Below are 59,234 nucleotides of genomic sequence, written 5' to 3'. Positions count from 1 at the left end.
CACTAGAATCCATTGAATAAGAGGGAGAGAGCAACAATCTCACCTTGAAGTAGAAAAACAAGTTTCTTAAAAAGTTTATTTATTTATTTATCTGAAAATGCTGTAAACGCAGAGTCTAAAATATCCTTTGATGCTCGACAAGCTGGTACTTTCCTGCATCGTCGCAGGACAACGATCACATATGAATGGTGGAAATGAAATAACAAGAGTTAGGCTCCAACTTAGTCTCTCCCCCATATGTTTACACAGGATTGATGGGAGTGATGTGCAAATACTTGTAACCCCCCCCGTCAGAGCCTACAGGTGGATGCTGGGGTGGTGGAGGGGCTGGAACCACTGGTAGCAATACTGCAGAAGCAGTGCGAGCAAAGGGGATGATGGGATATTTCTCTCTGCTTAAATAGACCACCTGATAAGGTGGGGTTGTATTATAGATGGTTGTGGAGAGTGAGGTTTGTCACATGATGTATGTCACATGATTGGAGCAGCGCAGCCCGAGTTGCCTGCCTGAACTAGCTCGCAGGCGTAGCTCCATTTATTACCTGAATGAAAGTTAATTTGTTTGAGATTCCACAAAGGACAGAAGGAAAAAACTTGCAGAAACTGTTCGAGGTAATTTGACCTGTATTTTACTTCAACAAGTAGTTTTTACTTATGCCAAATATAGTAGAGAGGCATCCACTTAGACAAACATGTTAAAAAATATAGATCCTTTTCAGAATAAATAGAATTAAATAAAATGTAGGAATGAATACAACCTGAGGCAGTTTCTGGTTGAATTTAACCCTGAGGCTAAAATTTATGCTTGGAAACAATCTGTATTTTTCATTTATAGTATTTATTTTTACTATATTAATACTTTTCCTATACTGTGATGTGTCAAAAAAGGCCACTAGATGGGACCAGAGTCTCTAGTATAAGCAATATATGTTGCGCTTCTAAAGGTGCTTTATGAAACAATTGGAGGAGCTATTCTACTACTAGCCAACTATTATTACGACCACTACTACTTCTTATTTCCCTGTCTTTGTCCCAGTAAGCCCCCACAACACCAGGACCCTCAAAATGAGGTCGCTAGATGACATTCAGTCATTCTTTTTGTTATACTGTTTGTGAATGGATCTTTCCTACTGGGGCATATTAAAATGGCCACTAGATAGCACCAGAGCTTTCACTACTGTACTGGCAAAGACTCACTGGGCTCAATATCTCAAAATCTATCTGTATTCAAATGGTTGTACATGTATCTGAAATATCATACTGCACAACTCTGAAAGTGTACGTCTTAGGAAGTTGAAGTTAAATGCTGTTTTAAAAAAGAGCACTTAACACGCATTTCTGCCAGACAATTACGGTCGTGTTTAGAGTCCGATTTAACAAATTTACTTCTCCTAAAAAATATTAGTTAATAACAAAAATCAAGATAAAAAAAACAATTGATTCATTGTTCTTCTTGTTCGGCCTGGCAAGAGTTAAGGAAAGAGGTTTACAGACAACAATCAGAATCTGTTTAAAAGGAGACTGTTGACGATGTAGAGAACCTGATGATAATGCTGCTGCACTGCATGAGGGAAACAGTCAGACTGAAAGAAATGTAGAACCACCGTAATCAAGATTATAATAACAAAGTGTCATGAAGGATGTGAGGATGTTACCTCGTTGTGAAAGATACACATAAAGACACATTCAACAAAGTATATTTATCAGTTTGTATTTCACAGGCTATCTTAATTCAGATTCCACCACAACAACATGGAGCTGTTTGACATTGGTTCAAACTTAGATAGTGTACATCCATATCTGCATCCAATTGTTCCCGGCTCACATTTCTTAAAGATTCACAATTTCTTAAGATATACACAAAAGATTTGTAAAGACACCCTGTCTTGCAATGTGAGAGAAGGTGAACATTTTTTTTACTTGATCCGCCCCCTTAATTAAAAATCGCCCCAGAAGTGAATGAGTTCTTCCATGGCCCAGACCTCACCCTTCTACGAGACAAACTGACAGGGGTGAAAACCCTCATAAGAAATCCTGGGTCCTGGTTAGAATCCAGTTAATATTATCATTCCTTCACCAGAGAAGTTCCCTTGAGCCCATTCTCATCAGTGAACCAAACTAAAAGATAATTTGATCAATGCTCTTATATTCAGTGCTATTGATCCCAGAACCACTTGGTAAGAGAATGACTAGCATGGTATCCTCTGTTTTTTTGTAAGTAACGACAAGCTTTGCAGGCATGGTCTCTGCCGAACTGTGACTTATAAATTCTATACCTCTTTTTCCAGTCAAAGTATCTCATGTATTCGGTCGTATTCTGGCCTAGGTGAAGGAGCCTCTCTGCCAGCTCCTTTGGAGAGGAAAAGTCATCGACATGAATGAAGGAGTCACCTGGGATATGATCCTCGTAGTTTTCTCTTGAAGTGCCAAGAACTACGGGTACAGTTCCAAGTTTCATAGGTTTGTATACCTTCTCTGAGATATAATCTTTGTGCTGAGAGTTTTCAAAGGAGAGGTAGAATTTACAACTAGATAGAATGCTGTCATAGTTTTGAACATCTACAGTTTTGCCAAAAGCCTTCCCATAGGTTTCTATCTGGATGTGTTCTTTCAGTTTGTTGTAGTACTGAATTCTTTCTAGCCCCTTTTGCCAGTGGCTCACAATCCAACAGACCAACTTGTCCTTGGTTGGCAGCTGGAAACTCTCCACATCAGAGGTTTGTGGCACCAAAATCCCATAAGGCACTGGGATATCTGAATCTGAGCGATAACAGGATGTCAAGTTGAACAAGTTATCAAGTCCGGGTAATTTTGCACAGTTTGAAGGTGACTCCATGTTTATCCAAACCCATTTCTGAAACCAGGGACGTGGCTCACTCGGCAAGTTTTCCAGATTTCCATGAATGTCCCTGTGGTGGATGAAAACCCCGTGGGCTTCGTGGTAAAGAGACTTGTCATCGGTCAAGCGGCATCCTTTATATTTGAACATATCGCAGGTGAGTGCGAATTTGTAGCCAAATGGCCACATCCAAATCAAGAGAAGAGTATCAGGCTCAGCGTCCACCTGCACGTCCTGGATCCGCTTGGGACCATCGGTAGGTGCTTCAACGTGCTGCTCCGGGGAACGCTTTGGGTTTGAGCCCTGGGTCTGTGCTTCCACAGGGCACACACAAGAATTATTGCCTCTCTTCAGATAATCACTAAAATCAGTGATATCAATTTCTGACTTGTAGTATGTCAAAGAAATTACCAGGAAACACACCAACAGTAAGCAGCCGAACCCAATTTGGCGCGGACGAGGCATCTGGCAGCTTGAGAGGGACATGGCTCACCTCTGGAGAGAGAAAAGATCTGGTTATAAAAGACAGAACATTTGATTTGAAAACATTTTTTTTTTTTATTTGAACATTTCTGTATGAACAGGTTGTTACTCCAGCTTGATTTTGAGCCCACTAATCAGTTAATATAATAACTATTTTTTTTTCAACTTCTAAATCTGCCTTTAACAGTTTCAGCTTTTCTTTCTGAAACTGTAAAAGTGACCTGCAGTAATTGTTGCGCCACTTGGTGGTGTTATTGGACATTTTCTTTACAAAAAAAACCTTATCATAATACCTGTGTCCTTTCTCAGTCAATCGTTCAGGAGTTTAAATGTTGTGCGTGGCTGCCTGTTACGTGCCGTGTTGTGCTTCTCTCTCTCTCTCATCTCCTCCAGGTGGGTTGCTCTTGAAGCACCTCCACTGGCACAGCTGGGGCCACTCTGGAATCAGGGTGTGGCCGATAAAACCCTGAGCAGAGGGGTCATCTGGCACCAGTGGGCCAAGCAGCAGTTTGGAGAAGCTGCGTGTGGATGTGCTGTGTGCAGGCGCTGGCGTTCGGGCTGTGGAGCTGTTTCCAAGGTTCCTTTTGAAGTCATGGACATTGTTCCTTGTTAGGTTTTTGCTGTGTTTCTTTTCCCCCTTCTGTTTTGGGAAGGGTGTTTTGTGTTCACCCTATAGTTGTTTAATAAAATACTTGTTTCATTTAAAAGCATCCTACTGGTTTCTACTTTTTGGCCCGGTTTGTTTTTTAATTGTTTGTCCCTCATGCCCTAGACGTCTTAGGGACGTAACACTACCAAATGACTTGTTTTTGGAGAAAGTGGCAAGTCATTCCAGTTGCATACGTACCCATGTACCATTCCAGACCATAATCCGGCGCATGCTATGCTGTGATGTTAAAGTCCTTTCCATGTTCTTTTTCCTAAGATGAAAAGAAAGTCTATATTCCTGAAGCTACCTCATCACTAATTGTCATATTTACTAATATACATATATAATAATACATTTTGACTGCTGACATTTTTAAGCCTCAAACGCAAATGACCAAACTATAATGGAAGAAACTAATAACTAGAGAAATGCATTATTGAACCTAACATTGAACTCAAATTAGATTTTACACCTAAAGCAAAATGGGAAAAGATTTTTCTTTCTTTCAGTTTAATAAACGGGAAGAACATACAGTTTGAACAATTTTTTTTTTAATGCTCCATATGTTCTCAATGAGAGGGTCGCACAAGCAGAAAGAAAAACAATAATCACAGCTTTATTCGGCACAATTTACAAGAGACGGTCAGAATTTCTTCTGCGCATTAAACCAAACTGCTCGGTACTTTTACAATTTAAAATGTACATGTGAGTTTTATAAAATGTATGAAAATTGTACAGAGACTCCATTAAGGTAAAGCTAGAAACGTGAAGCAACAGTCTCACCTTAAATTAGAAAAGCACAGGTAGATAATGACTGTGACGTCCCCCTCTCTTTAGTGTCTCTGTCCAAGTCTCGTGTGTCTAACAGGAATTTCAGTCATGTCATTTGAATATTGTCACCAAAATGATGTCTTCTGGTTTATTACGGTGGCCACATGTGACTCCAGATTCCCACTGTTCCACACCAGATGTGTCAAGTAGATAATATATTGACAACAAAGGACAGGATGCATAACGAGTAACTCCACTTAAACAGGGTATGTTTAGAGGTCTGCGTTTACAGTTGAACAGGTTCCTCTCTCTCGTTTGAAAGGTATTTGCCAACTATCTGTTTTACAAGAACATTGCGAATCTTCAGCTTAACAGATCTAGGCTTGAAAAGTCAAAAAGAATCTCCTTCCCTCACGTCTCTTCACCTGCCCGAACCAACAGTCATGTTGCCTGTATTATTTAGCTTGATTGATTTTAACACCTTCCAGCCACTAAGTGCCAGTAATGCACCGTAGGCTGGATGCCAATCGCCTCTGAATAATAAGAAGAAGAAGCCTCCCAGCCGGCACTGCTTGAATTTTCCCACATGAATCTCTGTGAAGTGCAGCCGTTCAGGTGTATTGGTGATGGCATGCCCGTGAGCTAAAAAAACGAAGGCACGGGCATGTCAGCCTTCAAGGGCAGAAGACTACAGCTGTTTTTCATAAGGACGGTGCTGTGTGCACGTTATGTTCTGAAAATGTTGTGTGGCCGAACGTCCAGTGTTAAGCGCCACTTTGAGAGCAAAGACGAGAGAAGTTTCAAAGATCAGGCAGACAAGGGAGAATCAATCGAACGTGCAGTGTCCAGGTATGGGAGCAAGCCAACTCTCTCAAAGTCTTTGCCACTGCCAAAAACTATGAGACTCAAGCAAGCTTTTGCAATTCTGAATATGAGTGTGGTTGGTGGGGTTAATGACAGACTTATTATTGCAATCATAATGAGATAAACATGTTTCTTTAAAGTGTTGTTCTATATATAGCCAATATGGATGGAATAAAATGACATGTTTGTTGTAAATATTAATGTGGTTCAATAATAAAACTTAATGTTAAAAATAATGTTGAAATGGCACACTAATTAACAAGAACATTTCACATTGGCACTTATTGTCAAAAAGGTTGCCGGCCCCTGCTCTAGCCCACGGAAAAGCAAACTGGTGCTTGAAAGAATTCCCATTTGAACCAGCGCCGAACCAGCACGAGCACCAGCCATGCACTTGACATAGTTCCTGTGCAAGTGGAACACGATCAGGTATTTCAGGTTTGATGTCATTGCGAGGGCTGACCACTGAGGTACATAATAATGAAACGTGACATAAGGAACAGGATTTATTGGTTTACTGCCCCACCTCAGGAGACGCTGCCACAGTGTGTGCTGTGTATTGTAAAAGCTTAAAAAGTTATTAAAACAAACTTAAAATCATGTATACAGGGCGTTGCAATAATCCAGGCGGGATAAAACAAAGGCATGTATTAATTTTTCTAAGTCTGGGAAAGATAGAACCAATTTGATTTTAGAAATGTTTCATAGAAAAGTAGCAGGATTTAATGATTTGGTTAACGTGTGTTTTGAAGTTCAGATGAGAATCAAATGTGACACCTAGATTTTTGGCTGTAGTTTTAATATATTAATATCTCCACGATGTTACCTCGTTGTTAAAAATACACATACAGACACATTCAACAAAGTTTATTTAGCAGTTTGTATTTCACAAGCTATCTTAATTCAGATTCCACCACAACAACATGGAGCTGTTTGACATTGGTTCAAACTTAGATAGTGTACATCCATATCTGCATCCAATTGTTCCCGGCTCACATTTCTTAAAGATTCACAATTTCTTAAGATATACACAAAAGATTTGTAAAGACACCCTGTCTTGCAATGTGAGAGAAGGTGAACATTTTTTTTACTTGATCCGCCCCCTTAATTAAAAATCGCCCCAGAAGTGAATGAGTTCTTCCATGGCCCAGACCTCACCCTTCTACGAGACAAACTGACAGGGGTGAAAACCCTCATAAGAAATCCTGGGTCCTGGTTAGAATCCAGTTAATATTATCATTCCTTCACCAGAGAAGTTCCCTTGAGCCCATTCTCATCAGTGAACCAAACTAAAAGATAATTTGATCAATGCTCTTATATTCAGTGCTATTGATCCCAGAACCACTTGGTAAGAGAATGACTAGCATGGTATCCTCTGTTTTTTTGTAAGTAACGACAAGCTTTGCAGGCATGGTCTCTGCCGAACTGTGAACTTTCAACTTTATACCTCTTTTTCCAGTCAAAGTATCTCATGTATTCGGTCGTATTCTGGCCTAGGTGAAGGAGCCTCTCTGCCAGCTCCTTTGGAGAGGAAAAGTCATCGACATGAATGAAAGAGTCGCCTGGGATATGATCCTCGCAGTTTTCTCTTGAAGTGCCAAGAACTACGGGTACAGTTCCAAGTTTCATGGGATAGAATACCTTGTCTGAGATATAATCTTTGTGCTGAGAGTTTTCAAAGGAGAGGTAGAATTTACAACTAGATACAATGCTGTCATAGTTTCGATCATCTACAGTTTTGCCAAAAGCCCTCCCATAGGTTTCTATCTGGATGTGTTCTTTCAGTTCGTTGTAGTACTGAACTCTTTTGAAGCCCGCATTCCAGTTGCTCACGATCCAACAGACCAACTTGTCCTTGGTTGGCAGCTGGAAACTTTCCACCTCAGATGTTTGTGGCACCAAAATCCCATAAGGCACTGGGATATCTGAATCTGAGCGATAACAGGATGTCAAGTTGAACAAGTTATCAAGTCCGGGTAATTTTGCACAGTTTGAAGGTGACTCCATGTTTATCCAAACCCATTTCTGAAACCAGGGACGTGGCTCACTCGGCAAGTTTTCCAGATTTCCATGAATGTCCCTGTGGTGGATGAAAACCCCGTGGGCTTCGTGGTAAAGAGACTTGTCATCGGTCAAGCGGCATCCTTTATATTTGAACATATCGCAGGTGAGATCGAATTTGTGGCCAAATGGCCACATCCAAATCAAGAGAAGAGTATCAGGCTCAGCGTCCACCTCCACGTCCTGGATCAGCTGGGGACCATCGGTAGGTGCTTCCACGTGCTGCTCCGGGGAACGCTTTGGGTTTGAGCCCTGGGTCTGTGCTTCCACAGGGCACACACAAGAATGATTGCCTCTCTTCAGATAATCACTAAAATCCGGGAACTCGATTTCTGACTTGTAGTATGTCAAAGAAATTACCAGGAAACACACCAACAGCAAGCAGCCGAAGGCAATTTGCCGCTGACAAGTCATCTGGCAGCTTGAGAGGGACATGGCTCACCTCTGGAGAGAGAAACGATTTGGTTATTGAAGACAGTAATTTTAAGTTTTGTTCCATTTTTTATTTGAACATTTCTGTATACACAGGTTATGACTCCAGCTTGATTTTGAGCCCACAAATCAGTTCGCTACAAACATGAAGCAACAGTCTCACCTTGATGTAGAAAAAGCACAGGTAGATAACAATGACTGGGATGTCCCTCTCTCTTTAAACTCTGGTTACAGTTCGACTCGATTGTTTTTTTATAAGGCAAGCTGTCACGTCACTCGTAGGAATGTCTTTTGATCACCATCACTTGGTTTGATGGCAGTGCCCACATTGGACTCAGCGCCCGCAAGGAAAATGTTTTCCCAACTGGATATGGCATCTAGATGATGTATTTACAATAAAGTACAAGATCTATAACAAGAGATTCAGAAAAACACTTAGATTTTAAGGGGCAAAAACAGCATACGTTGAGGCTCTGTGCACTTCACAGAGTAAAACTTAGGTCTACAGGTTGAACAGGTCTCAACCATGTCCTCAACAGTCATTTGTCACATCACCCATTCACTATCAACCGTGCCCCAAATGTATTCAAATTTCAGTTTGGGTGCAGTCAAAATAATCTCCTCTACTTCCCCCTCTTCACCTGCCTGAGTCAACAGAGTCTACGTAATTTACACAGCAGACAGACTTCCTTTACAAAATCTGCAAAAACTTTGATTGTTCGTCTGATTTCAGCTTTCAGTGCATTTTAGAATTGATTTTCAGATTTTTTTGCAGATTTTCAAGGTCCTCTCTGTAAGTTTTGGATTTTAAGACCTAGCCTTAGGTCCTAAGTGAAGGACCTTCTCAAAGGTGACTGGGCCTGTTCTGTCAGAACTCCCACTCTTTGGAACTTTGGAGTCCAAAGAGTTTTCTAAAATTTGAACCGAGTCCGTTGAAAAATTGTAACTGTCAACACATCATAACCCACAATCAGACACACACCGCTCATACTGCATTTACAGACACTGATTCAATGTTTGTTGTTCAAGCAACACTGTAATTTTGTGACCAGCAGCGCCCCCTGCAGCCACATGTGGTTATTCATTCTGCTGGGCTCCAAATTCAAGAGATTAAGAGTTTGTTTCATAAAGGAAATAAAAAAAACATCAATAACTTGTTGAACGGTGGATAATACCCATGATCCCCAGCTTCCTGAACCAGAAGTTTAGAATTCTTCATATTTAAAAAGTTTCCTCACTGGATATTGGGGGGGGGGGAACAGCTCTGTGGGAAAAATGAAACAGTCTGATCACTCTTGAAATGCAGCAAATCCTAAAACAGCCTGGAGACACAATAAAGGTACAGTAGCCTGAAAGTGAGCAGATGTGCGCCACCTTGGGGATTATTCTAATTTTGCAGCTTGTTCGAGAGGAGAAAAACTCTCATTCTTTTTGTTATACTGTTTGTGAATGGATCTTTCCTACTGGGGCATATTAAAATGGCCACTAGATAGCACCAGAGCTTTCACTACTGTACTGGCAAAGACTCACTGGGCTCAATATCTCAAAATCTATCTGTATTCAAATGGTTGTACATGTATCTGAAATATCATACTGCACAACTCTGAAAGTGCACGTCTTAGGAAGTTGAAGTTAAATGCTGTTTTAAAAAAGAGCACTTAACACGTACGGTACAATTACGGTCGTGTTTAGAGTCCGATTAAACAAATTTAGTTCTCCTACAAAAGATTAGTTAATAACAAAAAATCAAGATAAAAACACAAATGAACTGTTCCAGGATTCATTGTTCTTCTTGTTAGGCCTTGCAAGAGTTAAGGAAAGAGGTTTACAGACAACCAGAATTTATTTAGAGGAGACTGAGTTAAATAGTGAGAAACAGGTGTTATTCTTTCATCTTAACCCTTTGATACACAACATGGGTCAAAAGTGACCCGTATTCATTTCCTCTGTTATTTTATGCAGGAGTGTTTCTTTTCTATATGTTTGAAATAAATGTATTTTATCATTTAATATTCTTAAATAATCATTTTCCTTTGTCCTTTCTTTCTTTATAAACACACGTAAATTTTGTATTTCTCCATCACTTTTACACACGTGGGTCAAAAATGACCCGTACAGTATGTATTCACTACGGATCAGCTACCATTCATTCCACTTTTATTTTACAATCCATTACTAGTGAGAAAGAGAAATATATATATATAACGAAGTACACACTGAAAAAGCATGGTATGTTTTCTTTTAGAGTGGAGTTACACAAATTAGCCTTTTGTCCTGTTTCATCATCACCCATTTTCTCGATGTTTCTCCCACACAATGACTGTCACTCCTTAGCTACCTTTCAGAGAGACTAAGTAATGCATCATATTTACATGTGTGCAATTAGCAAGACACAATAACATTCAATTCAATGCCTTTATTGTCATTGTACAGTGCACAATGAAATGAAGTGTCTCCAGTGGATCACACATATACACACACATCAAAAACAGTGGATCACATACACACTTAAAAAAACAGACATGTAAAAACTATATAAATAAGTTTAAAGTCAAGAGTTAAAAACTTCAATTGCACATGTTCTGTATTGCACTGTACAAAATGTGTCACATAATGGCAGTGATATGACATGGCTGCCTCCGTAGAGAGGACCCGCTCCATATGTAAACATAATTATAATATAATCACTCTTGACATGCAGCGAATCCTAAAACAGCCTGGAGACACAATAAAGGTACAGTAGCCTGAGAGTGAGCAGATGTGCGCCACCTTGGGGATTATTCTAATTTTGCAGCTTGTTCGAGAGGAGATGCTGCATGAAGAGCAGGATGAGGACGAGGAGGAGGCATTTCTTGGTCTTGATTCTGAGTGTGAAATCTCTGATGCTGAGGACCTAACCTTTGGGTTTTGATGGCGACTCATCAAAATTTGATGCCAAGCCACGGTCACACCATTTGAAGAAAACTCAAAAATCAAGGTAGTTTTCATCTCCATCTTTATAAGATGACACTCACTGATTTTGACGTTGATCTGATGAAGCTGTAGGAGGAGTTAGTTAAAATACACAAACGGCCAAAATGGCCACAAAGTCCAAAATGGCCGACTTCCTGTTGCGTTAATCAAATTGGTGCCAGGGACTTTTTTTTTCGTCCGGTCATGATACACGTGCTTACCGAATTTCGTGAAGGTACATTTTACCACAACCATTTAAAATTACTCCAGAATACGTAATCTTTTATCAGGCCTGACGCGCCTGCGTAGTTTGGTGAGTTTTCTTTGTGAAAATTGCTATTCATTTTCCTGAATAATCAAACGAAAAGCAATAGGGCCTTCGCACTGTCGGTGCTCGGGCCCTAACTACTGGTATAATAAGGAGTGTTTGTCATCTTGTCACATCAAACAGTCTTCTTATTAGGCTCCTTATAATAACCTAATTCATCCTTATCGATCATCATGTAAAAATGGGTAAAAACAAGAAAAGATTTGTGAGCATGAAACTTTTAACCCGGACGAAATGTGTACAATTGTCAGACATATGAGTTACGCACGTTTGTGATATACAACAAAGAATTCTCTTTTCTGTGTTATTGTCAATTTAAGTTGAAATCTGTCTTGATGTTGGGAAGGCGGCGCTTGCAAAATAAAGAAAATTGATAGCTCCTGTCAAATACATTAAGACGAAGGTAACGAGCCTGTTTTGAAAATGAGTAGAGAGTACAGATATATATCTATATATATGTTAAAAATTTTAACTAAATATAAAAGGGAGCTAAATTATGGGATGGCTTTTTACAGGTGTCAAAGAACTGTTCTTCTATAACACTTCTTAAGAAGGTGCTTAAAAGAGAATTTAATGCTGTTCTTTTTGTATTGTTATCTGGTGATAAGAAAAAACAAATATGTGAACGGAAACAGCAGTTTGACGGAGGCAAAAAAACCACACTGAGAAAACCACAGTGCGGTAATTCTAGTTTGTTTCATATGTTGTGCAAATAATGACCATGCTCTGAGAGTATAGATTGTGTACTTGTCCTTTATATGTACAGATTTTCATTGAGCCACCTCAGAGACCAGCACCTCAACACATAGAACACAGGCCACACAACAAGTATTTGACAGCAGTAGTTTACAAACAATCTCGTAGAAGAATAAGATTTTAGTTTTCAGCTGGGTTTCTGCCAGGAAGTGTGTGAGATACGCTGCAAAGATCAAATCAAAACTACCACAGTGCATGTTGATTCTAGTGATGAAACAGATTTCAACCTCAGACACGTTTTTTTTGCAGTGTATGACAAAAATGGGGGAATTATCAGAACCTGAAGAGTCAAATTCATGAGCGTGCAGATGCCATGCAGTTGGAGAGACGGCTCACCCTGTATGGGTGGCAACAAAAAAGTTCATCTGGTAGAAGACGTTACACTTCAGCGTGTTAATGATAACTGTGTCCCAGGTGCATCTAAAATACTTTAAATGGTGCCATTTCAAAAGTGTAAGATTTAGAATGAGCACAGATCAACACTACGCACGTTTAGGAAATCAGAAAGATTATGACGTTCCTGTAGGTCAGTGGAAATAAAGCTGCTCGAGCAAATCAACTTCCACCCACAACAACCGAGAAGGATTATTGCACACGACTCATCTAAGGCCTCTTCACCACTATCAACAGAACATAAAAAAGCCAGGGCCCCCACAGAGCGACAGCTTTTTTAAATGACTATATATTTACACTTCCTAATATGTCGCCAGCACATATCCTCTGACAGCTGAAAAGTGCTGAAATCAAAATATAGAATGATATCTTTACCTGTGCAAAATCAACAGAAATGGTCGATTGAAGGAATCCAGCTGCGGAAAATAAAGTTATTGGTCGCTGAAATAATCAGGAATGATTTAGTGGTCGAGATCAGTAACATGCGATAAAGTAAGTAGTTTGAAAAGCAGACAGCTGATTAACAGGGGAAATATTAATACTCCAGTAACAGATGAGTGCCGTCTGTCTAGTTCCACACATGTACCCATGTAAGGCACAGCAGCCTAAGCAGCGGATGTGATCTTTGAAAAAAGAAAGATTAAATCGCTTGAAAGACACTGGTATGATAGATGTCAACACATCGTAACCCACAATCAGACACAAACCGCTCATACTGCATTTACAGACACCGGTTCAATGTTTGTTGTTCAAGCAACACTATGTAATTTTGTGACCAGCAGCGCCCCCTGAAGCCAAATGTGGTTATTCATTCTGCTGGGCTCCAAATTCAGGAGATTGAGGTTTTTTCATAAAGAAAAAAAAACAAACATTAACAACTTGTTGAATGGTGGATAATACCCATGATCCCCAGCTTCCTGAACCAGAAGAGCCACCACAATCTCTGTTTAGAATTCTTCATATTTAAAAAGTTTCCTCACTGGATATTGGAGATAAACGCAGGTTTTTTTAATGACTTCTGAAGCTGCTGTTTTAAGGTTAAAAAGTTGCATAGTGTCGCTTTAACAAAAGAAGGTGAAGTGGTGGTTTTAAACATTGACCTGACACAAACATCTTTCCCTTTTTAACATGCTTGAATATCAAATTAAGTGATGGGGGGGAGGAGAAACAGCTCTGTGGTAAAAATGAAGAGCAGACAGGACCGTAAATCCAACCTGTGCTCTCTAAATGGAGGTGCTGCAGAGAAACGGTTGCCAAGGTGACGTTCTGCAGAGGGGCTGCTCTTGTTTGCCCCATCTAACCCACATATGCTGGGCTGCTTGTTTTCTACACCCCCCTCCCTGTGTCCACAGGAGTCTCCTGGAAGCAGATCAGTCACTGCAGGCGTGTCAGTGCTACACTTGAAGCCACCTCTCACTGGGCTCATTTTGGTGTATGCAGTACATTTGTTTTTCAAGCCACAAAACAGTCTGATCACTTATGAAATGCAGCAAATCCTAAAACAGCCTGGAGACACAATAAAAGGTACAGTAGCCTGAAAGTGAGCAGATGTGCGCCACCTTGGGGATGATTCTGATTCTGCAGCTTGTTCGAGAGGAGAAAAACACTCATTCGTGATATGCACACAAACACCTTCCTGAATAAACTGAGTTGGGATTCATCTCAACCCATTGCCATTTGGACTCCCAAGAATTTTGAGTACAAAACAGTAAGAAAACCTCAGCATTTAAAGAACACAGTATAGAAGAAGTTCCCACCACAACCTTTTAGTCCTTCTGGTCAGGTAGATATTGAATTCAGGTGCAGGTTAATTCGCCAGCAGAATGTGAGCAAGATTGAGAATTTGAAACCAGGTTGAATTTAAAAATACAGACAGCGACATCCTTGAGGGGATTTCAAATCTTCACATTCAATCAGTCTTTTTCTGTGAGAATTCAAGGCTCTTCTGTCTAAAGTTATTAAAATAAGATACTTCACCGGCCATCCGTTCACATAAATTTACCCAAATAAGTCTTTGAGGTCATTGTTGACAGAAGCACTATGTTTAACTCCACTTTGGTTCATACTTGGGGCAGCAGCAGGTTGAGAAAAGTTCTGTGGGCTGAAAAAAGGGTTTGCTTGCATCCCAAACCCAGTGGGCACTCCTCCAGAACCTACTGGCATACCCTGCATCTGAGTTTGAGCGTTCTGGGCAGTACCGTACTGATTGAGCCAGGGTGTGTTGGTTGCAGGTGCGGCTATGGGACCCATTTGGTTGAGGCTGACTTTGGGTTTGCTGGGTGTAAAAAGACTGTCCAGGGCTGACATGTCGGGAGCTTTGTTTGTCTGCCCAATGGATGGGTGATTCTGTGTCAGCGCGCCAAAGTTTGGGGTGCTGGTGGTGGTGGCCATGCCGCCATAGAGGCCAGGGCCGGTGGGCCGCATGCCCATCCCCATGCCCCCTGTCTGGAAGCCCATAGGTGCATTGAAGCCATTAGACACTGGGGTGCCCATGGAGCCAACCACAGGGCTGGAGGAGGGAAAGGCCGACATGGTGTTGCCCTGCACTGGGGCTGGTCGTGCTGTGTTGGCCAAAGACAGGCTGTTTAGCGTCGTCATGTTGAGAAGGCTGCTGGTCAGATCTTTAGTCTGCAACGTCAAATAAGGTGAGATTGATCTTCACGAATCAGCAGTGTTTGAGCTTAATGGTGAGTTTGTGTACACTGAAGTGTGCAGTTTGTACCTGTGAGTTGGTGGTGGCGGCCTGTTTGATGGTCTGTGGTGCCAACGGCTGCTGGTTCCTCAGTTTGACTGCTTGTTCTTGCTCCTTAGCCAATCGCTGTTTCTCCTCGAGAGTCAGAGACATCTAGAGGGGGTTCAGGGGGAAAGAGACCATGAAATAACTGGAGCACAAAGGGGACATTTTGTGTAAATGAGGTGCAGAATCATTTCCATACCCTATTAGGCTGTGAGGTTGCTGCAGCTGGTGCAGACCCATTCTCTTTTCCATTAACCCCTCTGCTGCCAAAGATATCGTCAATCTGAAAGAAAAAATTTGAATCATTACACTACAGCGATTTAAAAACATGACATTTCCAGCCCTTTCAGGATCTTATAATCGTGTTCTCTGATCTTTGAACATGGAATCGACCTCTCACCTGGTTGCTGGAGCTTGGTGGGCTCTTTGTGTCTTCTGGTTGGTTCCCTGGGCTTGAAATGTTTATACTCCTGTTAAAAAAAGACAACAGAAATCAGAAAACAAAGGGAACATAGATAGACTCATTTATAAAAACCTCATTAGTCAAACAATTATCATATTCATGGGGCAAGCATTGAACGTTTATTGCTTTCAATTGGAGATGTAATTACCTCGGGCGTCTAAGCAAATTTTTCTGAAAGTTTACCATGAATATTTATGACTATTTGATTAATAATCCAAGTTAAAAGTATTAAAGTGTAAATCACAGTGTAAAGTGATATAAATTAACACACACACACACACACACACACACACACACACACACACACACACACACACACACACACACACACACACACACACACACACACACACACACACACACACACACACACACACACACACACACACACACCTCTGCTGCTCCTGCAGGAGATGCAGCTGCTCCAACTTGGTCTTGTGTTCAGTCTCCATGCGACTCAGCATTTCGCGTATAACCGCCATGAACGAGTTAAACTAAACAGAGTGGATGAAATTAGATGCAACTTGCATAAAACGGAATTGTAAAGATGATAGAAAAAAAACAGATGCAGATAACATGATGTGTGCTTGTCAGATTTGCAGGTAAATGCCACGACCCCATAGGCTTTAACTAGTGGCGTCGCTCGCAGTGAAACCTGCAGAGGATCTCCTGCTGTGTTCTCACACCGGCTCATTCGGCAGATTTTTACTCTGCTGGCTGGCTGGAGAAACTCCCCAGAAAGTCTGGAGGGTCTAACACAGATGTTTGCATTCTCACATACAGCCTTTCCAGAGAAGGTCCAGAGGTTCTCTGGAGTTCAGTGCATGTGTGAAAGCAGCTTAAGACAGAACTGGATTCTTTGTGAATTACATTCGAAATTCAAATGTGTAGGCTGTATAGTACCTGATTCAGATTGAGGTTGTTGTCTATACTAAGAGAGACGAGGTGGGGCAGGCTCTTTGAAGCGAGGTGCTCTTTGGGAATGCCCAGCTTCTTGTGGCTGAAAGTGCATTTATAGATTCCTAAAGACAGGAGAAAGTAGTTAAAGTAACCAACAATTAAGAAGAAGAAGAAGAAGAAGAAGAGGTTGCTTGACTCTTTGAATCACAAGAGTTGGAAGTGGAATGGGGGGGTTCATCTTTACCTAGGATGCCCATGAGCACTGCTGGTTCTCTAGAGGGGATCTGTTGTAAGAAGGGCAGGATCTCATCAATGACAAACCACTTGTCTAGATATTCCAAAATCTTCCCTAGACACACCAGAGAGTTCACTCGTACCTGTACAGTAACAAGGGAAATAACAAATTAAGACAAAGTACATATATATTGAGAGGAGAAGGAAAAAGTAAAGACAGTTAAAAGACATAACAACACAATAGAAAATCTAATTTTTGAGGAGGCAGGTGCACACGGGGAGCAGAAAATATCTAATCAAGACTCACAGCTAGCGAGGAGGTCTGCAGGCAGGCGGATTTGATCCGAGGGATGAGGGAGTTCTTCATGGACGGGTAGTCAATCAGGTTGGCAAATGTGGGGATGATGTTCAGGCACAGCTCCTGCTCGGGCGCAGATAAGACATGAAATATGACATTTTTATGATGCCTAGGACAGCATCTATTCTCACTGTTCTCTCAAGATTAACACTCAAAGAGACAAAGGGTAGCAGCAGGTGACAAAAAAAAAATCCCAGGAATCCAAGTCGACTGCTAAAAATAGACATCAGTGAAGTTCAGCCCTGTACCTGGATCTGTACAGAAGGGGCTCCGAGAGCTCTGTAGACCATAGGCAACACGCTGTTCTTGATTTCCTCTGGCGGTGTTTTGGTCAGCAGCAGGTCCATCTTCTGCAGGAAGATCAGCAGGATCTACACAGCACAGGGACAGTTAGATAAACTTTACAGTCAAAAGCAAGAGGACACTGTCCTACCTTCTACTCAAAAGTATGGTGGTTAAGTGGACGTAGGTGGAGTCTGTGATTTCAGTGGCTTTAGTACGTCTTTTTTAGTGCTACAACATTGACAACACAACAAATACACTAGCTGATGTAACTGGAGTATATTCACAACAGAGACCACTCACCATGTTACTAGCCTAAGGTGGCATGGAAAGAAAAATACAGAGAGACAAGTCTTGATGAAGTAACAGAATGAGCCCAAACAGAGAATGTTCTTCACTCAGATTAATCTCACTTTCAAAACCTCAAACACACCAGAGAAAACAACTGTTTTTCAAAACGGAAACAATGTTTTAGCTTAGAACATATTATCCAAAAATGCTTTATTTTAACAGTACAGTGTCTAGAGCCTCCTGTAAGTGGTTTATGCCTTTGTACCTGAATAGGCTCTTGCTGTTTGAAAACAGGTGTGAGGTCAGGCAGGATGAGACGAATGTACTCCTCCTTTGTGCACTCCTCGGCAATCAGCAGAACATTGGGCAGCACGAAGGGAACCATGTCCGGGTTGACAAACTCAGAGGTCAATGACGGCAAGATTCGATACACCACCACCCTCTGCAAAAGGTTGAAGAAGCAACGACTTCAGACTGTAATACTGCGTTTTCATTGGAGGGCATTGGAAAGCCTTTCCACCCAATATACACTACATTTCCTTTTGCAAAATATACAAGCATGTACCTTGGGCAGTTGGGGAAGGACTTTGGGGAGGCCTTTATAGAACTGAGACTTCTGTAGGTTGTCCCTTTGGAAAAGGGTGTCAAAGTACTGAAGAGTGACAGCGCCCACGTCATCAAAAAATGGGATCTGAACAAGTCAACACCAAGAAAATGTTGAAGATAAGAAACGTGTTCCAACACAAGTGCAAACAATATACTATGTGTTTGGTGACTGTACATATTATTGCAAACCTTGGTCATCTGGTCAGCATCCGGCCGGACATTGGGCGCGACACTGAGCAGCATTTTGACGTGCTCCCGCACCTCGTCAGGGATCTTGTTCAGCAATGCTGGATTCATGCTGCTCAGCTACAATGGAAAAATAAAGAAATGATGGAACAGCACATAAACTCAGAGGTTGATTGGTAACAGTAAAACACATGAGCAGTGTCTAGTGACATTTTATGTTCATTTTTGTGCTTACAGAGCACAACTCTTCATCCACTGTCACAGCTCCACATTCCGCACACGTCTACTTTACCTGGTCCAGCTGTCGGCTGAAGCTCTTGAAAATGTCATGCTTGTTGACCTGGAAAACGGGCTTGCCCTCATTGAAGATGGCATGCATGACCACACCCAGTGAGTACATGTCGGAGGCAGAGTCGCAGCTGACAGACAGGATGTACTCAGGGGCCAGGTACTCAGGGTTGGGGAGGCAGAGTGGAGGGAGGATGGGCTCCCACTCTTTACATGTGTACTTGGGCTGAAGGGGAAAGGAGGATATGAGAATGTAAAGATGTGACAACACTATGAGACATGGATTTGGTGGAGCTTCTTGTAGGCCCTGCCTGACAGGCCAGACTGAGGGAACAAAACTCCCCAGCATACCTCAGCATCTGAGGGGTTTGACGAGGAGATGCTGAAGTCAAAGCCCATGATTTTCCAGGCTCCACTCTTGTTGAGGATTATGTTCTCCAGACACAGGTTGCCATGAACCATTTTCACCCCACTGTGAAGGAAGGCCATACCCTCCGAGATCTGAAGAGACAGACACATTAAAATGTCAGGGTATGATAGACACAGTACGAGCACATTGTTCTACACTCACATGGGTAAAGATCAGAGCCCAAGACTTGAGACATGATAAACACACGCCCATGTCACAACAAAGTAAGGACCCAGGGTGTAACATTATAATTGTACAATCGCTTTACGTCACAGTAAGAACTGTACATAGGCGGTCATGTGATTTGAGGATGTAGTCAAAGAAAAGCCAGGAGTGCAAACAAGGTGCTTCAGACGCAGTGTTTTCTGCTGGAGAGAAGGACTCCCCTTGGCTATGTGACACACCTGACAAACATAGTAGGGTTACTTGAAAAAACTTATATAGGCTATGGAAACAGTATAGACATGACGTTTACACCAGAGGATGTCCGCAGAATTGGGTCCAGACTTTCTCCGGAGTTTGCATTTCACACATGGAAAAACGCAGAAGGAGATTCTCCGCTCAGATGCGTTCACAACAACACAGAAATCAGGAGCGTTCAGGCGCCTTTTTCTTCCTGAGATGTTTCTATTCTATTTTTATTTGTTTATTTGAGTCAGAGCACTCTCACCTGTAGCAAGCCATACTTGGTCTCCACGTCATAGAGCTTGTACTCCTTGATGTCGTTGGGCACAGGGCTCGGCAGGTTGTCCCAGTGGCCCAGCACATTGGACAGACTTGCAAACACCGGCTCTGTACAGAACGCCAGGCAGTCCCTGATGGCCACACACAAGGAATAACATCACTTTAAAGGTTGCTGTATTGAACATGTAGAGAAATTAAACAAAACAGACAAAAGGCAAGAACTGTGAAGTAAGAGCTGACCTGCACGGAACTTAAAGAAAGACAGTGGAAGAAAAAAGGAAGGACAAGAATATCTCTACCTTATTTTGCATATACATTATGCAGGAACTAGTTTTGACAACCATCTGTTCACACACTAAATCACACACACAGAAGAAGACAAATGTGTTTGCTCCCATTTTCCTTTTAAATCTTAGATGTCAAGGCCCCCTTTGACTTGTGACTCATTCAGTTTATCCTTGATACATGTGTGAGTGTGTTTCTCACCGTGACTCCTCCAGAGGATGCTGCACAGTCAGGAGACGGGGATGACGCAGTCTGGTCAGCTGTTGCACTCCTCTTTTCAGCGAATCAACGATTTGGTCTTTCTCAAATTTCTGATACTTGTCGATCACCTTCTTTTCGAACACAAACACTGCCACTTCCTTTATGGTCAAAGACAAACAATAAGGATATGAAATGAGTCCCAAAGTAATTTCTGGTATGGAAAGTTTCCAAACTAAAACGAACTCTGTGCACACAAGCGTTTTGACTTTCTTATCAGTTTTAATCCCATTCCATACCAACATGCCTAAAAACGTACACTGCGCAAGTTAATGTACACAGGAAGGCACACGTGTCCCTCTGGACATTTCACAAATTGCTTGAAAAATAGCTTGTCTCCTACACTCTGCACTACAACTTTTAGCAAAGACAACAGGCTCAGCCATGCTTGTAATTGATCATTCTTGTTACGTTCTACACTGGTAGCTGAGGCAAATGTCAGTGGTTTCTTCCAGAAGGGGGTCACGTGACAGGAACCTGACAAATCAGGGAAGGTTTGTGTCATGACCGAATAGACCCAATCAACAAGCAGCTGCGAGTGTCTACATCATTGTTTCCAAACATCTTAATGTCTGCCTGTTTGTACTAAAATGCAGCTCCTGAGGTTTCAAACTAAAACAGGACCAGCAGCATTTCTAGACTTCTCTGTTTTAGCGGCTCCAAAACTCTGGGGTAATGTGGACGCGAGGCGTATCCATAGCAGAATTAAGTTGGAGTTGATCTGATCAAGGGGCGGATATTAACACTCACCTGTTTGGTGGACTTCTTGGTGCCATTGTAGATTCTCCAGCACATTCCAGGACCCCCGCTGGCGATATGTCGTCCAACCTCAAACTCTCGTGTCACCGGGTTGCCCATGACAGCACCTGCGACATCTGCTGTCACCTTAGTGACAGTGCTTTTAAGCTTGTTAAGCATGGATTCCATGTTCAGGCTGGACCTGGCAGCTGAGGAGTGAGGGGGAGAAAAATTCGGTTTATCTAAAGAGTTATAAACCAGGTTTTGCAGTTACTGACGAAGACAGCTGCAGCTGAACCCTTTTTAACAGCCTAACAAAAGCCAAGCAATCCACTCGACATGCAATCCAAGAAACCTGCTTAAAAATGTGCACATTAAAGTTCCAGTCAGCGTCCAGCTTGAGCTGAGGAGAATATGCGCCATAATAGGACAACCTGTCCTCAGAAATATTAAATGATTCAGGGCAAACTCATGCACACCACAGTTAAGTATCTCTTTCAAAATATTTCAGAGTACTTGATAGAATTTTAGGGAACAGGAAGTCCGACAAAAGAACACGACCGACAGTAACAATAATGGCAACAGCTTGTTCATCTTTTTATCTGCCTTGAACAGGCTTTTAGTGCTTTAATGTTTATTTCACTACATAGAAACAAGGCTGAATAAGCTTTATATATACAAAATGTGCAGTCTATTACTATGCATGGCTCAATCTGATGCTGTCAGGCATTTATGTCAGTGTTTCTTACCCCAGTTTTGTTAATTTTTAATGAAGCACCTTGTAACTGTGTTTTGAAAGGTGCTAAATAAATAAAGTTTATTAGTAGTAGTATTTATATAAAGTAAGAACAGGAGAGAAGAAATATTGAGTTGATTAGATTCAAGCAAAGTGAGAGAGCTCAATGTAAAAACATGCACTACTATACACAGTAGAGGATGCAAGTGTGAAGTCAAAGTGACAAGTGTATGCAAAGTAAATTCATATAGTTTCAACAGTGGTCTTTTTAATAAATCGTTAAACACGTTGTCTTACAAAGGGCTTAGTGTCAATTCACTTAACGTTAACTAACCACTTAACAGAGCTGGTCATCTCACCGCAGAGCCTACCTTAGCACAGTGGCTAGCACGTTAGCCCCCAGGAGGCGGTTTATCTAACCCGGGTTGCTAACTTCGGCCGTGTTTCGACGGGTCACCTCAACCACATCTTAGCGTGTTAACCCTGCGCTGTGTCCGCTTAGCGTGACTGTCACGTCCGGTTGACAAGACACCTCGACGTTAGCCACGTTAGCCGTCCTGTTGAGCCTCTACGCACACATTAGAACAGAAACTGGCGCAGCGCTGTGAAACCATGGTAATGGGGCAGTGTTTCCGAAACCTCCATCTTCCCTCCACCTCTCCCGTGTAGCCCGGACAGCTGACACCCCCGTGGTTAACAGCTAAAGCCTTTTTTTGTTGTTGTTTTAAACACACACACACACACAAGCAGATCCCGATGGTCACGTAGCCAAAGCTAGCTAGCAACACAACGCGCAAGGTAAGACAGTGGCGTTTACTGTCATCAACAACAATATTCCCACCCCCCCCCCTCCTCTCCGGCCACTTGCCTTAGTATGAAAATGTCTGTCAGGTGGTTTTCCTTGTAGCGTGTGGCCTCTCGGCGGTGGCGCTGTCAGTGACGGCTGATAAACACAGCCCCCATGTCTTCCAGCCGCATACGACAGGAGCTAGCTTAGCGCGCCGAGGAGCTAACAACCCCACTTCCGGGTTTAGTGATGGCGTCAGGTGCATCGACGTCATCAACAAAATTAAGTGCAAAACTCCTCACGTGTGATATCTGCAATTATTTACGATTGTTACACTTTCACTTCTATTTTAAGGATGTGCATTTTTTTATACAGTATATATATTAATATCCTCATGTCATATAATTACAAATAGCTGAGTCATTAACTATCGTTGTCAGATTTAACTCTTATTCTACTGTTTTGTGATTTCTTCAATTTCTTTTTTTTCCGCCATCTAATATCTACTTCTAAAATATTTGATTTGCCTGGTGGTGATCAAACTGTAGCATTAGCTACAATTGTATAGTGACCCTGTTTTTAATCATATATTTGAATAGCTGGTTTCGTCATTATATTTATATTGTCACTTTTAGGTGAATTCGTGACCCTATCTACATTCTGTACACCATTATTACAATAGAATAAAACCTTCATTTATATAGCACTTTTCTTTAAAAAAAAGTAAAGATTAAAAGGACAGCTGTCAAAACAAAATGGAGATGATGGAGCTAGAAGAAGCTCTGAGATAGAAAATGTTCTAAGAAGAGAGGTCAAAGACTTGGATGCTGCCCGTCTGATCTCAATAGGTTAACTGTTCCAGTTTCGGGGCTCTAACAGCAAAGGCCCGGTCGCCTTTAGTCAGCAACCGAGATCAGGGAATAACCAGTAGACATATAGATTTTAATGTACAGCTTTGAAGTTCAATAAAACCATTTGCAGTGTTCCTATTCAGTTAAAATAACCTAAAGGAGGAGGATATTCATTCACTAAATAATTGAATGGAAACAGTTTTTTTGGATCAATTGCACATTTTATTCGAACAGAAAATAAAGCATGTTTCCGCATTATAAAGTGCATTCTAACATGATTTTAGTGTTGGCACACACAACAAAAGATGCTGTCTGACGATTTGAGAGCAACTTTTGTTTTAATGAGCGTGGTACTGTGCTTCACCAAAGATTAGATTATTAGCCTTTTAATATTCATCGTTCATGTAAAATCCTACAAAGTTAAAACTCCAACATATTTGACCAAGTTACTGCGACTAAAATCACCATTAAAATAATAAACAGCATATTAACCTGAGCTACTGTTAGCTTAACACATTTCATATTCATTCTCAGGAGGAAAACATTGTGCTTCATCTCTGACAAAAACAATTTACATCCTGTGTTAAACTTCAGCTACATTAGTGTTTTTTTTCTCCAAACGCACAATAGCAAGCTACAGTAAAACTTCAAAACCAAAAGAAAATGGCTTCTATATTATTGCTATTCTTCACTAGATATGTATGAATATGAATTCCTTATCAAAGTGCACAATCGCTTTTCCAAAACTGCAAGATACACAACAGTTGGAACATTAGCTGTTTCCCAGCCTCAATACAACGTTTTCCAGTGATCCCTTTTGTTATGTCTTATAACTTAATTATATTTCATAAAATCTTGAATTTCTGCAACCTAAAATCAGTGTTACTGTTGTTACTCAACTAACGAAAAGTACTAAATTGTATGCCTCCACCAACCAGTGCAGTTTCCTTGCTACCCACAGCTGGAGATGTCCCAGCTCAGAGACTACCACATTTAGACATTGATTATATCAGATGAGCTGATCATTTATCCTTCATGGACTAGTGCAAAACCAGTGACAATCATCCATTATCTACTCCACATATACTTTGACGGTCACAGGGGGAGCTGAAGCCAATCCCAGACAGGTAGCTGGCATATTGTAGTGTCAACATCCAGAGACAAACAACCGTCACTCTCACATTCCCACCGACGGTCAAGTTAGAGTCTCCAAATGACAGAACCCCAGTCTGCACGTCATTGGACTGTGGGAGGAAGCTGGAATACCCACAGAAAACCCACACAGTCATGGGGAAAACATGCAAACCCCACACAGAGAGGTGCCTGGCCAAGCTGGGATTCAAACCGGAAACAGTGCTAACCACCGGACCCTCTTGTCACCACTACAGTTTCTTTGAAAAATACATGTATTACTCTAAGAACTTCATTGTTTACAAAACACCCATTGCAATACTTAAAGCATAGCGACAAATAAAACCTCAACTACTGAAGCCCACTGTGTTTTAAAAGAAATTAGGGAGGCCGCAGCCACACAACATGCTGCGGAAACATTTATATAAGGCATCAATCCATCTCTACACACTAGATTTAAAAGTATGGCAGTTTTTAAAGCATCCAGAATTATAAGGCCAACATGTTTTATCAGATCTAGTTAAAATATTATCATTCCTCAGTGTAAGCGCTGTACCATCACACACTTGGCTTTGTCAAGTGCACCTTGAAAATCAAACCGATACCCTCCAGCTGTACGCTTCAGAAGGTGCCGCAGAAATGTTGGAGGAAAACCACAGGGTGATGCTTTTCGAACTCTTTGAGCAGCCTCCTCTTGTCCTTGGCAGACATGCTCTTACTGGAGGAAATATCACGTAGAAGCTGTTTGAGGCTCTCCAGGGTGGTAGCCTCACGCTGGTCCTCGTACTCCTGCGGTGTCGCCTGCTGGCAGAAGGTGAACGCTGCAAAGCACATAGGAGAAAGTGACTGGTGTGAGCGTTGATGAACATTGGGCAGAGAAGAAGTGATTTGTTTTTGGTGTGGATCTGGAGCAACAGTGTCACAATGTGGACAAAACAATTAAGCTCATGAAGTTCAACCCCAGTTTAAGATTAAAACTTCTCATTTACTATTACTAAAAATCATTTTCGAAGATCGTCAGGGACTGTCTGTTGTTCCAAACACATCGTCCAAATTAACATGAAGTAGAATAAAACCATTAAGAGTTCTGAAGGGTTTTATATACATGAGTTTCTTGTGATGGTGTAACTTGTGCATATTTAGTCACTGTTGTGTTTGACTTACTAGCAATTGAATCAGGGTCTTTTCCCAGCTGCATAGTCCTCAGTGTTCTTCTCACAGCTTCAATAAGGGACGTAGGGGTCTGTAATTATTTCAGGAAAAAAAAGAAAAAGGACAAGAATTTGGCGATGGAAGCCTTCTGGTTTGTATTTCTAGTTTGAACAACAAACCATAACATAAGAGGAGGAACATATTGACCGAGATGCTAACGTCTGTTTAATTTATTTGCATTCATACGCAGATTGCTGTTAATAGAATATTATGTTGTTTGTTTTTGATTACAATGTTCACAAACAAGACGGAGAGAGGAGAAGTGCACCTTGAAGAGCTCAGTGTGACTGTCCATGAGAAACAGAACCAGGGTTTCACTCTGGGATCGAGTCAGTTCGTGATTCTGGACAATTGCTCTCTGAAAAGTGCGGCAGACCCAGGCCTTATTATCAGTCTGAAAGGAAACATAACAGAATATCAGTGATTGTTAGAATACAACATATAAAAAGAGCTTAATCATTAATTCAATGTCTATAAGTGTGTGCAAAAAGCTGGAGCTGATGGTATGATTTAGGATGAGGAGACGAGTGACCTACTTGTTTCTGTAGACGACAGGCATCTGGGTGAGCTGCTGTGGCCATGAAGGCCAGTAATCTCCGCAGTTCATCTCTCACATTTCTCTCCAGAAGTCGCAAACACAACTGAGATGCTTTGATGGAATCCTGCACCTTCCCTCCATCTAGAAAGAGAGAAGACATGGTCAGGAGAGGGAGCAAACAGACAGGATTCTCCCACAAAGAGAGGAAGTTCTGACAAGAACAGAAATGTAGGCACTGGGACAAAATGCTTCATATGCACAATCACTCATTATTTGAAATCAAGAAGGTCATAAATTGGTTCTCACACATTAATCATACAAATCACCATTAAACATTTCAACTCTCACCAAGGAGATTCAGAATTGCAACATGTATATCCAGGTAGCGTCCGGAGAGAAGTGGAGCTTTTTCCTGTCCACTGTAGTACTTGGCAATGGTGTCAAAGAGCAGTCTCTTCTGGGTGGACATCTGCTCTGCATTTCCATCCTCTGCAGAGGCATCGCTGCGTTGGCGGAGCTGCTCCCCTGCAAACACAATCAGCTGGTCGGGGAAGAGCTCCAGACAGTCTGCTGCTGCCGACAGCCACCCATCCAACCTGAGATAAACGGGTGATGAAACAGAGCAAAATACTATTTGACTGTCCATGAACAGGAGCTAAAATATGTGGACTACCAGAGCATTATCTCATTTAATTTTCTCTATAATTTTTGCGAGTGTATTTAAGCAGGATCAGTTTTTGTCTAGTGTGCAAAAAAGTATTAATCAGAGCACTAACTGTGGCAGGTTAAGGGCGTCGGGCATCTCTCTCTCCAGGCACGTGTTGGAGATAACCAGGTCCTGGGTGGGAAGAAGAGCTCTGCAGGCCTGAGGCTCAACGCTGGAAGGAGAGGTCAGGATGCAGTCCAGCATGGGCAACTCCACTATCTGCAGCAGTTGCAGCAGTGTCTGCTGCTTCCAAACATCCTCTACCACTGTGAAAGGAATAGAAATAAAAAGGTTGGTACAATGTGTTTTCTGATCAATCTTGTACAGGACACTTGTTGGACTGTCAAATACTGACAGACCAGCGCAGTCTTACCAGCCTTGGACAGAAAGACGGAAGATGTTGCAGCTGTATTTAAACCCGGTGACATGGTGGGCTGCAGGTTGATGTTCCTCAGCAGCCTCTCAACCCTCTTATCTGATGGTCCGACAGCAAGAGGATTGGAGATTGTTCTCAGTTCGTATCTGCAGAAAAAAAAGTATCTTTTTGAAGTCTTGAAGACTTAGTGCTTATATATATATATTAAAATCAGTTTTAGAAGGTTTATGACCCTAGGGAATAAAACTTTAACAATATGGCCATAACATTCACGCATGCAGAGACTGTCATAGTTTATTTAGCTGTGTCTTTTACTTGATTTAATGACTCCATTAACGATTTTCAAAGCAAAGTGCGAGACATTATCTAGTCTCATATAACAATATATATACACGTTTATATTTATGTAAATATTCACTCAAATCAAATTCATAGTTTGTAACAAGTCCTCCATACTGAGTATAATTAGTGAAGCTTCAGTATAATAAATTAAATGTGAAAGAAACCTGGAGCTCTTCTTTCTCTTAGTCTCCGGCTCCTCTGGTGACATGTTTTCTGTGACACTACTGCATCCCTTCATGGAAGAGCTGGGTACCACTTTATATTCCAGGAAACGGTAGAGGCTGCAGCTGCTGTCCTCAAACGTCACTTCCTTGTCTCTGCGAAACAGCTTTGTGCCCACTGGCTCGAACACCTTCGCCTCCATCAGAGCTTGGCAGAGCCGAGCAGCTTTGAGACGAGACACTTCACTCGAGCAAAACACCACATTCTGCATCAGATAGCTGAGGACGGCGTCCACAGCATCCGAGCCTGTGAAACATTCGGCATGGACGCGTAGGTGCCGCCTGCAGCGACGCACCTCCACCTGGGTTTGCAGGGCCCGGATGATGTTGTGCCATAGCTGAGTGGCACCAAAGGGCCCCGAGAAAACTATAAGAAGACACAGTGTTAGAGGAAAACAGGTTAAAATAGGTTAGTCGGGTGGACTTCATTAAAGTAATTACACAGTTTGTAACATGTCAGTCTTAAAAGGATAAAGATAAAACAAACAAATCAGTTTAATATGTATAAATAAAAAGAGACATGAATAGATTAAATTTAATTAAAAGCACAAGTATAAATGTAGGTATGTGACTGATTCAAACGATGCTTTTCTGCATTTTGAAGTAACGCTACTTGAACGTTACTGAAGGACTTTTACTTAGCGCGGTCAAATAAAATAACATCGATAATTATCACAACCTTCATCAATAGCAACAGTCCCCAATATAATTGGATATATTGCTTGTAAAAATGTTTTGCTGTTTATCATTAAAGAAGAGTTTAAAAACCTTAACCCTGTACATATATACACACAGTGTTACCGTGTATTACATATACAATATACTATTTAGTTTACTAGAGTGAATTCATACACATTTATACACAGCAGATAGCGTTTATATTCATCATGTTTACTATGCCTTCCCACTTAAACCAGTCTACGCTGTATATACGTATGTTTATTGCAATATCTCCCTTTACTACAATACAAAACAACATTTGGGCTCATTCAAATGTCAATGTCCCTTAAAAACATCCAGAAACAACAGCAGGAACACGGTGTTTTGACGAGTTGAGCCGATTCTTATTTGTTCGCTTACTTTTTTTTAACGTAAAATGAAACCACATCACGCGAAAGGTGTTTAGCGTCAACGTCCAGAACTCACCGTGCTGTATATTTTCGCGCAGGCTTCTTGTTTGGCTGTTCAACCTCCTGAAGCGAGGAGTCAAATCCACCGCCATGATGAGCTCCGCGTGTGACGTCGGCGCGCTCCCTCTTCTTCTTCCTCCTTCCTGAACGTGAACCCGACCGACAGGCTTTCGCGCACTGCTGCCCTCTACAGGCAGCAACACGCATTACAGTTTATATCATTAGGAGACACTTGAGAATAAATTCTGTTGTTTTCTGAAAATAATTGCGTTGATTTAGATTTACAAAGTTTTTCTCATTAAAAATAACAATGTATCTCGTTATTTTGTCATTAAAAAAGAGTAAAATCTTCTTCATTTTAACAAAAATTCAAAAATTATAATAAATGCAACTCACCTTTATAGTAAAAGGACACACACAATATAGATTATTCAATTGTTTTCTATATTTAAAGTAATGTCTTCCAGTATGTGCTGTCACACATGCATTTTCATATATCTACACCATAATAACTGACCTGTAGACTTAATATATAGACATATAAAGACATTTTCCCAGCGAATCCATTCAAACATACAGAGGTTTACGGACTTTATCATTGGAGTTATTTCATCCTTTATTTATTTCACATAATAATAATAATAATAAATGTATTTATACAGCACCTTTCATACATAAAATGCAGCTCAAAGTGCTTTACAAGAAAATCAAGAAAATCTAAGACATGAAATAAGAGATCAATAAGAACATGTTAGTAATAAAACAAAGACTTAGGAATAAATACAAATAAAAAAGAATGTAAGAATAAAAATAAAACGTAGATCAGCGACCCCTGTTGTAGATTTATCGTCATACAAAGTTTATCTGAGATTTACTTTCTTAATGTTAAGTGATCTTTACAGTCACCACATGTTGTTAATGATGCCTGTATTTCACCATCCAAGGCAAGTTCTGTATTTTTTGTTTCAGTAGTGCTTCTCTCATTTATGGTTTTAATATTTGTACACTGAAAATGAAAGTGTGATCTGCATTGAGTTCTGTCTCTGTGTCCAGGTCACATAGTGCCGCTCTGCTTCGCACAGCAGGGATTCCGTCTGTGGATGAGTCATTATGTGCAGGATTGGTAACTTTCAGAATCACACAAATAAAGAACAAACAGCAAAATAAACAGGATATATATTTTAATTCATAATCATATATATTTTTTCAGCAGCATATATAAGACCAAAGACTGGACTTGTAAAACTGACTAAAATAATTGTAACAAATTTTAACAATTGCATAGTATTGATTGTGTAAACCTGTGTTATGGCTTTAAATGTCATAAAAAAACCCCTGAAAGGTAGTATACAAAATGGCCTTCAATTCATTTGCATTACATTTGAGTCACTTCTGTTACAAAAGAAGCCGTGTGAAATGTGTTGCAACATCAAATATTAATTTGTGTGTGGGGGGTGCATCGTGTATTTTCTTTCTCAGATCTGTCAACATACAATACTTTGCATTCCTGTGTTATGGCAGTGTGCTGGTAGTAATGTAGCAATGTGAATGAGATCAAGTAAACATATCGTGACAAGTTTTTAAATTCGTAAGTTAAGGCAAGTTGGCAGTACATTATTGGAGTGCAGGTTTGTTCTGCACCATAAAGGTGGAAAAATCATTTGGCACAATTTTCTATGGAAACGTTTTTGGTATACTCAACGTTCTTCAGAAAAATTAAATCTGATCCTGAATTCCTTTCTGATGTAAACAAAATATTAAGTCACCCATTATAAGACCAATATACTCCAGATCATATTCTATTGAAAGCCAGTGACAAATAGCATTCCCCACATTAATGAAACTTTCTTCCGGGCTGTCCTCTGGAGGTCAAACTCCTCTTCGACGCTCACACCAGCACACGTCTGATGTTGCGTGTGAACTTGGTCTTGAGGTTGGTTTGGGTCATTGCTGGAGAAAATAACAGTAAAAAAAAACAACATAGATTAAATTCTCCATGTCGTGTTTCAGGATTCCCATTTAAGAAAATTACAGAGACGATCCAGCTGAGATTCTTCTTGTAAGAACAATGTGACGCTAATAACAAAAACCTCAAACTATGGATTTTAAACTAAAATACTTTTTGAATATATGTTTTTTGATTTCTTGCTGGGAGTTAGATGGGCATTTTATATATCTATTCATAAATAATTAGGAAATAAAATACCTGTAAAATAAAATGTCAATGTTTTCTAACAAAATCTAACCTCCGAAGTCCAGATTGTAGGTGTTTCCGTTGGCTTTGACGTTCATGGTCTGGTTGGGGTCGTCCTGGAACGTCTGCTCAATGTCATCGCTGGTTTCATTTGTGCCGCGCTGCAGAAACAAGACCAGCAAAATTTAGCATTGAGTAGCTTAGAACTATTATATATATAATATTTTGTAAATGCCACTCGGAAGGTAACCCACCGTGTTTTTGAAGTTGTGCCAAACTCGTTTGTCTCCCTCGAACTGCCACTGAGGTTTGGTGCCCACAGCGGTATTCTGGGAAACTGATTGGCCTTGAGGAACCCTGTTACAACAACATTTCGTAAAATTAGCTTATTTCCTAATGCACATAACAAGGCACAGGAAGCACAAACACAATGGAGGTCGCCTGACAACTGCCCCTGGGCAAGAACTCACCCGTAAAAACTGTGTATTGTGTCTTTACACTTGAAGTTTTTGTAAAGATTAAACAAACAACGTATAATGTGTCGGCTAGTGATCCTTAGTATATTCTTGTGGGCAGATTTTGTAATAGACGGATAGTGCACATGGAGCTTTTCCCCCTGGAATGAAATTTTATCAGTTTGGCCAACAAATAAAACTCACCCTGCCCCTGCTTGGCGCTGTCGGTAAAGTGGACGGCGAGTGACTTTCCTCTTTCTGTCCGAACTCACCTGTCGCATTTCTGTTAAACGACAAGAAGGAACAATGAGATACTTGTATGCAGTATTTAATGATATCAAAATCTAAATTCTGTGACGTTAATGTGAATAAACTTCACCTCCGAATTTGATTTCAAAGGTTTTAGCGCCGATGCTGAAAGTGAAAGAGCTTGTTGGGTTACTCTGGAACTTCTGTTCTATGTCTGAGCTGTTCGCCGGAGTGGGTTTTCCGTCTGGATCCTGGAAGAGAAGACAAACAGATCTAAACGTGTTCAGAATTTGGGTTCAAAACTGTTCTATTAATTCATTTGTGGACACGTAAACAAAACTGAGTGGCCATTTACCTTGTCTCCGTACTTGATCCACTTACTATACAAAGTGCAGAACCAGACCCACTCGGTGTTTCCATCATCCAGACGTCTCACTCTCAGGTTCTTCCCAGACACTGTCATCGACTTAAAATCAATGTTCACGGCCCTGCACAGAGACAAAGAGATAAATATTCCACTGGCACCAAATACTCAGAGGATGAGGTCAGTGTCATTCAAATTATATTTAGTGCCATTAAATATCAGCACCAATAGTAGAAAGTATATTTATCAATACTTTCTTATTTTTCTACACTCAGCTCCAACCTTCTCGACATTGAGAAACAAAATACCACCTGCCGTCAAATATTGAGTGATTGAAGCAATTAAAAAAAAGAAATTTAATACAAATAATTAACAATGTGTTTTTAAACTCTTACCCATACTTGGTGTTGTAGAGTGTAATACTTTTGGTGTGGGGCAGGCAATACTGGGCCTCGATTACGTGATCGTTACTAAAATCCATCCAGCCGCTTCCTTCATTCATCTGCCACTGGTAGAGCCGGCTGTCAGAAATCTTTGGATCTGGTGAAAATATAATGAATGTAAACAGAATTAAATAAACGTATTATAACTAAATTATATTCGATTATACTTTTATAAATACTCTTGTAACATTTGTACTATTTTTATTTATATAATGTGTGTGTGTGTGTGTGTGTGTGTGTGTGTGTGTTCTATTACTTCTATCCATATACTCGTTTTGTCTTTAAACTCTCAGAGAGAGAGAGAGAGAGAGAGAGAGAGAGAGAGAGAGAGAGAGAGAGAGAGAGAGAGAGAGAGAGAGAGAGAGAGAGATAGATAGATAGATAGATAGATAGATAGATAGATATAATATACATATATAATATAAACTAACTAAGTCCTTCTCCACTCAGGTATTTTCTCCCCTCCTGCTCCTCACCTCTCGATGTAGATCGCTCTCTGGCGCCCCCGCCGGCCTGAGTCGAGCTCCTTCCTTCTCTGGGGTGTATCAGCTTACATCCGGACCCGTATCGACAGTTTCCACTCAGGGCAAACTTGCAGACGTGCGGGTAAGGGCACCTGGCACCGTCCCGACAGCGGCTCTTATTGTAATACCTGCAGGGCTCCTTCACAGTCACCGTGTAAATAAGTGATAATGAAACTGATACAGATTCCAACACCCTGTGTGTCCGCAGACTAACCTGAGAATCAGCGTCTACATCTGAATCTCTGCCTCTGGGCGACTCATCACCGTCCTCAGGGGGGTGTTCGTCCTCAGGAGCTGTAAAAAAAACACCATAATATATAATAATAATATTAATAATAATAATAATAAGTTCGGTCTATACTTGTACTTATGAGTACATATGGAACTTCACAATAACTGAAAGTGAAACTTAAAGTGTAAACGACGAAGGCCGTTATATATTATATTATACGTTATATTAGAAAATAAGAAGATTATTGTTGTTGTCCTGTTGTTTCTGCTTTCATGTGATCCACAGTGTCAACACACAACAACGTCTCCACACACTGCTGTTCTCACGAGGCAAAGAAAAAGCTACACTGATCGAAAGAAGCCGCAAGAAGCCAATAAACACGCACATCAAATATCAATCAGATCAGTAAGAGACACACAGTCAACGCTGCAGGGAACAACAGGAAGCAATAAAACATGATAAAGTGGAGAGGCTCTACTCACTGCGAGCTGTCGCCATCCTGCAGTTTGCTCTCTGCTATGATACCTAACATGAAAACGAAAGTTTGTATGAAACGCTTTCGTTTCTGAGTTCTCCAGGACATCACACACACACACACACACACACACACAGCTGTTTGTCAAGTTGCTGGTGACTCATCGATGGGAAACTTTTTAAACCTCTTTAGACCTTAGTTTTTAATATATGAAATGTGAAAGGGACCCCAGCCACACACTGAACTTTTACAAAAGGTCCCAACACAAGCTAAACATATTTTTTTTACCTTATCAACTTGTCATACGTGTTTTAAATGAAAAATCTTCCTGTGACAAATATCACAAAAGAAACTTCCATTCAAAGGTATAAAAAAATATATTTATAAATAACATTTGAATCATTTTCAGCTTCATGAAAACATTCAATGGAAAATAAGAGTTTTAAAATTGTGCACGAGTAAATGTAAATGTTAATTTTCCTCCATGTCAAGAAAAATATAAATATAAAACAACATTGTGATGAATAAATAATGAAAAATAAAATAAAATATTTCCCTATCAAAAGTGGTGGAGTGGACATTTAAATATTTGTGTGTAAAAAAAGTGTGTGTCTCAAATTTGTGCATTAGTGAAAGCAAACTGTTTCTTTTTCTATATGTTTTGTTTTCAATATGTAAAATTGGTCTTTACTGATATTAATAATTTACTCATATTATTTACTTACTATTGATTTTGCTTGTACACTTGTATATACACAAATGCAATGTGTATATGTATTTTATTTCAATGTGTATTTGTCGATTGTAACAAAAAGTTAAAAAGTTAAAAAGTCATTCTTTATTTCGCAGTGTGATAAACACTCCACACCGCTGGGTGGCGACAGTGAGGGGATTCTGCCTCCGGTGCGTCCTGTTTTTACAGGCGGCGGTGAAGAAAGTAGGGTCCCTCGGAAGGAGGAACGAGCCACGAAGGACACTTGATAAAAAAAAAAGGCCACAACAAAGAACGGGGAACGGGGAAGATGGAGTTCAGTGATCACGACTACATCAGCACCACTTCTCCTAATGGCGGCCACGTGGACTTTATATATAAAAGTAAGTATACGCGAATAGAAGCTAACCACAGAAGCTAACCATAGAGGCTAGCCAAGCTCAGCTGGAGTTAGCTTCGGCGCAGAGGAAGTGCATGGATCAATGTGGAAAAGTTACACAAGCACGTCATCATTTAGACTTAAGTGCACATGTAAATGAATGTGCATCCTCCCCTTTAAACAAATAACCACTCTAATCTATCTATATACTGTATCTATGTATCTATCTATCCATCTATCTATCTATCTATCTATCCATCTATCTATCTATCTATCTATCTATCTATCTATCTATCTATGTAATACGTGCACACTGTAATAACAAGCTCCAATTGCAGTTTAATTTTTTATTTGTCTATCTTTTAAATGTTATTGAGCTGAAGAGTGGACGGTCAATTGTCGTTGTTTTTAACTCTCCCAAGTTTAAATTTAACTTGTTTTTTTCCTCCCTTCTTTCTCTCTCAGTGAGTCCGAGAGAAGTTGAGGAGTTTGTGAAGCTGAGGATTTGTAATACCTCCCTCTTCTCTGGAAAAAGGAACACGTCCAGGCGGGCATGGAAGTACGTCACGGAGTCAAATGTATATAAAAGCAAAGGTCTATGTGACGGATGTAGATGTGTAGATGCATTTTACTGTCGAAACTGTTTATTTTAATGTTTTTCTCCATTTCCATCCTCTGCTTTTAGATTTCTCCAATTTCATTCTGCAGAATTGAAGTCGTAGAACAGTTATTATCATTTTGTAACTAACACCTTACTCGTGATATTTTCAGGGCCATCCTCAAGCACATGGGATTACAACACAAGATGACCTTTAGTCAAGCATCTAAAAAGTGGGAGAACATGAAGAAGAAGTACAAGGTATTCCTGAGTTTATATTTCCATTAGATTGATAAAACATTCAGACTGGTTTTCATCTCGACTTGATGTCATCATCACCTCTTTCTCCTCAGGCCCTGAAGAACCCCTCAGATGGGATGAAAGTGTTCCCTGAGATGTGGGCTCACTTTCACCTGATGGACGAAGCCACAGAGGGTCGACTGGAAGGCAGCGCCCCTGCCCTCAAGGTTTTCCCTGGTGATAAAGACACTCGTGATTTCTTACCCATCTCCAAGCCCAAGAAGAGGAGGAGGTTATCCATGGGGACATCGCCCCCTGTATCTTTGGTAGCAGACAGGCCGGAGATCGAGGTTTCACTGAACGGAGATGAGGAGGAGGAGGAGGAAGGAAGCCTGGACGTGAATCTCATCATGCAGGAGGTGGACGACGAGAGGAACGTGATGGACACGGAAAGACAGGTGATGGACAAGGAGATACGGCTGATGGAAAGGGAGCGGCTGGTTCTGCAGAGGGAGAGGGCGGTGCTGGATCGGGAGGTCGCCACCCTGGAGCGAGACCGGGCCACGCTGGACAGAGAGATGGCGACGGTGGAGCGAGAGAAGGTGGTGCTGGAGAGGGAGAAGGCGATGGTGGAGAAGGACAAAGATGCTATGTGCAGGGAGCGGCGGGCTCTGGAGCGGGAGAGAGCCCGGCTGGAGAGACTATTTGCACCAAGAGAAACAACAGAGGAGGCTACGGGAAACCACGGCGAGGTGAAAGACTCACACGCTGTGGACATGGACAGGAAGGAGCGGTTTCTTTATTTGTTTGAAAAACTCATTGAAAGTTTTTGAATTTACAAAATCAGTTTTCACTTTTAGCTGCTCTCGGATTTGCACTGAACATTCTGTGTGAGCGCAAATGTCCGAGTGAGAGCCTCCGGACTTTCTGCGGACTTTCCGGAGGAGCCGATGGATTCCCTGCGAGCGAGTGGGGGTGTTGATGAAGTCACAGATGTAAAAAGGATAAAACCCAGATGTGCTGTAAACAACATGTGATCTCCAGAGCAGAATTAATACGTTACACCCTGTCTGCACATCGTCCGGAGGTCACGTCTGAAAATTAATTTTTCTTTCAAATCCACACTTTTCTTAAACCTGCAACTTCTCAATGAAAAACGTTGAGCCACTCCTGGTTCAGAGAGGTCTTCAAAACAACTTTATTCACTTGTGGTTATTCCATACAGAGCACACAATAGCAAGCTATTAGCATTATTCTCAACCCCATCCACAATCAAAATCAACACCCCCCCCCCTCCCAAATCAAACAATAGTCTTTAGTTGTTTGACTCCAGACATTAGAGTCCTTGGTAGAAGCTATTGTGCATGGTTGAAACATCATTTTTTTGAAATGTAATAAACCAAATATTGCAGTTCATGTAAAAAAAATCTTGTTTCTTTTTCAGAATATATATTTGTATATTACAGTACAGACTTTACAACAAATGATGATTTATTTAAATGCTTCTTTTATTGCATTAGATTCAATTCACCTTTCGTTAAGCTCCAGCTTCAATAAGTTTATGCTAGTATACATTTCCAAAAGTGTTAAATTTGTTATTAATATTAATATTATTTTTATTTTTTACAAAACAAACATCTTTAAACAATATTACAGATATTTTTTTTTCTTTTGCCAGTCTTGTACAGAGAATAAACAGAAACGTACATGTTGTTCAAGGTTTTTTTTTTTTTAATAAACTGATTTCTCTGAATGTTGTCACTTCATCAAGTTGCGGAACAATTTGGCTTTTGACAAAGTTCTTGTGTGTAAATATGTGTGTGTGTGTACATGCATTTTGGTTGGAATTGAATTTTCGAGATGGTAACACTGTGTGTGTGTGTGTGTGTGTGTGTTATACCGAAAATAGCAGTCAGAACAACAGTAGGAAAAAGGAGCAGTAGAGTGTGTATGTGCTTGATCACCAGAGTCTGACTCATAATTTACGTGTTTGTGGACGTTAATGAAATGTCAACACAAAGTTTGACTGACTTCTTAATATTTGAAGAGTCAACAAATGGTTTCTGTGTGTGTGTTTGTGTGTGTGTGTGTGTTTGGTCTTGTGTGTCAATATGTACAAAGGGTGTGTGCATGTGGTTGCATTCGTGCAAGAGTATGTGTCTGTGTGGTTTAAATGAGATCCCCGATGGGTATGCGGGGCAGGCAGACGTACGCCTGCGGGGTCCTGCTGAGGTTGATGGGGTTGCCATCCAGACGGATGTCCTCCAGCGCATTCCTGATGTAGTTGAAATCTTTCAGGTTGCAGAACGTGTCCCCGTGCATCATTTGAATATTGTTGCGCTGCATGATAAGAGGAGGACACAGCATGAGACATATCCACGTGTTTTAGATTTGCTGCGATGAAACTTCATTTATTATATTATAATGATTATAGATGAGACTGGAGCACAGAGGGGGCGACGGCTGATCATGTTTTGAATTGAAGTTAAGAACAGAGGATGTCGCACCTTGTTAAGCCCTATGAAACAACTTGTGATTTGTGAATATGGGCTATACAAATATACCTGAAAGGATTTAAGTTAATTAAAGTATATATAATATATAAATATTAAGTATAATTAAAGTTTATGCATGCTGTCACACACAGGTGATTTCAGAAACTACGTGGGTGTGTGAGTGTTTGATTTGTAACACGAGCAGACATCCAGACAGATTAAGTGTGTTTATACAAGACCTATAATCACATCCTACTCCAGATGACTATCCTATTTATTTCATATCTATTTTGAAATAGAAAGAGGATTAACCCTAAGTGCTTTGAACATTTCATCTTCAGTGTTGACCTTTCGGAGAGCGATGAAACGTGAGGCCAAAGCCGACCTACCTGTAGGTGTAGGGATCGCAGGCTGTCTGGCAGAGGCACAGGCACGTAGTCGATGTGGTTGTCTGTGATGTACAGGTACAGCAGGCCGGTCATATCCTGGAGACAAAGAAAACAAAGACACAGATCTTCAGTATCCCTGATCTTTAGATGTCGCCATTTATGACAGAACCCTTTAAAGTATTATTTCAAAGAGGAACGTGCTGTAACATCTGCCTCCCGACGACATTGTTCTCTATATTGAGTCGTGATCACAGAAACAGATATTGTACCGTCACCTCAACTGATGATGTTAAAAACATTTTTTTTATGTGGATCTCCAAGAAGTAGGAATGGACATGGGGCCCCCTGGTGGACAAACTATGCAATGAGTATTGACCAATAACTGATTGTTAAACCAATGTAAGAAGGTTATTCTGTCTTTGTGTGGGCAGCAGGTGGTTATTGGTTTGTACCCTTTGTGTCACTTCTGTCTCCTAATTATTGATCAATAATACATTTAATAACCGCCATAATCAATCAGTGTGTGTTTATTTATGTCTGATATTCAGCTCATTAATCCATCGATGGGATACTTGATTAACCCTACGATTTAAGGCCTTTGGTGTGGGACAGTAACGTGCACGTACCTTGAACGCCTCTCTGTGCAGACCCTTGGTGCCGATGTCGTTGTGGCTGGCATCGATCAGGGTCATGGTCTCGGGGAGCGCAGGCAGCTGGGAGATGTGATTCTCTCGGATCACCAGCTCCTCCAGGTTGGGCAGACCCATAAACGCCGTGTCGTCGATGCTGGTTATCTCGTTGGAGGTTAAGTCGATTTTCTTCAGCTTGTCTGGAAGGAGGCGAGAAAAGACACTTAGGCGTTCACTAAAGGCCGGTGCCTGGTCTAGTATTCACTTGATTTCATTCAAGGAAAGGGAAACATACTCATGGAGGCGAAGTCGGACTTGTTGATCTTGGTGATTCTGTTGTAGCGTGCATAGAAGTGAGTGGTGTCTTTGGGCAGAGGTGGAACGCTGTCCAGCTTCAAGTCATCACAGTAGACCGAACCACCGAGGCACGTGCACAGCAAACAAGTGGGCATACCTGGAGTGCATGGATGAGAAGAAGGAGGAGTAGAAGAAAAGAAGGGAGAGAGACAATTATGACGAAATAGGAGGTAGAGTGGATGATTGTTTAGGGACTTAACCTCCCTCAAAGCCCCAAGAGCTTCTAATCCCCAAAGTCAAACAAAGTGAAGTTATCAGGATCTCGCAGAAGAGATTTAATTTGATGCCTCTCTGAATTCTGTCCCTGTCTTGCTCAGTACTGACCTCGTCTGTCAACCACAGGCTCATCGGGCTCGTCGGGTTCGCCAGACTCTGGCAATCCAGAGCTCACTGACCCTTCTACACCGCCAGTACCCTCCTGAGGGGTTTCTGGTGTAGTGGGAAGCAGCCCCTCCTCTTGTTAGAGACAAGATCAGGTGTTAAAGAAACAGGTTAGATGAGTAGGACATGGACAGGAAGTCTGGCAATCAGCTGTTTGCCGCTGTGGTTAAGTCACATCCAGTATATCGTCAGTTCATCACTGCTAATATATTGTGTTTTTAGCATTTAGTGGATGAATGGGGGTTAAATGAAAATGTATTTCGGTGTTAATGACATGAAATGTGATTTGCTGAGTGGGTACGAAAAACATGATTGTTAGAAAAGAACACACAACACTTTTAAGGGAAGTTATTCCAAATCTGTCTGTGGTATAATTTGGCTCTATGAGGGGATAACAGGATAGATAATCACAGTGGACTTGGTATAAACATTAATGTGAAAGTAGTTCTTGAAGTGAATAAAACAGATTATTGCTCAAATAAAGCTTTCACAATAAATCTTGACCTGTTCTAAAGAATTTTGGTACTCTGTGGAGTTTTATTTAAAGGAAACATATATCACTTATATTCTAATGTTCATAATAAAGACTAGCTGGCTCAGCACTTTGCTCAGGTAATAAATTCTCTTTTTAGGCATGTGAGATATAGTTTTAGATTTTTTACACTTCCTTTAACGTATCTCACACAGAGCTAGAGTAGATACTGACCTTCGTCAATGTCAGGGACCAGAACAACCTCGGGGACCTCGGCGTCTCCAGAGCCAGAGACACCAGAGGCCCCGGAGGCTCCAGAGATGCCTAAGTCTCCAGAAACTCCTGTATCCCCTGAGGCCCCTGAGATTCCTGAAGCTCCTGAGAAATCCCCAGAAGCACCCGATGCCTCTTGGGGGATAGTGTCGGGAATGAGGGGCAGCTCCTCCTCTTGTTAGAGCCAAAGGTTGGGGTTAGGGGACACGCAGTTAGGGAGATAGACAATCAATCAACCAATTAACCAATCAATCGCACTCACACTGTTAGAAAGACTGAATATGAACAAATACGACATTTAGACGAATAAACAAGTAAGATCAACATTTAACTACATTTACAAAAGAAGCAGTTAAATGGAATTTAAGATGAAAAATCAACATAAATCACAGAGAGAGACAGATCATTTCGACACAGATCAACATCTGCTCTGTAAAGGTACTAACCTCCAGATAATAAAGTTATTCCAGAGTCCCCAGACCCACCAGAGTCCCCAGAAACCCCAGAGCTTCCGGAGGCCCCTGAGATCAAGAGATCCCCAGAGAACCCAGAACCAGACTGGTCCCCAGACCCTCCAGAGCCCAGGGGGAGTTCAATTGAAATCCCAGAACCTCCAGAGCCAATGTCTCCAGAGGCTCCAGAGGTTGCGGATCCCACCCCAGACCCTGAGAGATCTCCAGATCCCAAGAAATCCCCAGATATCAAGATGTCCCCAGATACCAAGAACTCTCCAGACCCCCCGGAGCTCAGCAGCTCCTCGGAGGCTCCGGAGATTAGGACAATGTCACCTGAACCCCCAGAGGACCCAGAGACCAGTGGATCTCCTGAACCTCCAGACCCAGAGGCCCCAGAAGCTCCAGAGGCCCCAGACCCTAGGGAACCCCCAAAATCCCCGGAGACATGAAGGATGTCAATGGGCGTCAGACGCAGCTCCACCTCTTGTTAGAGACAAGATTAGGTATTAATAAACAGAAACATGAGACAGACATGGATCATGAATCAGGTTCAGTAGAAGGAGACATAATGATTGGACACATTTAAACAGACAGTTAAATGGAAGACATGCACATGGACACAATGATTGATGAAGATGCAGAAAATGAGATGTGAGGACAGATTAGTGTTTTGTGTTTTTTGTTAATTATGGGCTGCTTTCACAAATATAACCCCCGAAGAAGAGCGAGTCTTCTCAAACCTCCTGAACTCGCTTGTACCGAATGACTTGATGTTTTTTTGGGTGTGCAGAACCTAAACGCTTGTGCTTTTTCAGACCTTTCTGTGTGTCTGGGCCCATGAGGACCCCGGACCCCCCTGAACCCTGAGGGATGAGCTGGGGTGTTAGCGGCAACTCTTCCTCCTCCTCCTCCTCTGTCTGCTCCTCCAGCGAGGCCTCGGGTACGGGGTAGTTGTAGTCAGGTGGGGCCAGCGTTCCAATCTCTATCTGAGGGAAAGACGGCAGCAGTGAGTCAAAAATGTAAGATTTTAGAAATGAGCACCATAAAAATAAATAAATAGACGAGGTCTAATTTGTTTGTCCGGATCGCTAATTTTCCAAGAAGTAAGGAAACGTGATTATTTCTCATTGGGAAAACCAGATATTTAGCTTTATTACAAAATAAAATAGTGAACATACACATATCAACAGCTAAGCTCCAATTCCACACACACACACACACAATATAATTAAGTGAAAGTTCACCCTAATGTTTTAAAGGTGGGCAGGTCGGTGCAGTTTCTGATTTATTATCAATTTACCAGTTATTATGAGCAAATTATACAGACTGGACATTAAAGAGTCTGTCAGTTGTTTTTAAAAGTGTATTCAGAAAACTGATTTTCCCTCATTTATGAAGACACCCTCTGTAGTTTTCCATCTTAACACCATTTTGAGAAAGTGACTAAATTTAGATTAAATGACATTAACACTGTGCAGATGGATAAAACCTGCAAAGCCTAAAAAAATCTATTTCAGCTCTGGACAAATAAACGTCATGAATCATGTATTTGTATGAGGCACAACACATCAGTATATGACTATTAAAACGTGCACATGCTTCCAACCACAGATCTTTGACAACTCAACGTTGAACGTTGTGTAGCACGAGTTCTGCCTCAGGTCCCAGTGGGACGTCGTCTCAAAAGACAGACACTGGCATTTATGTGCGTACGTGTTGACGGTCAGTAAGTAAACAGGAAACAGGAAAATGTAATGTTTAGAATCCAAATCTCTCGCAGTGTTTGTTTTATTTCGTCAACATCTACAGTTACAATACTCAGCAGAGAATTTAACACTTTGTGTATTTATGTATTTATTCCCAACAAGCAGCTACAGCTGAGTCATTGAGGCCGAAGCGTCACATGATCATAGGATGTATTTGGAACCATCATGAGCAAAAGTTAATAATAACATAAATTAAAATTCATAGTTAAACATCTGGGACCATTGTAGGAAGAATAATAAAAACAATATGAGCAAAAATAAATAAATAAATGTTATATTTTTCATAAAATAGATTTTAATGTTAATGACAAACTTTTAAAATATTTTTTCTTGCACCCTGGTGTAAGCAGCAGCCACACCCCCTTGACCCTGAACAGGAAAAGTGTATCTTTGTTTTTCATATATGTTTACACTCACAGTTAGTTGCTAGTTTACATTATATTTCTGTATATTGCTTTTCTTTACCCTTCCCTCTCTATTGTTCCTTTACTTTGTTTAACAGGAAAAAAAACACTTTAACTGACTGAATCATCTGTGAAAGGGAGATCAGCACTGGTCCATCACTTCAGGATGAACGGTATAACTTCCTTCCTCCACTACTAGATGGCAGCAAACTCGAGGTAGAAAAAGTAGGAAGCTGACCACAGTGCAACAATGATTTCTGCACATATATCTCCTGTATATTTAATATTTAACATAAGAAAAAACGTCTCACCAACCTTACATCATAGGGAAAAATATCTGTTTAAGAAATTAATATTTGGTAAGAAATTCTCAGCATTATTACTTTCTTTTTGATGATGGTGATGGTGTTTGCAAACCTTGTTTTGTGCCTTTTACTAAACTTTAAGCTGCAGAGGGCAAAACCAAAGACTTAGATGTAAAACTATATTCGTGCTACCTTTTCCTTCATTTCATAAATATCAAATTACTTTGTAAATTAAAGGCGTAGCACCTTTGTTTATACAATAGGCTTTATGTTAGGGATTCAATTAAAAGACAACTCTAGCAATGTTTATGAATGACAGTGCTTTTGGTCCAGTTATTTGCATCTCCTATTATTCATGCATGTAAAGTCGTTGCATTTTTTTCCTATAATATTTGGGTTATTGACTAAACCTGCAGTTCCACTATTGTCCAGACGAGGGCCCTGAAACCCCACACACCAGCACAGGTAATACCTGACTCTCTCTCACGTCCAATGAGTCTGACTCAACCCTCAGAAAAGGGAATGGTCCTTGTGGAACCAAGACACACATGGTAGCTGCAAGAATCCATATTTGAGTCTTTTCAGCCACTTTCAACCAAAGTGATCAAATGCCAATAAGCCGGGAGAAGTCAAAGTAAATAAACGTCCAGATGAACGAAGTCAGACAAATAGAAGTGATTCGAAAAGGCAACGTAGACACATTAAATCAGGTTCGGGAAGAGATATTCAGCAGTGTTAAAGCTTGGCACAGGCACAGTTTGAGATACAACAAGGTGGGCCTTTGAAATGTCCTGCACAGACTTCGCTCACTGCAGCGCTCCCCTTCATTTCCCCCCTTTCCCAAAAGCAAACATTTACACTCGAGGGAAAAGAAGAGGCGAGAGGCTGGCCACCAAAAATACAGAAAAATCTGGAAACTGCACGGGAACGCAGAGAGCACAGGCAGAGACGCTGAATCTGAGCATCAATACGTTGTTGCTGTGTATGTTGTATGTTGTATGTTGTATGTTGTATGTTGTATGCTGTATGTTGTATGCTGTATGTTGTATGTTGTATGCTGTATGTTGTATGTTGTATGTTGTATGTTGTATGTTGTATGTCAGTCAGTTGAAATTCAGTTGCTTCACCAGCTGCATCTTTTACAAGCGATAGAACGACAGAAGGATTTGCTTAAATACTGGTCACAGCCAAAAGTAGCATCAGCCTGGATGAAGGGTTCTGGTCATCTGGTAAATTAGTTGAATAGTGAGCTGTAGAGATGCTGGTGGGCAGATTTTGAGTGGACATGGCACGGCTAGCTGTTTCCCCCTGTTTCCATTCTTTTTGCTAAGCTAACTGGCTGCAGGCTGTAGCTTCATGTGTAATGCACAGTCATGACAGTAGTGTCAATCTTTTCATCTGTCTCCCAACAAGACAAATACAGGGACAAAATTCTCCATATTTGAGTAAATCAACAGACAAGATTATATGAGATAAAGATTATGAACTTTTCAGATAAGGCTTTGTGTGTTTTTAAATCATATCTAAAAAATTTACATTTTACCAAATGGCTTCAGGCTTTTAGTGTATTTTGTATTATTTTATTCGTGCCATTGAATTTTAAATGCTATTGCTAAATACTTGTTACCTTTCATGTATTGTTTTTCTTATTTCCATGTTGTCCTCTTTGTGAAGGACTGTGTAAAGACTGTTTTGAAAGGTGCTATATGAATAAAGCTATCGTTATTATGTTTTTTTTAAATGAAGAACCACAGTAGGCTCACAAAATAACTTTCTACTATACAGAAGTTCTGTATAGAATCTATATTTTACAGGAGTAAATGTTAATTTCTCCAGCATCTGTACAACAAAGGTTCAAAATTCAAGGTACCAGCTGCAATGAACAAAACCACCTAGTTCTAAAGTTGTTATCTGACTCAAGGAAACATGTCGAAAGACAGAAAGTCTGTGTCAAACGAAGGATGGATAAATATACCTAAAGTCTGCGATTAAAGCAATTGCAGGGACTTTTGAATGCGGCAGATCTGAGGATACTTGCTTACATAACATCGTAGTTGAGCCTTAACTTCTCATTCCTCGAGGGGAAAGAGGAGACGCACTAACAAAGAGCTGGATGTGGAAAGTAAAGACTCAGCATTCCAGAGGCAGGGAGCTTATCATCGCTTCATTTCTACCCCGACATCTGACATGTGAATGGAACCATTTCAATCTCAAGCAACCTTCTGTCGTCTCAACTTTAACTAAGTTGTCAACAAAACAAAAAGACACATCTTTGCATTCGGCTCCGTCTCAAATCTGCGTGTATAAATGTGTGTTTATTCAGTTCGAACGTTTCTACTCCCACGGACTCTTATGCAACGTGCTGTGTCACATCCAGGCGTGTTAAGCAGAGACACATTATCAAAACCATTCCCCCCACGACACATGACAACTCTCCCACAGTGAGCTCTGTCATGTCTGCACAAGATTTGCAGACCAGAAGTCAAACATTTCAAACTCGGGACAAAAGATTGTGGGTTACGACTTTATGCTTTATGTTCTCAGTACCACCACATCTCGACAACTCTGCCAAATCTGCAATGCATTGTGGGACAGCTCCAGTTGTGTGAGTGCAATCCACATCACGTTTAACTCAAAGGAAGCATGAAAATCCTATGTGGATGTGGATGGGGCCATTTGCCTCGTGCCAATTTGACATCACTTTAGCTTAATTTCCTCGTTGCATAAAAGTATAAATGGGAACATGAAACATCTTGCCGTCCCAGCATGCCCTGCAGGCATGCCACATGACACTCATTGAGATCTGAAGAGAGTGAACTTCCCGAATCCATTTATCACGTTAGTAACCCTTCCTGCCACACTCTGGCAGCAATTTGGGGATTTTAAGAATTGGCCACGCATAAGCAAACATTTCTGAATTTGACGTGATTAAAAGATCGAAAAAACAAGATAAAAAATATGCCCATAAATAATGTTTGATTCCAGGAATAAAACTTCTCCATGCCCAGATGGACTCCAGGGCATGTAAGTTAGAGTGGAGCCTGTCCAAGGTATGAATGTGAAGTATTTGGGGTAAAGCTGTAAAGCGGTTTGTCCCTTTTCCAAATGGCTCCTGTTGGTAGCAGCATGGTGCCTGTCTGCTCCCTGAACCTGGTGACCTCAGATCAAAACCAGCCAGTTATTACACCAACACAGCTGTGATTTGTGAAATCTGAAGAAAATCTGGATTTCGGAGGAATTCGAGGCAGCTTGTACCTGTCTGTCACCCCCGAGGTTTCCAGAAATAGATCAAGATATTGAGCATATTTGTGTGTAATGTCAAACAACTAAACTGATAGAGAGATAGATAACTGGTCAAAGTTGCATGAATCCTACGTCAGCTCCACATGTCAAACTTTTTTTGGGCAACAATCTATAAGCACAACCCGACATATTATATCACCTGTAAGATAAAGCAAAGTTGTTAGCAAACAGTTGCCTATTAAATCATTCATATTAGCATTCATTTGGAGTTATGTTTCAAGCCACCCGGTGACTGTGAGTCCTCTCTTTTAGCTCCGGTTTGGTCTCCACTTTCTCTCAAAGATTATATCTGTCTCCTAAGCAGCTGAACCATAGATATCCTGGTCTGCCTTTTGGTGGTGAGCAAAACATGAAGATTTTCTGACTTTCTACTCAGTAGAATAAATGGCAACATAGAATGACCCCAGGAAAACAGAAATAAATCCAGAGTGGATCACTGAAATGGTCTTGGACCTGTACAGTTTCTTACCAGAGGATCATCAATTGTCAGCCCATCTTCGTAGTCGTAGATATCCGGGTTCTCCAAATTTAAATTGTCTAGATCCACATCGTAGTTGGCGCCGTCGTATGAGTCCAAGTCCGCTTGTCGGGAAAATCTGGGGCTGGCCACCACCGCTTTGAGGACGAAGAGTCCCAACACGAGCCTCATGAGCATCCTCATCGTCCACCTGGACACGGACAGAGGGAGGTAAGATCGAGGAGGGAACATCATTTATTTCCAATTTGCTATTTTGTTTTATTTCTCCCACGTTACTGGCAAAACACATAATTGAAAAGTAAGAACAAACGTGGCAAACTTTCACCAACAAATTCAGATAATCAGCTTTAAACTTGTTGCTGAGGATTTAAGTTCCACATCGGTGCACTTCAACAGGACGGGTCTCTCTGGTATTGGCTCCATTGACAGTACAGCATCTCTATATTGTTACAGATCAGGGCTTGACTTTGGGTCACTAAGGTTGGTGAATTCATTACTGAGGTGCAGACAGCTGAAGAGATCAGAGTATGAGGGCCTCACGCCTCACTGAGCCGGACGCTCACTGTTCCAGGGAGCAGCCATCTTGGCTTAAATCGCTGCTTTCCTGTGGCATGTCAAAGGTCAGAAGTCACAGCTGATCTGATGAGGAACCATGGGGACGTAGTCTTGATTCTGCAGAGCTAAACTTCTATTAGACATCTACTGTCGGCCTTTTTAGGATTTTTCGGAGGAGCAGAGATTTTGCGTTTGCTCCTTCTCCAGTAAAACCCTGAGAAAGCTCTATTTGAATTCCTGTGTCTTTGGCTGAGGTTTCGATTGTTTCTTCCAATCATACTAAAAAAGGCTTTGGCAGAATCCTGCAGCAAGATTCTTGGCCGATAAATCTGAAGTGAGGGCACAGGCGAGATGTTCCTTTTCTACAGGAATATAAAATTAGCCGGTATGAGTGTAGATCTACTAACTGCTGGCTTGACCTGGATAGTAGCTCATTTCCCTGCTAAGCTAAGCCAGGTTGACTAAGTTTAAAAAATGTGAATAACAACTGTGAAGCTGTGATAGGATTAGTATATTTAATTAGCACTTAATAAGCTGCATCCCAGATGTTAGACTGGGGAAAGATGATCTGAGAGTGGGGAATTTTCACAGCACACTGACGGCAGGTGTAGCCACATCGCTGCAGGCCCTGAAGCAGTTTCAAGAAAGTCCTCCAGGCCTGGGCAGAGAAATGGAGAGCGAGGGAAGGGAGGAAGAGGAGAAAAGAGCAAGATGGAGAGAGAGGTGGACAAGACGCTGGCCCTCAGGGTTAGATGGAGAGAGTGAGGAAAAAGACTGAGGGAGAGAGTGCAAGAGAGAGAGAGAGAGAGAGAGAGAGAGAGAGAGAGGGAGAGACAGGTTTCTAAGCTAACTCGACCCCTCGCCCTTTACAGAGGGGCTTTATGAGGCCCGGTCGCTGCATGTCTCAGCACTCAAACTCCAAATTCCACCGAGGTTTGTGGACAGGATGGCAGTGAGTTACGCCTGCAAGGAAAAGCTTCATTCAGCAGTCAAACACACACACACACACACACACACACACACACACACACACACACACACACACACACACACACACACACACACACACACACACACACACACACACACACATACACATATATACATTCACACACACACTTGGAAAGACACATCCTCTCACAGACACACACTGTCTTAACACACCTATCTTTTCAGAGAGGGAGAAAGTTGAGAAACCTGTGCTGCTATTTTAGGATGAGGACAGATTTTTTTTTAAAAAGCACACACCATCCCTGAGTTATTTAAGTCGTCAATCTAATCTTTGTGGAAATGAGAGCGATAGACTAACGATGCAAATCAGTTTTTCTTTATTTTTACTTTCACGTGAATATCGTGCATCAGACTGAAAAACGGACGAGTCCAGCATCTCCAGTGAACTGACTTTCTGTCACGAGCCTGAGAAATGCAGCATGTCTACACTGAAAGAAGGACTATGCTGGAGACAGAGGTGTGCTTTTATACAGGCCATCACAGTGTGCAGTGTGTGGAAAACTGTGTGTGTGTGTGTGTATGAGTGTAGCCTCCGGACTACCTCTGTGTTATGCTTGGCTCCACATTGGGCATTCCAGATATCCACCGATTCTACCTTTTTCCCTCAAAAGCCACAAGCAAACATGACGGACGTCCCTTTGCTGCTTGTAGCAGAGGAAACTGGTACATTTGTCTAACATAAAAAGTTAACAGGTATTTTCAAAAAGCAGGTGACACAGAATTTAACGTAGTTAGAGAAAAATAGTTTCTGATTTAAGAGGGGATCTATAAAACTTTTTTAACAACAAGCAAAACTTTTTAATCACTTTTCCCCTAAATTGGAAAGAGGTATTTTGAGTAAAACTGGCAGAAGAAAGTGCAAACCATGAAAAATAAGTCATTAGTTGTCACAGATCCAAACCACCTGTTGGACACCTGAATCTACTGAAGCTGATAAAACCACCCGCCAACATTTAACAGTCACCATCGTTGCTTTAGGATAAGAAACACATTCACATTGCAGACACCTGCAACCCTCCACAGCAAACCCCTGAGTGAAAATCAACAGCTGCATCTCCAACCAATGGACCAGAAGCTCCAGTGCAAAGCCCCACTAGCAGCATGTTTCGGAGGGGCTAGTTAAACCTGCCTGCCCGTCTAATCCCCCGCACCACAGAGCCATTGAGCCAGCGTGAAGATAGCACCAAGAACACTTACCTCTGTCTCCTGCTTTCCCGAATGGTCCCTTCAGCCGTGATGGAGATGCTGAGGGCTCCGGGACTTGGCCAATGGTGAGAGGTCGCGCAGGGTGCCTTGAAGAGGGAGGGTGTGTGTGTGTGTATGAAGTGTGTGAAAGGTGTGTGTGTGTGTGTGAATGTGACGAGTGTGTTGGTGTGTGTAGGTCTGTGTGCTCTGGCAGACCTGAGTGCCCTGCCGCTTATGTGTGAAGGTAGGCACTGAGACTGATTGGACCAGAGCAGATTGCTTTTGGTCACTCGGAGAGCACCCACCCCACACTGAACACCAGCCTGCAGGACCCTCTCAAACACACACACAGCACACACACCAGGCCTACGGAGAAAGAGAGAGCGAAGGCCCCCCCAAGTGACGAAATACCTTTTTGTCCTTTACAAGAGTATCCTTTATTTTTATAAGACTCAATCAGACTGAAATATTTGTGCGACTTGAAACTTTGGCATGTGTTGCTTTCATGTATGGGGGCCTTGTACACAATGGGATCTCTGTCAGGAGCCCGTGTTAGCATGGAGCTGAGAGGAAGTCCCCGCTTGGAGGAAAGGCCTCTGCCCTCCCTCTTTGGTTGAAGCTGGTTTCTCTTTGCGCCGTCACTGGCTAAATGTGCAGATCTGCAGTCAGTTGAGGGATCACATATTTTGACTTCACGGACAATGGGCTGATCTGGGGTTGGAGCAAGGCATGTGGTTCTTTTTCAAACTCTGCACAGATGAATTCAAAGAGATGCACATACTCAATCTGTCATTAGTGTCCATTGATGGAAGGAAAAGAATGGACACACAGGAAGCTGCTGGCGAGCTTCAGCCTGTCTGCTTTATTTGGCCACAACGTTCAACCTGCCCACCTCTTCCTCTCACTCCGATGGTAACTTGAGACCTTTTGATGAGTGAGGGGAAAAGGACATAGGGGAACTGCCAGAAATTGGTCTGCACCTGCTACATAGGCTGGGGTTTATATTCAGAGCTTTTCTTCTGCCAAACATTCTCAAAAAGGCAAAGAATTAAATGAAATTTGGCCTCAAATGTCTTATCCCAGTCACTGATGCCCACAGTATAAGACAGAGTGCATTGTACAGAGCCTGGGAATTCATGTGATAATTGACAGTGAGCTGGGATACCATGTTTGTGTCAGTGAAAACATGGATTATGTGTTGAAAAGACCTGAGACTTGACTGGGAGTAGAAGGTGTGAAGGTGATCTGGGCATGTTATTTCCTATTTATGTTGTTTTATAGGCCAAAGAGGTGTGAATGAGTGAAGACAGACAAACACAACATTTAGGTCAAGGCTACTTTACTCATGTAATGGAAGTCCGGTAATTCATAGAAAATGTTAAATGAATGGAAAAAAAACATTTTAGTGACGTGGCTAAAAACACCCGATTGTCAATAGTATTTCTACCAAATAATTTACATTTCGGTGAAAGATATAAAAAAGGACAAAATTACATTTTCCTTTTTGGAAATTTTATTCAAATCAAGATAATTAAAATTGAATCTCTTGCTCCTCTAATTCTGGTTATTCAATAATGACCAGAATTAAAAAGTAGTGTTGGCATTCTTTTGCATACAAAACATTAAGGAATATTGGCCATGAATATAGACAGGACTCTAAAATGTTTGCATTTTTTTGGACAATTTTTCTCAAACAATATTAAATAAAAATAAATTACCTACAGTACATATTCATAATTGTAGAACAGAATAATGTTCTAAGGTTAAAAGAACACAAGAACATTTGTTTGGCTTCAAGTCTACAGATATAAAGGAAAGGTTTTCCTGAAACAGCAGATAAAAAACCCAAAGATATATTTCCCTATGCATTCATAGGTTCTGCCTCCTGCTAAAAAAAACAATAATGACATTAAGTCACTATCATTAAGATATTCACATACCATAAGTATGATAATTCGCCCCTAAATCACTGTCATGCTATGTTGTAAGAGATTTTGGTTCATAATTCTAAATGCGGATGTTTACAACAACATAAGGCACAACTAGTGGGCAACAGCCGCCTCAGTTCAGCGTCTAACTCGAAGGTTCCTTCAAGACTTTGTTGTTACTTTTGAATTTTATTTTAAACAAACTGAAATCTTCATGTTTTCTGGAACTGAAAATGAGCTTTTCCCCGAGACACAACAATAAAGTCAGTTGATGCCAACTAGTGTAAAATATTTCACAAACATGCAAGTTTGACCTATGTCACAAGTCCAATTACTTTAGACCAGCATCCAAATTGCAGAGTCATTGATTGGGGGAAATAAGAATTAGCCAATGACATGTAGATGAGTTTCATTTTCTTAGATGACAATGGACGTCAGGAGACGGAAGCAGAGGATGACATCCCTCGAAATTGGTGGTTTAATCTCGTTGCCGTCCAGCCGGAGGTAGCGCAATCGAGGAACACTTTCATTGATAGAGTCGTCAACACTGTCAATGGAGACAGGGCAGATATTGGAGCCGCTTACACCTGTAAAAACAACAAAAGGAAATCAAGGTTACATTACATGCAACGGATGAAAGAACTCTCCTCAATGCATCTAGAACTGAAATGAATCATAGACTTACTTTTGATCTTGTTGTGGTCGAGGAGAAGGTGTTCAAGGCCTGAGGAAATGACGGGCACCTCAGTCAGCTGGTTGTGGGACAGTTGCAAATCCAAAATGCTGGAGATATTAAACACATTTGGGGGAACTCCACTGCTCCCAAGTTTGTTGTGGTTGAGCCTCAGGAATGCCACTTTGGGCAATCCTTTAAAGTAGCCGGCTGGGATCTTCTCAATGTTGTTGCCATCCAGAAAAAGCTGAGTGGTGGTGGGTGGGAGGCCAAGAGGCATGCTTGTCAGCTGGTTCTTGGCTAGGTTGATCTGTACCAGGTTGTTTAGACCCTTCAGGCTCACCTCAGTCACAGCATCATCCATCAGCTTGTTCCCCTGGAGGTCCAGGAGGCTCAGCTTATCCAGACCAATGAAGACACCAGCGGGGATCTTGGAGATGCGGTTGCGAGAGAGACGTAGATGCTCCAGACTGGCTGGCAGGGGCGATGGCACCGAAGACAAGAGGTTGTCATCCATGTACAGGTGCGCCAGGTTAGACATTGCACTCAGGACACCTTCTTCCACTCCTTCACTTGTGATTTTGTTGTGGTTTAGGGTCAGCCAGCGCAGTTGTGTGGCATTACGCAGGGCATCAGCTGACAGCACTTCTATTAAATTGTTCTGCATGTAGAGATACCATGTGTTTTTAGGGATTTGGGGGATGGTCTTCAGGCCTTTGTTGTCACAGTAGACAGCACGCGGGAAGTTTGGGGGGCAGTGACACTCTTTAGGGCAGGCTTGGATCTGGGCCATGTATTCCTCGTAAGGCATGTCCTGGCCGATGACGGACCCGACCAGGCACAAGATGCAGAGAAGGCTCGTGAGATGTGCCATTTTGAAATCCAATCTATGATAGAAAGAGAGAAAAAGCCATGTTATAGACAAACAGCTGCGTAAGGTGCTGATCAGGGTTACAGGGGCCTTAAGGCAAAGAGACATGTGAATGCTCCATATCCATGGTAAATGGGATCAGATAAGATGATATCGTTTAGAAAGGATTGGGGTCTTTGAGGAATTAGGACGATACTGTGATGACCCATGCAACTGTTTGCACATGAGAACACATGTCTATTTTTGTGATTCTTGGTTAAGGAGGCCTATCAATCTCCACCAATCTATCAATCATGTGGCCTGATTCATTCACAATTGAAACAGCTGACTAAGTATTCACTAATGCAAACAGTTGCCTAAAATAGGCCAAAACCAGCGCGTGTCGCTTACTCTGCCGCTAATGTCATTATCTTTAAATTCCAGTGGCAGCTGCCAGCAGGTCAAGGTAGTCTGCTCTCTCAGGGTCATCACTGTGTCTGCGAGTGACAGGTAAAGCTCCAAAGACAGGATGCAGACCCAGGTCAGGTTTAATTGCATTTGGAAAACCTTTGAATTACGAACTTGAATTGACTTTGCATGTCAGTTATAAGATGCACACTGAACTTCATGTTCATGGTTTGATTGCAAAGTGTGTGGCTAACTATGGCATGCAACTCTTAGATTTATTACTTTGGTTTGTACAGCTGATTTAATTGCAAACAAATGGATATGCAATCACACACATTTCTGCTAAGCATTGCAGATATTCTACTGAGGATAGATGTATTATTGCCTGAAACAATGTCAAGTACAATAAAAAAAAAAGAAAGGAGCAAGTAACAAAATCCAAGTCCAGCTCTGCCATCTTCCATCCATCCATCTCTTAAGCCTGAACTTGATCCCTCTCAGCTGCCATCTGGTGCTTGTTTAAATTTTTGATGCACTCCACGTTCCTCTGGAACTCATTCTGGGTCGGCCATGGATGGGCACACTTCAAAGACAAACCCGGCACATCTGCTCTGAGAGATGTGCCCCTGTTTTCTCATTGTGCAGCTGTCGAAGCTTCTTGACCCAAGTTCGGAGTACGAGGTGTTGCACAAATGCTAAAAGTGCGATTCTTTCTTCCATAAAACCAAGTTGAAGTTGCTGGACAGATTTATATCAAACCGACCCACACAACCCATCAGTGCCATCCAGATATCCAGCTTACCTTAAATTTAGCACGTTCCTTCTTTCCTGTCCTCCTTCAGCAAGTCAACAAGTGTTGTCGCAAATGATGAGGCTATCCCTCTGACCTCCCTGTATTTGTACCACTAGCTTTTTCATTCAACGTGTGCCAGCCTGTCACTCCTGATAACACTAAAGCTCCTTTTCGGCCAATCAGATGCGGCACGGATCAAAGGTCATAATCCCATGGTATAGCGTACTTAAGCCTTTTCAGTGCATGAGACTTGGCCCACTTAGAAACAGGCTGATGCAAGCCTTCGTGTTCTTTGTTTGCTGACTTCCACATGTACAAACCCTTCCTCCCTTGGGTGCATGCTTGATCTCTTTTTAACTCCACTCACAAATCCTTACTGACCTTTGCACTTTTGCCCTAATTTTGTGCTGTTGCTGTCCACAGTGTGATCAGGATTAATGAATCTGGTTGATTGTAGGCAACAGAGGATGTGGGATGAAGAAGAAAAGCAAAAATACAGTTCAGTATAATTGTAATGTGCACAATTTTGTCTTCAAATGTACAGCTCACAGGAGTGGAACCAGCAAGAGGCCATGTAGCCTCGCTGCCAAGACTGTAAGCACGTGATCCCCAAATGTGTACAAGAACCACACTGCCTCATGTTAAACAGGACAACTAGTAGAGAAAGTGGAATTATAAACAAAGTAGAACCTATAGATAATGCAGTACAACGTAACAGAGAAAATAATTTGGCTGACACTGGATATGTATGTATATATATAGAAAGGCGTGTGTGTCTTTTCATGCTCACGGTTGACCTCCTTTCCAGCAGTGTCACCTTGAAGCAGGTGGAAGGCAGCTCTGAAAGAAACTGCAATGGCTTCATTGTACTGGGCAGTGGGATGAGGTGGAGCATCATTAATATTTTGCTGAAAGATCTGCCGGAACTGAAGGATGAAGGGATATGAATAGAAGAGAAGTGTTCTCAAAGTAGTGCTCGAGGGAAATCTGTACATAAAGTGAGTATGAATAGTGTAATTGAATATTACACACTTTGTTTAATGATGAACTATCAGGATTGTGATGAGTTTATGTTCATAAGAGGTTTGGTCTCTACAGGTAAAGCATAAAGCACCAATATGACACACTTCTCTTACGCACAAAACATTGTCAGCAGACATGAGAGGTAATGGTTTTATGGGATGGAGGTCAGACTTAATCTGGGGGGATTTCACTGCACGCTGGCCAAGCAAATTGTTTTTGCAGAAGATTGCTAGCGTCAGGATTGGTGACCTCTCCACATGCCAGCATGAGATTGTGCTAATTTCTAGCAATGACGGCAAAGGCTTGAATGCAACAGGATAATCCTCGCTGACTTGGAGCAGCACTTGCCATCAGCCATACAAGCCCATTAGAGTTCCTCCTGTGTTAGCCAAAGGGCATTTGTGCACAGTGATCATTCCTCTACACATGGTCACTCACACAGACAGACATGGGACAGTTAAAGGAACTGTAAGTCCACGACAAATTGACATTTAGATGAATAGACACATGTTTGCATCTTTCCCTGTGACGTCCAAACAAATGTAGCTGGTTGGCCTAAAGTGAGTGTACCACTCTCCACACCTTTATGGTATAATGCTAAAATCTGTAGTTGTTTACAGATGCAAATGTTTGTTGTTGAAGTACAGGTATATGATTGATATGCTCTCTGATTGCTGACAGACTGCAGAGACTTCTGACCTTACAATTACTTAGCATGCAACATGTTAAGTAACAGGACAGCTGGCTTGTAACCTCTGCACTGAAAATACACCTCCACTCCACCACTATGACTACTACAGGTCCAGCAGCCTCATAAAAGCTTTGTGGATTAAATCAAGAATCAGTCGAAAATGTCCATGTGATAAGAAATTACGCTTAGAATTCTCTATAACTGAGAGAAAAGTGAGAATAACACTTATTCAAGGTGTCAGAAATGTGAATAAAGTTCAAAAATACAATTAAAGATGTGTGATTCCACTGAAATAAACTGTTTATATATTTGCCCACACAGACGGGACACCCTTGCATCCTAATTACAAAACAACAGCCAATGAGGACATGTGCTTTCACAATTAAATACTCCAGCTGCTGAAAGTGATGAGTCAGACTTTACAGATCTCTGAACAGAAATCACTCTGAAAAACTAAAGAGAAACACATGCAGAGGAATATGATAATGCTAATTTCCTGCCAGGGGCTTTGTGTCTGAGCCAGCTATGTTAATTACACCACGGGTTGTATTTGGACTGCACAGGCTTTTTGCAGGATGGGCTCCAGTCGATGGCTTTGCAAAAAATCCACCTCATTAAACATTTGGAGGAGTTAGCATGACTTATACTGCATCCAGTAATGAGAAAGTAACTGTGTTTATGGGTGTAAGTGTAGCGGGAAATAAAACATGTCTGGCAGTGACAGTGATTTTCCAAGATGTGTGTCCAACAACCACAGCTGTTTTTTTTACAAAGTTCCGTGTGTAAACATTGTGAATTGATCGATTATGAAAGTGTGGATCCTGATATTGATGTTATAAAATAACAGTGACTGAAAAAAAAAGACACTAAACACTAACATCATTTTCTTGTATTAACCTCTAGGCTCTGAAAGGCTGGAAGGGTGCACATCAGTGCTAATGATAAAGCAAAGTAACCATTAGCTGTTTGTTTTAATGTCTCACTTCTCCTCTTTCAAATGGATTTATTACAAAAGAAAGATAAGATCTTTACCTGCTCCTCCTGGTTTGAGTGGTCTGCTTGCAGCCAGGTGAGGACTGGTCTTCTTGCTCTTCCAGTGATTAGGTCTGATGATCGTCCACAGCTTCAGTGGCTCTGATTTCCAGTCGAGACAGAGCTAACCTGGTTAGCCTTGTATTGTTGTTGGTCTGAGTCCCACTAGGGCTGCACGTTAGACATGCACTGGTGGAACTACGAGGATGGAGCGTGTGTTGTTGTGGGTGGGAGAGCGATGGTGTGTCAGTTGGGATGTCCTTTCAGAGTTTGGGTTGTCTACCCTCCTGCCAGCCCTGCAGCCTTTTTTTCCTGCCTCTTTGGTCCTGTCCCCTCTTCAGTGTAGACATGGAAGTCATCAGTGTGCTCCTGAGGGTTAAAGGGCTGTCACCCCACCCAACTTAACCATTTGGTCTCTAACTGAGCTGTCTACCCATCACTCACCCGTTTATGGTTCATTTCGGTTCAGAGGCCTCGTGGTGGTTTACTGGGTTGTCAGGTGAGGCCAGAGAGGAGCCTAGAGGAGTTTGAGCTCAGACGTTCACACCCAACTATTTACAGGAGAACTCCCCCACCCCCCCCAACCCCTTCCTTTTTAACAACCCAAGTCTTCTCTTTGTAGTTAATGTCCGTGAGTGATGATAAATGACTCGCTGACATCACTTAAGAGAATTTAAACTTGAGGTCATTGCCAGGATGGGCTTCACAATACAACACTGTGTGTTGTGGTGGAACAGGAGCCTCAGACCACAATTAAAGTGAACCACTTCTTTAGAAGCAAACGTCAAACTGTATTGTTTTTGTAGTGACTCACCCATGAGCTCCCATGGACCCTTTTATTCCCAGTAGACAAGGCAGAGTCAGCAACCTTTTTTTCCAACTAGGATTAATGTGAATTTGTAGGTTTGTAAAGATCCGTGTGGCAGCAGCTGGGTTTATCAGAAACTCTTAAAGCAATTGGATTGGATTGGAGTTATTCAGGGTTCCCAAATGATGAATCCCAATGATTTTAATGATCCCCGGTCTCTTCTTCTAGTGCCACCATGTGGTTTTGAGCAAAATGCTGGATGGTTTCCCATTAAATGAGATAAAAAAATGATGTGATCCCTCACATCTGTGGTGGCGGGTGACAAATTCCCTGTTGTTGGGGAACGTTATAGACGCTGAGAATATTGGTCCATCTGCCAATGGGCCATTCCACCAAAATCTGTTAAAACTATTGGATGATTGATGTGA

At 41.5% G+C, this 59,234-nt stretch overlaps 8 protein-coding genes across 14 annotated transcripts; 1 reads left to right on the top strand and 7 right to left on the bottom strand.

Annotated features, from left to right (window-relative positions):
• Positions 1–1,695: 1,695 nt before the first annotated feature.
• On the bottom strand, positions 1,696–3,694 carry LOC118101583 (4-galactosyl-N-acetylglucosaminide 3-alpha-L-fucosyltransferase 9-like). 3 transcript variants are annotated; one of them, XM_035147494.2, is made up of 3 exons: positions 3,616–3,694; positions 3,251–3,334; positions 1,696–3,148 (listed from the first exon to the last, which is right to left on the bottom strand). In XM_035147494.2, exons 2-3 carry the CDS (start codon positions 3,323–3,325, stop codon positions 2,156–2,158), a joined length of 1,068 nt encoding a protein of 355 aa, XP_035003385.1. In that variant the 5' UTR covers positions 3,326–3,334; positions 3,616–3,694; the 3' UTR covers positions 1,696–2,155. The 3 variants fall into 3 exon arrangements, with proteins under 3 accessions (XP_035003385.1, XP_035003383.1, XP_035003384.1); XM_035147492.2 differs by having other exon boundaries at positions 1,696–3,334; XM_035147493.2 differs by having other exon boundaries at positions 1,696–3,351; positions 3,616–3,691.
• A 2,780-nt stretch (positions 3,695–6,474) lies between these two features.
• LOC118101620 (4-galactosyl-N-acetylglucosaminide 3-alpha-L-fucosyltransferase 9-like) lies at positions 6,475–8,105 on the bottom strand. Its single transcript, XM_035147532.2, has one exon. It carries the CDS (start codon positions 8,100–8,102, stop codon positions 6,933–6,935), a length of 1,170 nt encoding a protein of 389 aa, XP_035003423.2. The 5' UTR covers positions 8,103–8,105; the 3' UTR covers positions 6,475–6,932.
• A 4,011-nt stretch (positions 8,106–12,116) lies between these two features.
• scyl2 (SCY1 like pseudokinase 2) lies at positions 12,117–23,009 on the bottom strand. Of its 2 annotated transcripts, XM_035147664.2 has the most exons (19): positions 22,852–23,009; positions 21,260–21,456; positions 20,453–20,610; positions 19,953–20,097; positions 19,225–19,374; positions 18,878–19,099; positions 18,589–18,705; positions 18,359–18,484; positions 18,059–18,235; positions 17,806–17,817; positions 17,469–17,591; positions 17,170–17,283; positions 16,873–17,005; positions 16,632–16,750; positions 16,122–16,222; positions 15,666–15,735; positions 15,465–15,548; positions 15,251–15,373; positions 12,117–15,156 (listed from the first exon to the last, which is right to left on the bottom strand). In XM_035147664.2, the coding sequence occupies exons 2-19, from the start codon at positions 21,434–21,436 to the stop codon at positions 14,527–14,529; spliced, it is 2,781 nt and encodes a 926-aa protein (XP_035003555.1). In that variant the 5' UTR covers positions 21,437–21,456; positions 22,852–23,009; the 3' UTR covers positions 12,117–14,526. The 2 variants fall into 2 exon arrangements, with proteins under 2 accessions (XP_035003555.1, XP_035003556.1); XM_035147665.2 differs by lacking the exon at positions 17,806–17,817.
• Positions 23,010–23,833: 824 nt separating this feature from the next.
• depdc4 (DEP domain containing 4) lies at positions 23,834–29,385 on the bottom strand. Its single transcript, XM_035146918.2, has 9 exons — positions 29,294–29,385; positions 28,091–28,514; positions 27,582–27,730; positions 27,279–27,474; positions 26,851–27,098; positions 26,501–26,643; positions 26,233–26,358; positions 25,917–25,995; positions 23,834–25,573 (listed from the first exon to the last, which is right to left on the bottom strand). The coding sequence occupies exons 1-9, from the start codon at positions 29,367–29,369 to the stop codon at positions 25,374–25,376; spliced, it is 1,641 nt and encodes a 546-aa protein (XP_035002809.1). The 5' UTR covers positions 29,370–29,385; the 3' UTR covers positions 23,834–25,373.
• Positions 29,386–30,443: 1,058 nt separating this feature from the next.
• Positions 30,444–34,341, bottom strand: LOC118101257 (zinc finger CCCH-type antiviral protein 1). 2 transcript variants are annotated; one of them, XM_035146848.2, is made up of 10 exons: positions 34,221–34,340; positions 33,721–33,800; positions 33,459–33,645; positions 32,935–33,079; positions 32,531–32,663; positions 32,306–32,426; positions 32,131–32,209; positions 31,726–31,828; positions 31,524–31,632; positions 30,444–31,227 (listed from the first exon to the last, which is right to left on the bottom strand). In XM_035146848.2, exons 1-10 carry the CDS (start codon positions 34,234–34,236, stop codon positions 31,166–31,168), a joined length of 1,035 nt encoding a protein of 344 aa, XP_035002739.2. In that variant the 5' UTR covers positions 34,237–34,340; the 3' UTR covers positions 30,444–31,165. The 2 variants fall into 2 exon arrangements, with proteins under 2 accessions (XP_035002739.2, XP_035002738.2); XM_035146847.2 differs by having other exon boundaries at positions 33,459–33,800; positions 34,221–34,341.
• Positions 34,342–35,141: 800 nt separating this feature from the next.
• On the top strand, positions 35,142–37,276 carry si:dkeyp-38g8.5 (uncharacterized protein LOC568385 homolog). The gene is made up of 4 exons (XM_035148144.2): positions 35,142–35,308; positions 35,770–35,863; positions 36,076–36,163; positions 36,256–37,276. Exons 1-4 carry the CDS (start codon positions 35,236–35,238, stop codon positions 36,973–36,975), a joined length of 975 nt encoding a protein of 324 aa, XP_035004035.2. The 5' UTR covers positions 35,142–35,235; the 3' UTR covers positions 36,976–37,276.
• A 507-nt stretch (positions 37,277–37,783) lies between these two features.
• On the bottom strand, positions 37,784–50,953 carry epyc (epiphycan). 3 transcript variants are annotated; one of them, XM_035148141.2, is made up of 10 exons: positions 50,613–50,953; positions 47,841–48,039; positions 42,411–42,579; positions 41,585–42,076; positions 41,100–41,312; positions 40,337–40,468; positions 39,951–40,109; positions 39,653–39,855; positions 39,027–39,122; positions 37,843–38,482 (listed from the first exon to the last, which is right to left on the bottom strand). In XM_035148141.2, the coding sequence occupies exons 2-10, from the start codon at positions 48,030–48,032 to the stop codon at positions 38,312–38,314; spliced, it is 1,827 nt and encodes a 608-aa protein (XP_035004032.2). In that variant the 5' UTR covers positions 48,033–48,039; positions 50,613–50,953; the 3' UTR covers positions 37,843–38,311. The 3 variants fall into 3 exon arrangements, with proteins under 3 accessions (XP_035004034.2, XP_035004032.2, XP_035004033.2); XM_035148142.2 differs by lacking the exons at positions 41,100–41,312; positions 41,585–42,076 and having other exon boundaries at positions 50,613–50,940; XM_035148143.2 differs by lacking the exons at positions 40,337–40,468; positions 41,100–41,312; positions 41,585–42,076 and having other exon boundaries at positions 37,784–38,482; positions 50,613–50,933.
• Positions 50,954–51,922: 969 nt separating this feature from the next.
• Positions 51,923–55,414, bottom strand: kera (keratocan). The gene is made up of 3 exons (XM_035147018.2): positions 55,262–55,414; positions 53,214–54,088; positions 51,923–53,115 (listed from the first exon to the last, which is right to left on the bottom strand). The coding sequence occupies exons 2-3, from the start codon at positions 54,073–54,075 to the stop codon at positions 52,946–52,948; spliced, it is 1,032 nt and encodes a 343-aa protein (XP_035002909.1). The 5' UTR covers positions 54,076–54,088; positions 55,262–55,414; the 3' UTR covers positions 51,923–52,945.
• Between the last annotated feature and the right edge of the window lie 3,820 nt (positions 55,415–59,234).

This window comes from Hippoglossus stenolepis, chromosome 22 (genome assembly GCF_022539355.2).
Source record: "Hippoglossus stenolepis isolate QCI-W04-F060 chromosome 22, HSTE1.2, whole genome shotgun sequence".
Lineage (NCBI taxonomy): Eukaryota > Metazoa > Chordata > Actinopteri > Pleuronectiformes > Pleuronectidae > Hippoglossus > Hippoglossus stenolepis.
The sequence above is the reverse complement of the archived record's forward strand: the minus strand, read 5'-3'. Positions and strand labels throughout refer to the sequence as shown.

Coding starts and splice junctions, on each gene's coding strand:
- depdc4 (XM_035146918.2), bottom strand. CDS start 29,369: ATGGCGGTGGATTTGACTCCTCGCTTCAGGAGGTTGAACAGCCAAACA. Junction 27,731..28,090: donor AAGAGAAAGAAGAGCTCCAG/GTTTCTTTCACA, acceptor TTTTTTCTGCAG/ATACGAACTGAGAACAATCT. Junction 27,099..27,278: donor GACGCCCTTAACCTGCCACA/GTTAGTGCTCTG, acceptor CGTTTATCTCAG/GTTGGATGGGTGGCTGTCGG.
- scyl2 (XM_035147664.2), bottom strand. CDS start 21,436: ATGGAATCCATGCTTAACAAGCTTAAAAGCACTGTCACTAAGGTGACA. Junction 18,706..18,877: donor TCAGCCGACAGCTGGACCAG/GTAAAGTAGACG, acceptor TTTCCATTGTAG/CTGAGCAGCATGAATCCAGC. Junction 16,223..16,631: donor ACAACCTCAATCTGAATCAG/GTACTATACAGC, acceptor CACTCTGTTTAG/TTTAACTCGTTCATGGCGGT.
- LOC118101583 (XM_035147492.2), bottom strand. CDS start 3,325: ATGTCCCTCTCAAGCTGCCAGATGCCTCGTCCGCGCCAAATTGGGTTC.
- si:dkeyp-38g8.5 (XM_035148144.2), top strand. CDS start 35,236: ATGGAGTTCAGTGATCACGACTACATCAGCACCACTTCTCCTAATGGC. Junction 35,309..35,769: donor CGTGGACTTTATATATAAAA/GTAAGTATACGC, acceptor TTTCTCTCTCAG/TGAGTCCGAGAGAAGTTGAG. Junction 35,864..36,075: donor ACGTCCAGGCGGGCATGGAA/GTACGTCACGGA, acceptor TGATATTTTCAG/GGCCATCCTCAAGCACATGG.
- epyc (XM_035148141.2), bottom strand. CDS start 48,032: ATGAGGATGCTCATGAGGCTCGTGTTGGGACTCTTCGTCCTCAAAGCG. Junction 40,469..41,099: donor GGTCCCTGACATTGACGAAG/GTCAGTATCTAC, acceptor GTCTCTAACAAG/AGGAGGGGCTGCTTCCCACT. Junction 38,483..39,026: donor TGCGATCCCTACACCTACAG/GTAGGTCGGCTT, acceptor CTTATCATGCAG/CGCAACAATATTCAAATGAT.
- kera (XM_035147018.2), bottom strand. CDS start 54,075: ATGGCACATCTCACGAGCCTTCTCTGCATCTTGTGCCTGGTCGGGTCC. Junction 53,116..53,213: donor CGACCACAACAAGATCAAAA/GTAAGTCTATGA, acceptor TTGTTTTTACAG/GTGTAAGCGGCTCCAATATC.
- LOC118101257 (XM_035146847.2), bottom strand. Junction 31,633..31,725: donor GGCACAACTTCAAAAACACG/GTGGGTTACCTT, acceptor TTGTTTCTGCAG/CGCGGCACAAATGAAACCAG. Junction 31,228..31,523: donor CTACAATCTGGACTTCGGAG/GTTAGATTTTGT, acceptor TATTTTCTCCAG/CAATGACCCAAACCAACCTC.
- LOC118101620 (XM_035147532.2), bottom strand. CDS start 8,102: ATGTCCCTCTCAAGCTGCCAGATGACTTGTCAGCGGCAAATTGCCTTC.